This window comes from Cervus elaphus, chromosome 12 (genome assembly GCF_910594005.1).
Source record: "Cervus elaphus chromosome 12, mCerEla1.1, whole genome shotgun sequence".
Taxonomy (NCBI): domain Eukaryota; kingdom Metazoa; phylum Chordata; class Mammalia; order Artiodactyla; family Cervidae; genus Cervus; species Cervus elaphus.
In genome coordinates this window covers 76,401,613-76,473,701 of record NC_057826.1, presented here as the reverse complement: position 1 = coordinate 76,473,701, position 72,089 = coordinate 76,401,613, and the positions used below count along the sequence as shown (strand labels likewise).

Genomic DNA, 72,089 nt, shown 5'->3' with positions numbered 1-72,089 from the left:
TTGAGCTGCAGGAATTGCTTGTATATTTTTGAGATTAATCCTTTGTCTGTTTCTTCATTTGCTATTATTTTCTCTCATTCTGAGGGCTGTCTTTTCACCTTGCTTATAGTTTCCTTTGTTGTGCAAAAGCTTTTAAGTTTAATTAGGTCCCATTTGTTTAATTTTGCTTTTCTTTCCAATATTCTGGGAGGTGGGTCATAGAAGATCTTGCTGTGATTCATGTTGGAGAGTGTTTTGCCTTTGTTATCCTCTAGGAGTTTTATAGTTTCTGGTCTTACATTTAGATCTTTAATCCATTTTGAGTTTATTTTTGTGTATGGTGTTAGAGATAAAAAGATGCTCAACATCACTCATTATCAGAGAAATGCAAATCAAAACCTCAGTGAGGTACCATTACACGCCAGTCAGAATGGCTGCTATCCAAAAGTCTACAAGCAATAAGTGCTGCAGAGGGTGTGGAGAAAAGGGAACCCTCTTACACTGTTGGTGGGAATGCAAACTGGTACAGCCACTATGGAGAACAGTGTGGAGATTCTTTTAAAAACTGGAAATAGAACTGCCGTATGACCCAGCAATCCTACTCCTGGGCATACACACCGAGGAAACCAGATCTGAAAGAGACATGTGTACCCCAATGTTCATCTCAGCACTGTTTATAATAGCCAGGACATGGAAGCAACCTAGATGCCCATCAGTAACGAATGGATAAGGAAGCTATGGTACATATACCCAATGGAATATTACTCAACCATTAAAAAGAATTCATTTGAATCAGTTCTAATGAGATGGATGAAACTGGAGCCCATTATACAGAGTGAAGTAAGCCAGAAAGATAAAGACCAATACAGTATGCTAATGCATATATATGGAATTTAAAAAGATGGTAACGATAACCCAAATGCAAAACAGAAAAACAGACACAGATGTACAGAACAGACTTTTAGATTCTGTGGGAGAAGGCAAGGGTGGGATGTTCAGAGAGAATAGTATTGAAACAAGTATACTATCAATGGTGAAACAGATCACCAGCCCAGGTTGGATGCATGAGACAAGTGCTCAGGGCTGGTGCACTGGGAAGACCCAGAAGGATGGGATGGGGAGGGAGGTGGGAGGGGGGATCAGTATGGGGAACACATGTAAATATATGGCTGATTCATGTCAATGTATGGCAAAAACCACTACAATATTGTAAAGTAATTAGCCTCCTACTAATAAAAATAAATGGAAAAAAATATATTTAAAAAAAAAAAAAGGAAGACATTGTGCAGACAACACCTCATCTGGCACACTTTGGTTCTTTGAAAGTATAGTGAGGCATAGTAATACCCACCTGGGTGACTTGGAACAACTTGTGGAAGCAGGATTTTTCAAGAATATGCAAAACACCACTTCATTGATTATGTGGTTTTACCTTGAAATTACTTTGACCCTGGAAAAGGAACTATTGGTGTCAGAGAGTTTTCAGTTTTACTAGTAAAGAGTTGGGTATGGGGAATATTCTCTTCTTATTCTTATGCTTTAGCCATTTGTACGTTTTTAGTATCAACCAGAGACTAAGAGACAGACAACCACAGGCCCTGCTGGAACCACAGTGCATCCAGGTCCCGTCGCTGCTCAGAGTTTGCGCTCAGCTCCCCCTGCAGTTTCCGTCACTGTGTCACCCAGAGCACAGTAGTACACAGCCGAGTCTGACTCCTGGACTGAGGCTTTCTCCAAGTGGAAGGAGGTGGTTTTTGCATTGTATGTGGCTTCAAAACCTTTGTTGGTTTCCTTGTCATTAGCCTTCATGGCTTTCAGGAAGAGTTCTGGACCTTCTCCAGGATACTGGACATACCAGAGAAGAAAGGGGTACCCGGTGGCTGAATAAGTACAGTTCACAGTCAAGGTAGCCCCTTGCAAAAGGGTCACTTGGCCGTCCATCTGGCTCACTGAGTCTCCACGGGTTTGTCCTAGGGGAAAATAAGAGAGTTCTCTGTGATCTTGGGCATAAAACTCTGGGATAAAATTATGCTTAAAGGTTTTGTTGATATAACAGAAGAAAGGATCCAAATTTTTACAGGCGTTTTGCTTACCCAGCAGGACGAGTATCACAGTCACTAATCCTGGAGAAGAGATCATCTCTAGAGTGTCTCCTGAAGAACGTTCTTGACTCTTAACATGAAGAAATGGTGAAGTCACAGTGAGGTTTAGTTTCAGTGAAGTTTAGACACACAGGAAACGTGTCTGTGTTAGGAAACTGCACCCTCTGGTGGACAGGGATAGAAATGCGATGCATGTATGAAATAAAGTGAAAGTGAAGTCGTGTCCAACTCTTTGAGACCCCGTGAACTGTAGCCTGCCAGGCTCCTCTGTCCATGGGATTCTCCAGGCAAGAATACTGGAGTGGGTTGCCATTTCCTTCTCCAGGGGATCTTCCCGACCCAGGGATCGAACTTGGGTTTCCCACACTGCAGGCAGACTCTTTACTGACTGAGCCACCAGGGAAGCCCAAGTATCCTGGTCTCCTCCCTAAATTAGAAAAATGTTACCCTTGACTTTATCCACGAAGCACATGTCAGTCTTTAGGTGGAGCTTGGAAATCTGATCAACAGCTGTCAACATTTCTCAAGTCTGTTTTGTTCTTAGGATACTACCTGACATGGAAGTTCTTCAACAAAGCATCCCAGGTATTTTTGTAGCTAAGAAGATATCAATTTTCTTAAGCACTTTAATATAGTATTTTATATTCTCATGTATCCATTGTGGGCCAACCTATAATCCACTGACTGTCAGAAGAGTTTGTGGCTGATTACAGGCCTTCCCTGGTGACTCAGAGGTTAAAGCGTCTGCCTGCAATGCGGGAGATCTGGGTTCGATCCCTGGGTTGGGAAGATCCCCTGGAGAAAGAAATTGGCAACTCACTCCAGTATTCTTGCCTGGAGAATCCCATGGACTGAGGAGCCTGGTGGGCTACAGTCCACGGGGTCGCAAAGAGTGGGACATGACTGAGTGACTTCACTTTCACAGAGGAAGTAATAAGAAGCTAGGTCATTACTGAGTGAATCTCTGTTTTTCAGCATTGTACCCCAATTTATAGAAGAGTGACTGACAATTATTTGTTGTTTAGTCACTGAATCAGTCATGTCTGATTCTTTTGCAACCCTAAGGACTGTAGCCTGCTAGGCTCCTTTTTCCATGGGATTTCCCAGTCAAGAATACTGGAGTTGCCATTTTCTTCTCCAGGGGATCTTCCCAACCCAGGGATCGAACCTGAGTCTCCTGCATTGGCAGGCAGATTCTTTACCACTGAGTCACCAGGGAAACCCTGACTGATGTTTATTACATGCTCACTAAATATTTGCTCTACCACAAAAAAAGTAATGAATAAAGGGTCTTTGATTGTGGAATCACTACTACTTGAAATAAAATATTTTCTCAGTCCTAAAATAATATCATTTGTAAGAAATGTTATCTTTCTAATAAATTTTTTTCAAGGGAAAAAGTCACATTGTCTTATCAATAGTCAAATAATTCTGAATTTCAGAATCATTAAAATGTGAAAACAAAAGAAATATCATAATTGAAATTATCAAATCCTTGTAGAATTATCTAAGATCAATATCTTATTCTCCTACTTCTTCCTTGACTCTAAGATAAGAGGGTTGGCCTATGTAAATCAGACAAGTACTAATCCTATTATATATTCTTAGTTGAAATCTAGCCTCAAAGATACTTTCTATTCTATCTGCCACATTTTGTTGCCAAACTTTAACCAAATAATTTTCCCCCAGTGTTTGAAACCCTGAAGGTGTGGATTTGTGTCAAAAGCCCAGAGCATGAGTTAGGATGCTCTTCTTTCCCAGTTTTTCAAATTGTTAAAGACCTCTCAGCCAATATTCACATGACAGCTGAAAATAGAATTAATGAGTGAATGACTTAAAATTACACATTCTGGGCCCACCAATAACTTCATGAATCACATTATCCAGAGTTGAGACCCATGAATCTGTAAGTTTTGAAACCTCCCCAAGAAGTTGGGTCGCAGCCAGTCTGATGTTGGTTTACAAGTTTTCATTTGGGACAGATGTCCTAGATCAAGGTAGTTGTCAAAGATCAGGGAGCAACAGGATGTTCCCAGGACTACATGCATACTCAAAACTTCTCTTTTTGAGTACCAGCAGCAAAAACAAACACTTCTTTAGCTCTCTTTTTATGACCATTCATTTTATAAAACAAAACCTCTGAGGAGTATCAAGATGAAGTTCTAAGAGGCATTCATCTTCTGTAAAGGCCTGTAAGCATAGATCCCTAAAGACACAGATGGAAGCTTAGCCCATTCTGTTTCTGGGAATTCACTCTTCTCAGATTCACATCAAGGAATTTCATGAGTCAGAGTCAGCACATGGATCATTTCCCAAATCCAGACTTGAAGTTAAAAAAACCAGGCTCAGATACTGCTTGAATTCACATACTCCTTCCTTTCTTCTCCACCTTCCAAATCACATAGTGAGAAACTGCCTCAAAAATACTCTAGAAAGAAATTCTGGAAAATGAGTTACAAACTTCTGTTCTGGTAGGTGGGTTTCCCTGGTGGCTCAGATGGTAAAGAATCTGCTGGCAATTCTGGTATATAGAAAGAATGCAAAATAGGCTGCAATGATGTAGGACTGAAAATAAATGTATAGCATATGGAGGCAGATAGTTGTTCTCTCTACTTTAAAAAAACACAGTTTAAGGCCAATGAGTACATACAGAAGAAGTATTTTTGCTTTTTGGGGTCATAAAAGAAGACTTGTACAACACTGAAGAAAAGTATTTGCTGTATTTGGATTTTAATGGCTTTATTAATGCATAGTTCTCTTTAAAATAAATTGTACCTCCTTAACTTAATAAGATTGACACTTGTATATACTTGTGAAACCATCACCACAATCAAGATAATGAACAATGCATCACCCCAAAAGTTTCCTCTTGTCTCTTCTTAGTCCTCTCAGCCCTCTCTTCACTTCCTACTCCCATTTTCAAGAAACATTTCTCTCATAAAATAGCTTGCATATTCAGTAATTTCAAATAAATGGTATGATATGTGCCTTTGATAGCTTCTTTCATTCAGCATAATTATTTTAAGATTCTTCCATGGCTATTATAATCATGTTTCATTCCTTTGTATTGCTGAGTAGTATTCCACTATATGGATATGACTTATCTATAGATACGTTTATCTATTCACCTACTGATGGACATTTAGGTTAGTCCTAGTTTGTGGCTGTTACAAATAAAGCTGCTTTGAACATGTGCGAATAAGATTTTTTATAGTCATACTTTCATTTCTCTGGGGTCAATATCCGGGAGTGGAATGACTGGAGCCTATGTTAGGTATATATTTGACTTTGTTTAACTTTCGTTTTTTTCTAGTAACTTTTTTGCAAATTCCCTTGGATTTGACACTCAGATAATTATGCTGTCTGTGACGAAAGGTAGATTCACTTCTTCTTTTCCAAACTGTATGATTTTTGTTTCTTTCTCCTGCCTTATTGCACTGGCTAAGACCCTTAGTCCAATATTCAGTACAAGTGATGCCAGTCAAAATTGTTCCCTTATTCCTGAAATTTGAAGGAAAGCGTTCAGTCTTTCGCCATCAAGTGTATTTGATGTAGATTTTTTTGTAGAGGACCTTTATTAAGTTAATGAATTCCCTTAAGTCCTAATTTGCTGGGAGTTTTTAATCAAGAATAGACACTGAGTTTTGTCCAATGCTTTTTCTGTACCTATAGAGGTTGCTGTCAGTAATCATCTGTGACTTGTTAATCTCTGTGGATACATTACTAATAAATTGTCACAACAAAATATTAAAGAAGATATCACTCTATCACTTTACAAATAGTAAAACAAAGCTATCTAGAAACTTAATTTTAGAGTTAAAAGTTTTGAACACAGACTTGTCTAATAGCAAAAATCTGTTCCCTTTTTTCCCCTATAGATACTTTTCAGAGACATTTTGAGAGAGAGAGGGCAGCAAAATTACTTCTCGAATCTTTGAAATATTTTAAGACAGTCTTTTAATAGGTTCTTTACTTATGCAAACTGAACTAATTAAATAATTATAAATTTGGCCCTTTCGCCAAAAGAGGAAAGAAACATAAAGAATACTCATGAACTTGTTTACAAAACAGAAACAGACTCACAGACATGAAGAACGAACTAATGGTTGCCAAAGGGGAAGGATGGGGGGAGAGATAGTTAGGGAGTTTGGGATGGACATGTACACACTGCTCTATTTAAAATGGATAACCAACAAGGCCCTAATGTCTAGCACAGGAAACTCTGCCTAATGTCACGTGGCAGCTTGGATGGGATGGGAGCTTGGGGGAGAATGGATACAAGTACCTGTATGGCTGAATTCCTTTGCTGTGCCCCTGAAACTATCACAACATTGTTAATCAGGTATACTCCAATATAATATAAAATTAAAAAAAAAAAAAAAAAAAATTTAAGGTGCAGTTCAGAAGATGGCCACCAGGGAGTGCCTTGACCATCCCCTTCAGACTCCTACTTACTAGGCACCTGAGCAGCAGTGCTCCATACCAGTGCACCAAACTCTTCTAGGTTTCCGTAAACCACTAGAATTCTGAAACCTCATTCATGACTACTGGTCACTCTATTTCTCTTTTCCTTTAACTTGGCATGTGATAAAGTAGTCTAGAGCATAGTTTTTCAGACTGACCAGGATAAACGTTTCTCAAAAATTTAAAAACTGTACTGCCATGTGATCCAGCAATTCTACTTCTTATTATATTATATTCAAAACACTTGAAAGAATTTGGATGTATACCCCAAATACTGAGATATTCATATATCCATGTTTCTACGAAAAGATGGAAGGAACCCAAATGTTCATCAACAGATGAATGAGTAGACAAAAAGTACTGTGTGTGTATAATGGAATATTATTCAACTTTAGAAAGGTATAAAAAAAATCTACAACATGGATGAAATTTGAGGACATTATAATAAAAGAAATGTCACAAAATGACCAATATTTTGTAATTTGACTTATATGAATTATCTAAAGTAGTCAAACTCATAGAAAGAGAAAGTAGAACAGTAGTGGCCATGGGTTGGAGGGACAAGGGAATGAGGAGTTAGTCTTTTTTTTTTCATTTACATTTTTGGCTGCACATTGAGGCATGGGGAATATCAGTTCCCTGACTAGGGATCAAACCTGTGTCCCCTGCATTGTAAGCATGGAGTCTTAATCACTGGACTACTAGGGAAGTCCTGAGGAGGTTGTCTTTAATAAGAATAAATTTTCAATTTTTCAAGATGCAAAGAGTACTAGAGATAGATGGTGTTTGCCGAACAGCAATGCAAACATACTTAGTATCACTGGATTGAACACTTAAAATAGTTAAAGTAATAAAAATGAATGTCAAATGATAAAAATTTAATTTAAAAAAATTTAAGGGAGTATTTTAAGAATTCTACTTTACACATCTGCTTCCAAATGCAAATATAGGAGGGAGTTATAATACAGGACCACTTATCAATCATCCATTACCATTAGATTTTAAGGCACTGAGAAAATGAGGTTAGAGGTAGGAGGAAATTGGAGATAAGGAGTATTTTGGACTGTGTTAACACTGATTGAAAAAGAGGGCCTAGAGGGTTGCAAAATCAGTCACATGATGGTAAAAATACTTTTTCAAGAGTGGCACAGCAAAGGGCAAGAGCAGAGAAAGAAGACAATTCATACTCTTCTCCTTCACAATGTCCTTCTAAGAGCAGCTAATTATTAATCACTTTGTGAATAAGATTGATGGGAGGCAGTTAAACTATATTATAGAAATTGAGCTATTTCATGCTAGAGTTGTTAATAATGCAGAATGAGCATTAGGACAAAGTTTGTGACATATTAAACCTTTTAGAAAGTAAATGAGAGTACATTGATTCCACTAATAAATCTAAAATAAACTTACTCATTAAATGATATAAAACTGTGTTCAAACAGATATTCAAAAAGAGGACTGCCACAGAGAGATTTCACCACCTTCCTCATTCCAAGTAATGTCAGTGATATAATATAAATACAATAAATATTTATTGAACAAATTGATCTCTGGAAAATTCTTAAAGAGATGGGAATACCAGACCACTTGACCTGCCTCTTGAGAAATCTGTATGCAGGTCAAGAAGCAACAGTTAGAACTGGACATGGAACAACAGACTGGTTCCAAATCAGGAAAGGAGTACGTCAAGGCTGTATATTGTCACCCTGCTTATTTAACTTATATGCAGAGTACATCATGAGAAACGCTGGGCTGGAAGAAGCACAAGCAGGAATCAAGATTGGTGGGAGAAATATCAATAACCTCAGATATGCAGATGACACCACCTTTATGGCAGAAAGCGAAGAAGACCTAAAGAGCCTCTTGATGAGAGTGAAAGAGGAGAGTGAAAAAGTTGGCTTAAAGCTCAACATTCAGAAAACTAAGATCATGGCATCTGGTCCCATCACTTCATGTCAAATAGATGGGGAAACAGTGGAAACAGTGACAGACTTTATTTTGGGGGGCTCCAAAATTATTACAGATGGTGACTGCAGCCATGAAATTAAAGGACACTTACTCCTTGGAAGAAAAGTTACAACCAACCTAGACAGCATATTAAAAAACAGAGACATTACTCTGCCAACAAAGGTCTGTCTAGTCAAGGCTATGGTTTTTCCAGTAGTCATGTAGGGATGTGAGAGTTGGACTATAAAGAAAGCTGAGGGCCGAAGAATTGATGCTTTTGAACAGTGGTGTTGGAGAAGACTCTTGAGGGTCTCTTGGACTGCAAGGAGATCCAACCAGTCCATCCTAAAGGAAATCGGTCCTGAATATTCATTGGAAGGACTGATGTTGAAGCTGAAACTCCAGTACTTTGGCCACCAGATGCGAAGAACTGACTCATCAGAAAAGACCCTGATTCTGGGAAAGACTGAAGGTGGGAGAAGAAGGGGACAACAGAAGATGAGATGGTTGGATGGCATCACTGACTCAATGGACATGAGTTGAGTAGATTCCAGGAGTTGGTGATAGACAGGGAGGTCTGGTGTCCTCGGTCCATGGGGTCACAAAGAGCAGGACATGGGTGAGCAACTGAACTGAACTGAACTGATCTGAAAGACCAATAATTCACACATATTTTAAACTGATTTTTAATTCTGACATTTTTGAATTTCCTTAGTCAATTCTTCTAGTTTTATCTAATCACCATACGGTAAAGATTTTGGTGGTTATATTTGTCTTCGATAAGAAATTTAAATCCAAATTTTCAGGGATAAGAATGTTTTTGATGAGTGGTAGCTCTAGACATGGTCTATGAACCTAGAGAAATACTTTCTTAGAGTGAGTGTTTCCCCTCTAAACCTACACCTGTGCTGCCGCAGTACTAACCACTTCCTGTCTGTGAAGGCAATCCCCCACCCTGGTCCTACCGCAGGTGGGTGTATCATTAGAACTCTGGGTTTTGGTGCAGGTCCCTCCTGCACACCTCTCACTGTGGGCTCCCTCAGTGCACAGAAATACACTGCAGAGTCCTCCAGCTGTGAGGCTGAGATGGTAAGTTTGATGAATCTGCTTGCCTTCTGGAAATTTAATGAGTAGCGGCCTTCTGTGGCATTTTGCTTGTTATAAGAGTCCTGGCGAATGAGGAAGGTCATCGCCCCACTGCTGTGTTGCTTGTACCAGAACAGACTGTAAGTTGTACCACTGGTGTCGTATGTGCAATCCAGGGTCACAGTTTCTTTCTCCTGCACTGACATTGGTGGTTGGTCTTGAGTTACTTTCTGGGTAATACTGGATCCTAGAGGGAAAAAACAGATAGAAGTAGACGGCAGCCATGAAATTAAAAAGCACTTGGTCCTTGGAAGGAAAGCTATGAATAACCTAGACAGTGTATTAAAAAACAGAGACATCACTTTGCCAGTAAAAATCTGTATAGTCAAAGCTATAGGTTTTCCAATAGTCATGTTTGGATGTGAGAGTTGGACCAGAAAGGAGGCTGAGTGCTCAAGAATTGATGCTTTCAAATTGTGGTGCTGGAGCAGACTCTTGAGAGTCTCTTGGACTGCAAGGAAATCAAACTAGCCAATCCTAAAGGAAATCGACCCTGAATATTCACTGAAAGGACTGGTGCTGAAGCTGAAGCTCCAATACTTTGGTCACCTGAGGCAAAGAGCAGACATGTTGGAAAAGACCCTGATGGTGGGAAAGATTGAAGAGAAAAGAAGGGTGCAGCAGAAGATGGGATGAGTAGATAGTATCACTGACTCAATGGACGTGAATTTGAGGAAACTCTGGGAGATAGAGAGGAACAGGGGAACCTGGTGTTCTGCAGTCCATGGGGTTGCAAAGAGTCAGACACAAATTAGGTACTGAACAAAAACAACAGAGATTTAGGAATAAGTGGTGTAGAATAAAGAAATTCTACTTTACACTCAGCTAGACTTCCTTCCCAGGGTACCCTTAAGACTGCCTGTTCCCTTGATCTTTAGGTCACAGAAGAGGCACAATCCCACTGGGACCATCCTTACCGAAACACAGTGAAGCCATGACCACCTTCAGAAGGCTGGAGAGAAGCATGTTTCAACTCTTCCACTAGAAGGAAAATATCTTCTTCTTCAGTGTCAAGGCTTTGCAAGGTGAGGTGAGGTTGACAGGGTGAGGGAAGAACTGCTGGGTATGAGCTGCTGCTGCCCCACAGCAGGAAATAGGGGTTAGTTGATGTAACAAGTTGAGTAGCAAGTTGATGTAGTTAGCTGAGTAGCAAGTTGATGTGGGTTACATCAACTTCTCCATAAACCAGGTGAGAGTCCTATTCACCCCAAACTTCCTTTTGTATTAACCAGCTCTTCGACTGATAGCAATTACATCTTAAAATAAACACAAGTTAAATTTGATATTGCAAGGAAGACCCCTCCTCCATACACATACACACAATGCTGTGTTGGGTCATTGCTTCTGTGAAGGAAATGAGTGAGCCGCTCTTATTTAAAACTATTATCTGTAATGTATTATGGAAATAATATAAGACACACTAATTATGCATCCTCACATCTGTGTTCTGTTCTTCCACCTAAGGTAGAAATAAATCACTTTATGGTAAGAAGGCAAAGCACTTTAGCTCTTCTATTCTGCCTCAGTTCAGTTCAGTTCAGTCACTCAGTTGTTTCCAACTCTTTGCATCCCCATGAATCGCAGCACACCAGGCCTGCCTGTCCATCAGCAACTCCCGGAGTTTACTCAAACTCATGTATTGAGTCGGTGATACTATCCAGCCATCTCATCCTCTCTCGTCCCCTTCTCCTCCTGCCCCCATTCCCTCCCAGCATCAGAGTCTTTTCCAATGAGTCAACTCTTTGCATGAGGTGGCCAAAGTATTGGAGTTTCAGTTTCAACATCAGTCCTTCCAATGAACAGCCAGGACTGATCTCCTTTAGGATGGACTGGTTGGATCTCCTTGCAGTCCAAATGACTCTCAAGAGTCTTCTCCAACACCACAGTTCAAAAGCATCAATTTTTCAGCACTGAGTTTTCTTAATAGTCCAACTCTCACATCCACACATGACCACTGGAAAAACCATAGCCTTGACTAGACAGACCTTTGTTGGCAAAGTAATGTCTCTGCTTTATAAAATGCTATCTAGGTTGGTCACAACTTTCCTTCCAAGCAGTAAGCATCTTTTAATTTCATGGCTGCAATCACCATCTGCAGTGACTTTGGAGCCCCAAAAAATAAAGCCAGCCACTGTTTCCACTGTTTCCCTATGTATTTCCCATGAAGTGATGGGACCAGATGCCATAATCTTAGTTTTCTGAATGTTGAGCTTTAAGCCAACTTTTTCACTCTCCTCTTTCATTTTCATCAAGAGGCTTTTTAGTTCCTCTTCACTTTCTGCCTATTGTTACAATAATGCTTCTCCTCACTATCAATATTTTCAGTTGCTCATCTTGGGGCCAAAGCAGGAAAGTCTTATCACCTTTTGCTAAGGAGTTTAGGCTGAGGTTGCAGAGATTGACTCCTGTCACAGAAATCCCCTTTTATTCTCTACTAATTTTGACAGTCCAGATCTGTTCATGAAAGCCAGATTAGATACCTTAGTTTTGTCATTAGGTTATCAAGCCTTTGAACTTATATTCATCCCATTAACTCAACTGGGACCATAAACAAGCCGTACCAAACTGTTATATATCCTATATGCCCATCTCTAAAGGAAATACATAGCAGGTGATCTCATACACCTCCATAAGACAGCTAACCATAAGATCACCACTGATTCCACCCCCAACCCTACACCTGTGCTACCACAGCCCTAACCACTTCCTGTCTGTAATAAATCTTTGTTTGTGTATGACTATAACAGGAAAGCCATGCCTAGGGATATGACTCAACACCATGGCAAACAACAAAGATCCACTGCCTATCACAGCCTATTTCTTGATACATTAGCCAAAACTTATCTTCCCCTGATAGCTCAGTTGGTAAAGAATCCACCTGCAATGCAGGAGACCCCAGTTAGATTCCTGGGTTGGGAAGATCCACTATAGAAGGGATAGACTACCCACTCCAGTATTCTTGGGCTTCCCCTGTGGCTCAGCTGGTAAAGAACCTGCCTGCGATATGGGAGTCCTGGATTCAATCCCTGGGTTGGGAAGATCCCTTGGAGAAGGGAAAGGTTACCCACTCCAGTATTCTGGCCTGGAGAAATCCATGGACAGTATAGTCCATGGGGTCGCAAAGAGTCAGACAGGACTGAGTGACTTTCACTTCACTGTTTACTTCACATCTTCCTGTCACAGTAATGACAGCCTCAGAGAAATTGTTTGAAGCATCTTTAGATCTTGCAGTGGAATCTCCATTAAGTTTAATGCAACTACATACAGTAGGAATTGTTCTCTAACTTAAAAACACCCAACTTTTTTCTAACAACAGGTTGACTAAATATGAAGTATCATTAATGTCTCTTCATATTATTTAAGTCTTTTAAACTTCTCAATTAAAGGATCTCATGATTGTATTCTGTTACTCAAAGTACATACATACCTGGAACAATTCTTTGGACAGTCTCACATCAAACTCTGAATTTATATTTTTTTAAATTTTTGCAATGAGTTCAGTATGGGTGGGGGGGTGGGGGGGTTCTTCCCTTGTAGCTCAGCTGGTAAAGAATCTGCCTGCAATGCGGGAGACCACAGTTCAATTCCTGGGTTAGGAAGATGCCCTGGAGAAGGGATAGGCTACCCACTCCAGTATTCATGGGCTTCCCTGGTAGTTCAGCCAATAAAGAATCTGCCTACAATGAGGGAAACCTGAGTTTGATCCCTAGGTTGGAAAGATCCCCTTTAGGAGGGCATGACAACCCTCTTCAATATTCTTGCCTGGAGAATCCCCGTGGACAGAGTAGCCTGGGCAGGCTACGGTCTGTGGGGTCGAGAGGAGTCAGACACAGCTGAGTGACTAAGCACAGCACAGCACAGGAATCGGGCGGTTTGTCTTCACAAAAGGGGAGCACGGGGCGTTCTGGGGAGCAGCGGAGCTGTTCTGTGTCAGGATCTTGTGATGGCTACATGATCTCCACAGTGGATTAAAATTCAAAATAAACAGAAATATAAGTAAAAAATAGTCCATTTTCCTATGTAATTACTTAGGAATTAAGATTTCAAATACTGAATTCAAAATAGCAAAATAGGAATCTTCTACCATTTTTTCACCCCGCCAAAAACGCCAATTTTCACAGTCATATTCCAACGGAGCTTTGAGAAGTCCAGAAATCCAGCAGAGAAGTTCCCGCACACTGTCTGACGTCAGACACACTGCAGAGGGTTAGGGGAACAATTTCCCATTACCTTCCTCACCCCTCCCCTCACAGCACACAGCTGGGCTCCAGGAGAAACATTCTTGACCTGCGATTTCTCCACAGAGGAAAGTGAGAGCCTGTGAGTGAGCATCTGCTCTCCAGCTTTGGGAGAACCTACAGAGAAGACTCGCCCTTTTCTCTCCTCACCCAGAACACTTAAGTGTGCTGCTCTGCTGGGGAGTGGGGAGCCCCTGGGAACGGCAGCCAGGTCTCCAGGAGGGCATTAAAGTGGACAAGTTTCCTACTGCCAGGGCACTGGCTCCCTCAGGACTGCCCACCAGTCACCGGGGATGCCTTGCCTGCCAATCATCAAAAGTGGCCCAGGGGTACCAGCCATCACACAACGTCTGACTCAAACACCACCCCTCCCTGTCACTGCTCCCAGGACTCAAAGAGCAGCCAGAGTGAGGCTCTGCAGATGCCTCGTGAGCATGGGCAGTGGCGGCCCCACCCTGCTGGCCTGGAGGAAACAGACAGATGTGAGCAGCCAGCCTCCCCCTAAGAAAAGTAAGAAACATGGGGGCTATCAACACCCAGAGTGGCCTCCTAGCATCAAGAGAAGGCCATCAAGTTTGCAGTAAATTGTCCACAGACAGGAGAAAGCAAATACACCATTTGATTTGCAATCATTTGAACATGACATTTTCAAATCACTTTCTATCTTACTTTTCCTCAAATACACAAAAAATATATTCTGTTACTGGACACTAAAGGAAAACACACATCACATTTTCTCAATAAGAAAGTGGTCAATGCACATAAAAGGGACGTCAAACAATGTAAAATTGTAATTTATTAATATTTCTCATAGAGATATTTCAAAGCTGATGTTTGGGAACAAGACAGTGAAATGAGGAATGCTCAGTTCAGTATTTAATATTAAGTGGAAAAAGATACTAATTAAGATAGGAATTTATAAAAAGAGTAAACTGAATATTAGCAACATTGTGTGATCATAGAATTTTCAATATCATATTAATTATATAAAGCATTTTCTTATATTTGGCATATAATTTGTATAATCAGAAAAATATGCTGTTTTCAAAGCACAATATTTTAAAAGCCCATTCATAATAAGGCTTGTGATATGGATAACAGGGGAAGTATTTGTAGAAGAGGAGTCAGAATGGCAAAATGTAAAGTCGGTCTTACAATTTCAAAATCAATCAGTAAATTACTAACGCTCTTCAAGAATTCAGTAAGCAACAGGTATCCAACAACATGTTCTAACCCTTTCTAGCTACCCTTGAGCCTAATATTCTTATCCAATGCTTTTTATGGCTTCCCTGATAGCTCAGTGGGTAAAGAATCCACCTGCAATGCTGGAGACCCCGGTTCGATTCCTGGGTGGGGAAGATACCCTGGAGAAGGAATAGACTACCCACTCCAGTATTCTTGGGCTTCCCCTGTGGTTCAGCAGGTAAAGAATCTGCCTGCAATTGGGAGACCTGGGTTCGATTCCTGCGTGGGGAAGATCCCCTGGAGAAGGGAAAGGCTACTCATTCCAGTATTCTGGCCTGGAGAATTCCATGGACTATATCCATGGCGTAGCAAAGAGTTGGACACGACTGAGTGACTTCCACTTTCTTTCACATGCTTTTTATGACTGGCACATCAGTTTCCACCTGCAGACAAACAATATAACATCTGTCATATTTGAAGGTTGCACCAAAGGAAGGGGGCTGCCCCAGTCACAGGTTTGAGTACAGACAGAAGATGTCTGGGAAGCACTGTGTCCTTGCTGCACAGAAGTAGACAGCTGAGTCTCCAGCTTCAGTGGTTGCGATGTGCAGGGAGAGATGTTTGGCCGTAGTATTCAATAAAACAGTCAGTCTCTGGTCTTCCTCTTTGCCCTTATTTGAACGAATAGCTATAAGGAGCTGGGGACCTCTCCCAGGTTCCTGCTTATACCAAGGGAAATACACTGAGTTACCATCTGTATAAGTGCAAGTGATAACAGAGCTGTTTCCCTCCTGGACACTCAGGGTAGAAGGACTCTGTTCCACCTTGTTTCCCAGGCTGACACCTATGGAGAAAGCAGAAGTCAGAGAAAGGAGAAGGACTGCTAAATTATTGAGCTCTAGAGTTTACTTTTCTTTTTCCTACAATAACTAGAAGAAACCTGAATAAAGTCAGTCTCAGTGTCTAATGAATATCTACCAATACACTGTATTTCCCTTAAACCCTCAACTCACAGTCCAGCTGCAGCCACAAGAATGTGATTAAAGCTCCAATGGGTGTCTTCATTGTTTTTCCCATTTAGGATCGATTGTGGACCTGCAGTCTCTGGCCAGGAGAGCTGCTTCTGTTACCAAGTGATCCCTTCTTTTCTCTAGTGGTTTCTTTCACTGTCTACCCAGCCAATAAGGAAAAGGTTCTGCTTCTGCCCAAGCCTACCTATCCATTCAGAATCCACTCAAATGAACAATCCACATGTTCTGATCAGCAAAGGTGCACCACCCTCTGGTGGTTACATCTCTAACTACTGAACTCTCTGTTAAATGTCCTTCTCATACCTGTGCCTATGAGGGACTCTGATGCATAAAAACAGCAAAGACCAAGCAAATTACATCTTGGGTTGTAAATTTAAATGCACAGTAAGGATGTAGAGATCAAGATTTATACCTCTCCACACAACTGAGTCATTTTTAGTAAGTGAGAAGGAGGTAGATGCTGTTGCTCTTTATCCAATGATGGGCCTGATATTAGTTTTGAAATTAGAAAAGCACCATGATTCACTCTTAAACATAAAAATATAAAACCTTCCTTTTCAGCCTGTATACCATGTTCTTTTGTCTACTATGGGGAGAAAATCTTTCTAAAAGGAACATGTAAGCCAAAGAAGAGTATAAGAGAAAAAAAGATCATTTGATATTCCAAATGCCTATTATCTTAGATTGTGTTCCTCTAAGCTGGTCTTGCCTGTTAACTGTGACTATAGTTAACAATACTGTACTTTTCATTTGAGAGTGGCTGGGAGTACAGACCTTAAATATACTCACCATAATAACAACAAGACAAAAACCCTGGTAATTATGTGCAATGAAACATGTGTTCACTAACCTTATCAGTGTTATCACTTCAAAATATATATATCAAATGCATATGTCAAATCATTATAAAAGACACCTTAAACTCACACATATCTTAAAAGCAGTGAATAACTCAGAGCCTCAGTGGAATTTCCTCCAGAGGATGAATCATTTCTACTGGCATGCTTCTGCTGCCTTGACAATCGCTGGCTCAGGGTCTATATTCGATTATTTTTCTTCCAAACTCCACTAGAATGTTCTTTCCCCAAGACAATGACATTGACATTTCCCCAATAAAAGGTTCTTTACCCAAGACCCTTTCCCTTAACCTCTGTGAGTTTCCAGAATTATCTTCCTCTGCCAAAACCACTTTAATTACTTAGAATTTTCTGGTCACCTCTGTGAGAACAAACCTAAGAAAGCCTCAATACTGCCTGTGTCTTCTAGAGAAATAGTGCAAATAAAAGATTGACCCTAAAGAACCTGTTGGAAGAAATGGTCCCTGGGCAACCAAGACTACTTCATTTCCAGAGGTAGAAGCCCCTCTCCTGTGATTTGGATTCACTGGCCCTGTGGATTACAAAGAATTAATTTAACCTTTGTTCCATATCTCATATCTTTAAAATTTTACACAGCTGTGTTGAAGAATATCTACTCAACATATAAATATGTATATTTATTAGAATGTGCTGGTTTTATGTGTGCTAAGCTTCTTACATTGCAGGCAGATTATTTACCATCTGAGCCACCAGGGAAGCCCAGGTAATACACAAAGTTTGGAACAATTTTGTATGTGAAGTTCTTAATTCATCAAAGACTATCTTCCACTTTTCTTCTGGATTTAGAAAGCAATTATTGCTTGTCATAAATTCCCTGGTGGCTCAAATAGTAAAGAATCTGCCTGCAATGCAGCAGACCCAGGTTTAATCCCTGGGTCAGGAAGATCTCCTGGAGAAGTGAATGGCAACCACTCCAGTATTCTTGCCTGGAAAAATCCCATGGACAGAGGAACCTGGCAGGCTACAGTCCATGGGGTCGCAAAGAGTCAGACATGACTGAGCAACTAACACTACTATAAAGAATTGTGGAGAGCATTGGTGTTCTTCACTTATAAGTAATCTCACTCAGGCCTCCTATTTTAGCACCCACCACAAACCTTCAACCCACACATACACAGGCACTTGCGAGAGCAACACCATCTTTCTAAACTATTCAAAGGTAACTGGTCCTTCTCTTTTAAACTCTTGCACAGCTCACATTGTGACACCTCTCACACTGAACCTAGGTTTCTCCTTCATCTAGTCTGTATCACAAGCTTTAATTCTTCCTTAAACTTCTCACCTTCTGACATTTTGTTGACATCACTGTGCTATGATCTCCTCATCTATTCTTTTTGTGTTTGCAGGTTTATAGTCTTTCTGATTTCTTTACTATCTTAGAGATAAATGCATATTATTAATCTACTATGTTTATACAAGTTTCAGAGAAAACATTTTATAGCACAACATTTTGTATTGTTTGAAGTATACTTTGACATGGATTTTATTTATAGAACTTTAAAAATAAAATTTGCCTTTAAACCAATTTAATAAAAAATTAACTAGATTTAAACCAATGATGCATAGCTGATATATACTACATTTAAATCAACAATGCATAACAAAAGTATATTAATGTTATGACTCTAGCTCATTCACAAAGCCTAAAAATACAGTCTTTGAAAAAAGTAGAAGAAAATTTTCATGAATGTGGAAGAATGAGGCCAAGAAAAATATTTTAGAAGCAGCAGGCATTTCAAGGGCAATAATATTTTTAGTCATTCTTATCATAATAGCCACTGCAGAACCAGAGAACATACGTTGTTCACATCTGTGCTTAAAACTTTCTCCCAAGTAGCAAAAGTACTCCTAGTTTGCCAATAAACAGATGTTGATTACATAGGATTGCACCAATATTTGCAAAGACCAGCAGTATATTTGCAGTGCAATACAGAGATTGATTGCTCTATTATTCTTTTCAATACACCATCTTCTCTTACTTCCTTATCTCTCACAGTTTCAAGATTATTACAAAATCCTCAATATTTTGCAGTAACCTATAAGGGAGAATCTGGAAAGAACCCATACACCACGTGTGTCACACACTACACTCGTGCACATGACTCTGCTGTGCACCTGATACTGACACAACGCTGTGTGTCAGCTCTACTTCAATCTAAAAATAAAAGTTTTTACAAAGTCATCGTTTTTGGAGGCTGTAGCTCTCCTATTACTTCTCCTGCATGCTCTGTCAGGAAGACACTATGCAAATGACACCTTCTCTGGTGCACTCTGGCTCTCTAAAAGTATATTGTATACTAAAAGTATGATAAAACTCAGTAAAGTAAAACCCATCAAGTTGGCCTGGAACAACCTGCGGGGCATGGATTTGACTGCAAGGATGAGCAAGGGACTATTGCATTGTTTATGTGGTTTATCCTTGAAATTACTTTGGTCTTTGATAAGGAACCATTGGTGTCAGACAGTTTTTAACTTCACTAATAAGAGGCTGGGTAAAGGGAACATGTCCCAGTGATGCAGTGGTAAAGAATCCGCCTGCAATGCAGCAGACCCAGGTTCGATCCCTGGGTCGGGAAGATCCCCTGGAGGAGGGTATGGCAACCCACTCCAGTATTCTTGCCTGACGAATTCCATGGACAGAGGAGCCTGGCGAGCTACAGTCCATGGGGTCCCAAAGAGTCGGACATGACTGAAGTGACTCAGCGCTCACACAGGGGAGTGTTTACTTCTTGTTCTTATGCTCTAGACGTTGGTATGATGTTTGTATCAACCAGAGACTGAGCGACAAACCACCATAAACTCTGCAGGGACCAGAGGGGGTCAGAGACACTCAGCATCCAGGCCCCGCTGCTGCTCAGAGTTTGTGCTCAGCTCCCCCTGCAGTTTCCGTCACTGTGTCCCTCAGAGCACAGTAGTACACAGCCGAGTCTGACTCTTGGACTGAGGCTTTCTCCAAGTGGAAGGAGGTGGTTTCTGTATTGTATGTGGCTTCAAAACCTTTGTGGCTTCCCTTCTCCTTGGCCTTCGTGGCTTTCAGGAGGAGCTGTGGGCCTTCTCCAGGATACTGGACATACCAGAAAAGAAAGGGGTAACCAGAGGTTGAATAAGTGCAGTTTATAGTCAGAGAAGTCCCTTCTGAAAGAGTCACTTGGCCATCCATCTGGGTCACTGAGTTTCCATGGGTTTGCCCTGGGCAAATTATAAATAAAAATTTTGTGTCACCGGGGGCATATTATTCTGGGATAAAATTATGGTTAAAGATTTTGCTGACATAATAGAAGGAAGAATCCGTGTTTTAAGAGGCATTTTACTTACCAAGCATTAGGAGTATCACAGTCACTAAACCTGGAGAGGAGCTCATCTCTGGAGTGTCATCCGAATAAAGAGGCGACACCGACACTTCTTCTTTTAAGAGGAAGAAAGGTTGAAATCACAATGAAGTGACAAGTCGAAGCCTGCTTTTCACACAGGAAATGTGTTGGTGTCAGGAAGCTGCACCCCCTTGTGGACAGAGAGAGGAATGGGATGCTTGTGACCTAGTCTCCCGAACATGTTCTCATCCCCAGCTTTATTTTTGAGATCTATACCACTCTTCAGATGGCACTTGGAAATCTGACCAAGTTGCTCTAACCTCTTAGGTCTATTTTGTCATTAGGTCTCTACCTGACAGAAGTCCTTTAACAGAACATCCCTAGGGTATGTCTGTAACTGAAAAGATACCAATTTCCTTGAGCATGTTAAAATAGTCCTTTACACCTTCATGTATTCAGTGTGAGCTAGCCATAATTCATCAAATACCAGAAAAGTGTTTGATGTTGAACTTAGAAGAAGTAATAAAAAATCAAGTCATTACTGAGTGATTCTTTTTTTCAATACTGTACCCTAATATGTAGAGCAGTAAACTCAGATTATTACATCACAAGATATCAGTCCAATTAAACAAAAATGATGACTAGACAATCTTTGAGGAATCACTACTTTTTGAAATGCACTGTTTCCTTGGTTGGTGGGTTTAGTCCCTAAGTCTTGTTCAACTCTTGCAACCCTATGGACTGTAGCCTGCAAGGCTCCTTTGCCCATGGGACTCTCCAGGCAAGAATACTGGAGTGGTTTGCCATTTCCTTCTCCAGGGGATCTTCCTGACCCAGGAATCAAACCCGGATCTCCTGCTTTACAGGCAGATTCTTTACTAACTGAGCTGTGAGGGACTAGTCCTAAATTATATCAATTGTAAGGAATTCTATCTTTTAGTAAAAGCTTTTAAGGAGGAAAAGTCACATATCTTACTAATAGTCATATATTCCTGAATATAAAAATCATTTGAAAATGAAAATATGAATCCTAGCTAGAAAGAAACACCATAATTGAATTTATGAAATTCTACTTGATCTTCTGATATGAATATCTTATTTTCTCACAGTTTCAAGCCACCTGAGTATTAGTCATTTAGTCATGTCTGATTCTTTGTGACCCCATTGACTGTAGCTCACCAGGCTCCTCTGTCCATGGAATTCTCCAGGCAAGAATACCAGAGTGGGTTGCCATTCCCTTCTGCAGGGGATCTTCCCAACCTAGGGAACCCATGTCTCCCACATTGCAGGCAGATTCTTTACTGTCTGAGCAACAAATACAAATCTTACTAAATCCTACCAACAATACCCTCAGTAGATATCTAACCTCAAATACACTTTTTATTACTTAAGGTAATAAGTAATAAGCAAAATGTTATACCAACATTTTGATGCCAAACTTTAACCAAATAATTTTCCTCCTCCGTGTCTGGAACCCCAAAGATGTGAATTTCTGTCAAAAGCCTGGAGCTTGAGTTAGGACTGTTCTTTCCCAGCTTTTCAAATCATTAAGGACTTATAAATTGATATTTATACAACAGCTGATGACAAAATCAATATGTGCATGATTTAAAATTACAGATTCTGGATGCACCACAGATTTCATGAATCGTATTTTCCAGAATTGAGACTTGTGAATTTGTAATTTTGAAAGCTCCCTTAGAGATTTTGTTGAAAACAGTCCAACAAAGTTTCATTTGTGATCAATGTCTAGACAAAGGTAGTTGCCAAGGTTCAGGGAGAAAGCTCTGGGCTCAGAATGGAAAAATGTTTCCATGACTATACTGTGCTAAGTCACTTCAGTTGTGTCAGACTCTTTGTGACCCTATAGACTATAGCCCACCAGGCTTCTCTGTCTATGGGATCCTCCAGGCAAGAATACTGGAGTGCATTGCCATATCCTCCTCTAGAGGATCTTCCTGACCCAGGGATTGAACTGACGTCTCTTATGTCTTCTGCATTTGCAGGTTGGTTCTTTACCACTAGCACCACCTGGGAAGCCCATGACTCTACAGGTTGTGTTAAATGATCCTTCTCTGTGAAGTACCATCAGCAACAAGAAGTCTTCTTTAGCTCACTTTTTTTTTTAGCTGGCTTTTTATGAATGTTCATTTTATTTAAAAAAATTAAAAGAAACCAAAAATCCTGAGGGCTCTCAGGATAAAGTTCTGGAGAAAGAAAGAGTCAGTAAAGCCCCTGGAATCATTAGTCCTTAGACACATAGATGGGAGCTTAGCTCAGGTTCTTTCAGAGAGTTGACTCTCCACAGTTTCAGATCAGGGAGTTCCATGAGTCCAAAGTCAACGTGTGACTGGTTTCCCAGATTCCGATTAAGTAGGAAAAGCAGACTCAGATACTGGCTGGCCTCACACATTTCTTCCTTTCTCCTTCGCCTTCCAAATCACATTGTCAGAACCTTCCTCAAAATTATGGTAGAAAGGAATTCAGGAAAAGCAGCTAAAAACTTTTATTCTGATATAAAGGGGGAAAACAATACAGGTTTAATGACATTGAGTTGAAAAAATAGAACAGTATAGAATGCATGGATGCAGAAAATTGTTATCCATGCTTAAAAAAAACAAACAAGCAAACAAACAAAAAACACAAAAACATATTTTAAAGCTAGTAAGAATATATGAGAGGGTAACAGGCAGGAAGGCCAGGGGTCTCCAAATGGAGAAAATAGGCTGCAAGTGCCAGACATTTTCATCTCTCTTAAGTGGCAGGAGGAAACAAACCAGCGATATTTTTTTCTTCTCTATACAAATATAAAAGGAGGTTTCTCTTAAAATGCTGTGTCGCCATGACACCTGGTTTCACCTAAAGCTAACTACTCTCAAACCTTGAGTTAACCAACACATTTCTTTTTTCTATGGAAATGTTTGTCTTAAGATATGTTAATTTACTCCAGACTCTAAGTTCCACCAAATGTTTTAACCTACTTACTCAGATATTGTTCCCCTAATCTATGTAAACGAAACTATTTGTTGGTAATCTGCCCTTCTACAAGATTCAAGTCAATCATTTTATGGCCAGGGATGAATTATCTGGTGCCATTCTAAATTCTAAGACATTCCTTTCTTTTCATTAACAGACTGCGAGTGACTATATAACTTACAGCTAAAGACTAGGAGGGGGGGTACTCTTTCCGCCTCCTTCTGATGCCTATGTCAGAAGCTTTCTCTATCTCCTTTATACTTTAATAAAACTTTATTACACAAAAGCTCTGAGTGATCCAGCCTCATCTCTGGCCCCGGATTGAATTCGTCTCCTCTGGAAGCCAAGAATCCCAGCGTCTTATCGTTCAGCAACAACCTTTCATCTTGGGGGCTCGTCAGGGATCCCTCAGGACAAGGTAAGGGTGCTTGGAGCTCTAGCTCTTTGTTCTCCTAGCAAACACGTTTTCCGCTGTACTTTACTAACTCTACGGTGTGCTTGTATGAATGAATGAAACACCCTACAAGAAGCAAGTGAGGAGCCCTGCTCTGTGGTTCAGCGGCGACCTCATAAGGCTTATGGCAGAAACCTGTCGGGGGTTTATACCGACCTGCTAATGCCAAGAGGCAACCAATGTCTCCTTCGGGAACCGATCAGAAATGGGCAAAGTGTGTGGACTGACTCTCCTTTCTCGGTCAAACTTTTTGGTCTCTTTGACCATTTCATAACTCTTTGGGAATTAGAAGTACTAACCTAATCTATCAGATCATAAGCTTTCAAGGGACTTGTAATCTATGTTGCTACTGTGTACTAGGTGGCCTAGGTCTCAAACTTGGATTGGTAGTCAGGAAGCGCCTAGCCTTGCTAGGCATCGAAAGTTCAGAAGCTAGATGGAGCTCTAACTCCAAGAGCATCTCTGAGGTTAAAGGTTACTTGGATTGGAACTGCAATGTTTTTTTTTTTTTCTTTTGATAACACTGGCTCTTAGTGGACCAGAGGAGGCTCTTATACTGGTGTGGTGATGTTTGGCAGGAACATCTCAGTTTAAAGTTCGTGCAGGTCTTATTGTGGTCAGGAATACACTCAGGGTCGTGCACAGGCACTCAGGTGACGAAAGTTTCCCCCCAGAGGTCTTAGCTTGGGAGGCATTCTGGAAGGTTACTCTGATTGCACCCCGGGTGGCATCAGAGGCAAGCGAGGTGAAGAGCTAGATGTCAGTCAGGGATGCCATCAGGTCTACCCCTGGTGCATCCCCACCACATCTCGGTGGTAGAACCGGGAGGGACGAGTGTGACACCTGTGTCGGTAAGGGACAGACTAAGTCCGACCAGGAAGGAAAAGCTTTTGGTGTAAAGTCTGTCTAGACCCTCATCTAGAACTAGGAGGGACGCCTCCAGTAGAAAAAATGGCGCTGGTCGCTTTTTTTCTCTCTTACAGATGGGAGCTAACAATTCAAGCCTCACTCCTTTGAACTGTATCCTAAAAAAAAACTGGGATAGATTTGATCCCCAGAGCTTAAAGAAGACACACTTGGTCTTCCTATGTGATACCCACTGGGAGTCAGGCGGTCCCAGCTACAGAACCAGACTGAGACTATAACACTGCTAAAGGAAGATGGGATCAGAGTTGAAAGGTCGGGTATGTTGAGACATGCCCCGGAAAAGTGCCGCAAGGCAAATTCCGGAGGCTGGCTAAACTTCCGGAGACCGACCCCCTGCAGCCTGGTCCAATCATGTACCAACACGGAGCCCTTAGACACTGACCACCGCTGTAGCCCGCGTTTTCTTCCTTATATGAAAAGACCTGGCTTGGACGCCAGCCCTGGCTATAAAACCCCTCCCCACCCCCTCATACCTCGCAGACTCCCTTTGTCTCCTCGCTCACCCGCCCCCGGGAGTTCTGCCTGAGAGCGAACGCTCGATAAAGGCCTTCACCAACAGTCCTTAGAGGCGGCTTTTTCTTCCCGCAGAGTTTTCTAACAAGAGTCATTTTGTCAGATGTATTCTTGAAGGACTCAGGCAGGTGCATTCTAAGCCTTTAAACTATGGCAAACTGGCAGACATAGAACAGGAGGAGAAGGAAGCTCCTGGTAAATTCCTAGATAGACTCAGAGAAACCCTTTGCAGATTCACTGAGATTGATCCTGAAAGTGAAGAGGGAAAAGTGATCTTAAAGGATAGATTTCTCACTCAGTCAGCTACAGATATTCACTGTAAGTTATCAAAATGGGTGTATGGACCAAATCAGTCTTTAGATAATCTGTTACAACTGGCTCAGACAGTCTATTATGGTAGGGAATATGAGGAAAAGAAAGAAAGGCAGAGAAAGACAAAGGAAAAGGCTGAAGCCCTCGCAATGGCTATGAAAACCATTCTTAAACAGCCTGAGAAAAATGCCCAGAGGGACCCAGGTGAAAAGGGATGGGCTTGCTATTGCTATGGAAAGGAGGGGCATCTCAAGCGGGATTGCCCTCAGGCATCTAAGCCGCCCCCGGCTCCACGTCCAGTCTGCAAGGGACCACATTGGAGGAGATACTGCCCCCCCCGCCCCGAGGCGTAGGTCTCAGGGGTCTGACTCTCAAGACAATCGGGACCTAAGGTGCCTGGGGATCCCCACACAAGCTCCCATCCTAATTACACCTGAGGAACCCCGGGTATTGATAACAGTGGGAGGCCAATCAGTCAATTTCCTTTTAGATACTGGGGCAACTTACTCCGTGCTTACTGAAGCCCCTGGCCCACTTTCTTCCTGATCCGCCTCCATAATGGGACTGTCTGGATGAGCCAAAAGGTATTATTTCAGTAATTCTCTATCTTGCAACTGGGATTCTGTGCTATTTTCCCACGAGTTTCTGATCGTGCCAGAACCACCCTCACCCCTTTTGGGGAGGGATATACTGAGCAAGGTCCATGCCTCTGTTTTCATGAATAAGGAGCCCTCTCATTCTCTCCCTTTAGTTGAACAAAATGTAAATCCTAGAGTATGGACTGATGGAAAATCTGTGCATCGAGCACAAAATGCTATTCCTGTAGTTGTCAAGCTCAAAGACCCGCACTTATTTCCACATAAGAAGCAGTATCCTCTGAAACCCAAGGTTAAGGAAGGGTTAAAACCCAACGTTTAGAATTTAAAGGAGCAGGGCCTATTAACTCCCTGTAACAGTCCATGCAACACTCCTATTTTGGGTATAAAGAAATCAAATGGTAAATGGAGACTAGTTCAAGATTTACAAATAATAAATGAGGCTGTGGTTCTTTTATACCCCGTGGTGCCTAATCCTTATACTCTATTGTCTGAAATTCCTGAAGGAGCCAAATATTTCTCAGTAATTGATTTGAAAAATGCCTTTTATTCAGTGCCTTTGGTGGAGGAAAGTCAATTTCTATTTGCCTTTGAAGACCAAAGGCAGCTTCTCAGTTAACCTGGACAGTTTTGCCCCAGGGATTTCATGACAGCCCTCAATTATTTGGACAAAGTTTGTCACGGGATCTACAAAACTTTAATAGCACTGAAGCGGTAGTGTTACAATATGTAGATGATATTTTGCTCTGTGCTGAGACAGAGGAAGCTTGTTCACGAGCCTCAGAAGATTTCTTAAACTTTCTGGCAGGCTGCGGTTACAAGGCATCAAGAGAAAAGGCTCAGCTTTGTCAACAATCTGTTAGATATTTGGGCCTGATCATATCAGAAGGGACTAGGGCCATAGGCCCTGAGAGAATTAAACCTATACTAAATCATCCCCTACCTATGACTTTAAGACAATTGACAGGATTTTGGGGAATCACAGGCTACTGTCGTATTTGGATTCCGGGCTATGGGGAACTTGCCCGGCCTTTATGTAAACTTATAGCTGAAACGCAACAGGCCCAAACCGACAAACTGATTTGGTCTCCAGATACTCAAAAGACTTTTGAGGTTCTTCAGACTGCTCTCCTGCAAGCTCCTGCTTTGAGTTTGCCCACAGGGTCAGAATTCAACTTGTTTGTCACTGAAAGAAAAGGCATGGCCTTGGGAGTTTTGACACAACCCCGAGGGCCTCACCAGCAACCCATTGCTTATCTAAGCAGAGAATTAGATGTAATTGCACGTGGGTGGCCCCACTGCCTAAGAGTAATTGGGGCCACGGCTATATTAACACCTGAAGCTTTAAAAATAATTAATGGACGAAACCTTACTGTACTGACTTCTCATGATGTGAGTGGAATCTTAAATTCTAAGGTTAATATTTGGATGACAAACAGTAGACTTCTAAAATATCAGTCATTGTTGTCAGAAGGACCAGTAAATAAGCTTAAAGTTTGTGGAAATTTAAATCCTGCCACTTTCCTTCCTGAGAAGGAAAATGAAACACCTGATCACGAGTGTTCCCAATTCCTAACTTTAAACTATGAAGCTCGGGAGGATCTAATGGACACCCCATTAGACAATCCTGACATGGAAATATTTACAGATGGCAGTTCTTTTGTTTGGGATGGAAAGCGTAAAGCAGGTTACGCCATGGTGACTGCTGAACCGGTTTTAGAAGCAAAATCTCTCCCCCAGGGAACCAGTGCCCAGTTAACGGAGCTTGTGGCTCTGACCCGAGCTCTAGAGTTAAGCAAAGGGCAGTGAGTAAATAGCTACACTGATTCTAAGTATGCTTATTTGACTTTACATGCTCATGATGCAATATGGAGAGAAAGACAGTTTAAAACAGCAACAGGAGAACCTATTAAGCATTTCAGAGAGATCCAGAGACTTTTTAACTGCTATCTATTGTCCTAAAGAAGTAGCGGTTATGTATTGCAAAGGGCACAGCAGGGATGGGAGTAAAGTAGCCGCCAGTAACCTGTTAGCTGACTCTCAAGCCAAAAAAGCGGCATTTTACAAAACCCCCTCCCTACAGACGCCTTTGATCTGGACAGGTCCTGTGGAACAGGAAAAACCACAATATGCTGAGGAAGAATTAGAAAGATATGAGAAAAGAGAAGCAAAGATTACTAATAAAGGATGGTTACAGTCCGAGGATGGACGATTAATAATTCCTGAAAATGCTCAGTGGAAAATTCTTAAGGGTTTGCGTCAGAGTTTTCATTTGGGTGTATAAAGTACTTACCAGATGGCTTCTCATTTGTTTGAAGGTAAAAATGTACTGAAAACTTTAAAGAACGTTATCAGTGTGAGGTTTGTCAGAAAAATAACCCAAAGACTGAAAAGCTAGCAAAATCTAGATTACAACGAAGTGGAAAGTATCCTGGAGAGGACTGGGAAATTGATTTTACTCATATGCCAAAAGCTAATGGATATTCTTGCTTACAAGTTTGAGTGGATACTTTTACTGGATGGATTGAGGCTTTCCCCTGTCATAGTGAACAAGCTAAGGTGGTTATAAAGATTTTCCATGAAATCATCCCCAGATTTGGGCTGCCACAGAGCCTTCAGAGTGACAGTGGCTCCGCCTTTAAAGCTGCTGTAACTCAGGGGATATCTAAAGCTCTAGGAATAGAATATCACTTACACTGTTCGTGGAGACCCCAATCCTCAGGAAATGTTGAAAAAGCTAATGACATTATCAAAAGACATCTGCGCAAATTAACTCAAGAAACGCAGGACAACTGGATTAAAGTCCTACCCATAGCTTTAACGAGGGCTCGAACTGCCCCAAAAAAGGAGGGACTGTCCCCTTTTGAATGTATTTATGGAAGACCTTTCTTACGCACAGGCATTGTTATAGATCCTGAAGCCTTGGAGTTAACTAATTATGTAACTCAGCTCTCAGCTTTTCAACAGGCATTAACAGAACTCCAGGAGACGACTCCAGACCCAGCTTCTGAATCCAACAAGCCTCTATTTGAGCCTGCTCAAGCTTCTGCTTGTCTTTTGTCTCCCTATATTTAAAGGTTATTCAGTGTTTATAGAGAGAGGTTGGTACAGGTAAAGCACTCAAGAGTTATCTGTTTTCTGAATGAGTAGATGAGTTGTTATTCATGAACTTAGTGAAAGAAGTTATACTGAACAACTCTTGAAATTATTCTAAAAGCAATCTTCCAATACTATGGAAGTCAAGTTAAACAAAAGACTCCAACAGGATAAATAGAGGGTTATATTCATGGACAAAATTCAATAACAGATAACAAACATCCCAAGTCTAGGATGGAGGAAAATTAAACTGATATGGGTATAAATATTATTCCCATATAAATATTTAACAAATATTCATAAATATTCTTTGGTAGTCTGTTCTGTGGCGGATCACACACACACAAGTCAACACCCACTACTATTGAAAATATAGGAACAACTAAAAATGAATTCATTTAAACTATGTAGGAATATATTATTTTATTATATTACCAAAAGACAGAAAAAAAAAAGTTTTTGCTTTTTGGCTTCTTTAACTTTATTTTTTAGAAGATTTGATGTCACACTTCAAAGTGGCATTTTAAATAATACTGAAAACTGAAAAAATGAGAACCAAAATATGAAGAATTTAAAAATAAGATTTTTAGCCTATTGGCTCTTTTCAGAATTTTTAATTTTAGAAGATTATATCTTGACCATATGAGATGATGTTATCCTTCTTTGCTTGATGAAAACCAAAATAATGTACTTAATTTAATTTTAAAAAATCAAGAGAACTTGATGAAAGGCTAATGTCTCTGCATGATGAATACTCCCAACAATCCAAAAATAAAAGAGTAATTCCCAAATCTAATAAAGGGTATCAGTGAAAATATCAAAGTCAATATTATTCCCTACAGGATCACAAACAAGACATGTACTTCTATTCATTACTTCTATTCACTGTCCTAATGGAGGGCCTGTGATCAAAACAGGAAAGGAAATAAGATATATTAAGTTTTAAAAAAAGAAGCAAAAAATAAAAAAAATAAAAGGAGAAGCAAAACTATTTTAATTTACAGATTTACAAGTTTATACATGTACAAAATACAAAGTACCTCTAAACAAGCTGTTTAAGAACTAGAACCTATTAGTGCATTGATACAGTCACCAAACACAAAAATCAATTTTATTTCTAGATTCTAGCAAAAACATTAGAAAATGCAATTAAAATGTCATTTATCAAACGCTGGGGAACAAATGTAATATAAGATATGCAAGACATCTTCTTGATTCCTCTCCAATAACTCTAGAATAATTTTGATTTGAGAGATAAAAATCACATAGCATTTTAGGGAGATGAGAATTGTCCTCACTTCTGAGGTCTGGGGTAACTAACATAAATCATGGCCTGGTACTCAGTGGTGACCAGTCCTTGCCACCTACAGACACTAATGTCAGGAAACACCATTTCCTAAGGCTGCTCAATGAAATAGTGTTTTCAAAACCCCAAACAAGAGGTTGGTACCTTTTATTTGGCTGTTGAACTAAATCTGTTCTCATATTGACAGGTATCTAGCTCTGTTCTGGCTATTTCAGGGCATAATTAATTCCCTGTATTTGCATTTCCTTAACCCAGTTAGTCCTAGCTCTGGATTTGATGTTGGGCATTTAGGTCAATTAAGGTAAAAAAAGCTATATGAAATAAAAGATAAAATTGTTATAAGTAGCCTTGCTTCCCAGGTGGCTCAGTGGTAAAGAGTCCACCTGCCAACCAGGTGGACTATTTTTATTTACACAGCATACGTTTGTACATGTAGAAAATACCCCTGCATTGGGAAGATCCCTGGAGAGGGGAGGGGCAACCCACTCCAGTATTCTTGCCCGGGAAATCCCATGGACAGAGGAGCCTGGCAGGCTACAGTCCATGGGGTCGCGAAGAGTTGGACACGACGGAGACTAAACAACAGCAACAATACAAGTCCTCTACAAAAATCTTAACACTAACGAAAGAAATTAGAGAGGACCTAAATTAATGAAAGAAATTAGAGAGGACATAAATAAAGAGGTTATGGATCTAAAGACTCCATGTGTTAAGATGTCAATTGTCCTAAATGAATTCATAAATTCAACACAATCCCAATCAAATTACCTTAATCTCTTGTGTTAGAAGCTGTTCTATAATTTACGTGAAAGTGCAAAGACCTAGAATAAGCCTTGAATAAGACACGGAAAACATGACTTGCATTTCCAGATTTCAAAACGTGTATGAAGTAATTAAGATAGAATGGTCTGTTGGTATAAAGATAAAATAGTCAATAAACAAAATCAAGTCCAAAAAGACATGCCATAATACATGTGCCATCAATTTATTTTCTCTAAAGGTGCCTATGCAGCTCCACTGGGGGAAGGTTGGTCTTTCTAGGATAATAGCTAGAATACTTGGCAATTTTTATTTTTTGGAAGTACCAGTGTTTTGTAGCTTTCTGTGTATAATTTCTGTACTTATTTTCTTAGATTTATGTCTAAGGATTTAGGGCCTTTCTTGAGCCATTGTAAACAGTATTATATTTTTAATTTAGGCATCCACATGTTTACTGATAATATATAAAAATGCTTTTTATTTTGTGTGTTTACCTTATATATCCTGAGACTTTCTGAACCCACTTAAGAGTTGTAGGAGTTTTGGAGGGTATATTCTCTGGGATTTTCTACATAGATAGAAAATAGTGGTAATTTGACTGCCTTTCTGGCTTAAAAGATTGTTTATAAATTTATTTTCTTTACTGCACTGATTACAACGTCCAGCACTGTGCTGAAGGAGAGTGATTAAAGTGGATATTCTCCCTTTGTTCCCTTTCTTAGGGAAAAGTGTAATATTTTACCAGTAAACATGCTAAGAGCTATTGAGGAACTTCTCCATTATTCCTGTGTTTCTTAGAGTTTTCACCATGGCTGACTATTGGATTTTGGCAAATGTTTTTTCTACACATTGCTGTTGCTGAACTAGCTCAACTTATTGTTGACTCACAACTCCTCCACTTCCTTTTAGATGTCCTCCTCATCTTCCTTGTCTTGGGCCAAGTATGCATGTAGCAAGATGGCAAATGATGCCCACTTCTCTTCAAAGTCACCCACTATTGTGAGACTGAAGGAGGCGAGGGACAGACAAGTCTTTGTGGGTTCCAGTTGTCCTCATAGTTCAAGTATGACTTTGTTTGTCCAGTTTGTCCATGCTTTTGTCCCCATCAGACTTTGCTTTACAAATGTTAACCCCAGTTCAGTTTTGTTCAGTTCAGTTGCTCAGTTGTGTCTGACTCTTTGTGACCCCATGGACTGCAGTATGCCAGGCTTTCCTGTCCATCACCAACTCCCGGAGCTTACTCAAACTCATGTCCATTGAGTCAGTGATGCCATCCAACCATCTCATCCTCTTCCATCCCCTTCTCCTCCCACCTTCAATCTTTCCCAGCATCAGGGTCTTTTCCAATGAGTCACTTCTTTGCATCATGTGGCCAAATTATTGGAATTTCAGCTTCAGCATCAGTCCTTCCAATGAATAGTCAGGACTGATTTCCTTTAAGATGGACTGGTTGAATCTCCTTGCAGTCCAAGGGACTCTCAAGAGTCTTCTCCAACACCACAGTTCCAAAGCATCAATGTTACTCTAAGATGACTTAAAGTGAATTCAGTCTCAACAGCAGATATGAAGATAACAGCTTTGTACAGACTCATCCACCAGCTCTAGCCACTGCCTGAGTTTTAATCCCTATAACTAATCTCTTATTCTATATTATCCATGGTCTGCTTTTCTGATTGTTCCGTGACACAAAGTCTAAGAGGGAGTGACTAAGGAAATGGTTTTGATGATGATTCCACACAACTAGACCCAGGTTTTGATGAAGTAAAACTGCCAGTTTAAAGTATTATGGGGCAAGTTTTCAAATTTAGACAACTTTGCACATGTTCTGTACAGTTGATTTAAAGTCAAAAATTCAAGAGAATATATTAATAGAAAGTTACTCTGGACACCTGTTTCCAAATAACGTAGAAGGTGCCTTTAACTAGAACTAAATCTTCTGATCCAGACCACAACTTAAATAACCACAGGACTATCATTTCTTGTCTGGGGTCTGTGGGTGTGCATTTTAGCTGGGGTTTTGCAGCAGGGGGGCTCTTTCTTACTAAGCTCTGGGGTTTTTGTACAGCTTTTCCTATTACTTCAAGCACTGCGAGTTCAGAAAGAGCACAGAAGTACTTTGCAGAGTCTTCCAGTTGTAAGGCTGAAATGGTGAGGCTGATGGATTTGTCTGCTTTCTTAAAGTTTACAGGGTAACAGTCTTTCCTTGCATTTGAGACTAATGAATCCTGATGAATAACGTAAGTCATCTGTCCACTGGGAGGTTGCTTGTACCAATAAAGGTAGTAAGTGGTCCAACTTGTTTCATACCGACAATTCAGGGTGACTGACTGCCCCACTTGGCTGGATACATCTGGCTGGTCTTGAGTAACTTTCTGGGCCACACCAGATCCTGTGGGAAAAAAATCGGAAAACAAAGATGAAGCAGTGAATAAAATAATCTAGGAGTTATTTAGGATCCAAAGACAAAAAATTGAAATCATAAGATTCTTGCTTTTCTCCATCTGTCCTTTCTTCCCCAAGTCCCTGTGAAGCACCACGTGCCTGTGTGCAGTCCTTTCACCCTGAACACTCACACCCATGTTTGCAAGCATCCCTACCAGAGAAGGTGAAGGCCAGGAACACCCAGAGCAGACTGGAGAGCGGCATGAGGCATGGATTCCCCTGCACAGATGTGCTCAGTTCTGCCTCAAGCTGAGAGTTCAGTGTCTTTGAGTGCCTGGCAGCACATATACATACTGCCCGGTACCTGTGTGACTCCCCCCAACAGGAAGTGGGGTTTGTCATGTCCATAGACCACGTGGTCTGTGCATGCATGGGAAAAAGTCTGGCTCAGCACAAACCTTTACTTTGTCTGCTTGTCTTTCCCTGGTCATTAAAGTAGGCAAGTCCTGAAAGAAGTCATGAAAAAAGCAATCAGAATTAAAATTTGAGCTGAGGAGAACTGAATATTAGACAAGTTGACATACATTAATAATTATTTAGCAAAATAGTTTTGCCATCCTGTTTAAGATATAATTTACTATAGCCTATGAAACTTTCTGTAATCTACTAACAGGTCATTTATTTAGCCTATACTTTTCTCCATCCAGAATCTAATGCCTCTTTTAAAAACTTGCAGATCTTAGGTTTCTTGGTGAATGGAAATTTTATTCAAAATCATTAATGTATCTCTGTCTTTGTATTGAGTTTTGTGACTCTATTTAGGTTTTTCAATAAATAAAATTACTTCACCATGAAATGACAAAAATAATCAATCCATCTGACTTTCAGAGTCTATTCAGTTTTAAATTTTGAATGAAATTACATAGGAATAAAATATTCTTTTGAAATTTGAAATTGAGTCTTATTTATTAGACTTTGAGGAAGACCAGGAGACTCTGTCTTGTCCCCTCCACAAGCAGGATTGCATTAATTAGACCATGTGTCCTGGAATTGTCCTGACATCACATTTTCTATGTCAGTGGTCCAAAGTGTTCAGTCTCACTTGTTAGTGGCTCATTATTTTTCTCTTTGTAAAATAAATTCAAGATAAGTATGCCAGATCTTTCTGTGACATAATGCTGTAATGTTCTCCTACAACACTTGGTATTTACAGGTTTTAGACACATTTTTGTTTTTGTTCAGTCACTAAGTTGTGTCCAAACTTTGTGACCCCCATGGACTGCAGCACCCCAGGCTACACTGTGCTTCAGTATCTCCCAAAGTTGCTCTAATTCATGTCCATTGAGTCAATGATGCTATCCAATCACCTCATCCTCTGCTGCTCCTTTCTCCTTTTGCCTTCAGTCTTTCCCAGCATCAGGGTTTTTCCCAAGAGTCAGCTCTTCATATCAGGTGGTCAAAGTATTGGAGCTTCAGCTTCAGCATCAGTCCTTCCAGTGAATATTCATGATTGATTTCTATTAGGACTGACTGGTTTTTTCTCCTTGCAGTCCAAGGGACTCTCAAGAGTTTTCTGCAGCACCACAATTGAAAAGCATCAATTCTTCAGCATTCAGCCTTATTTATGGTCCAACTCTCACACCACACATGACAATTGGAAAAACCAGAGCTTTGATTATACAGACCCTTGTCGGCAAAGTGTGTCTGCTTTTTAATATGCCATCTTAAGCTTCCCAGGGAGCACAAGTGTTTAAGAACCTGCCTGCAAATGCAGGAGACATAAGAGATGTGGGTTCGATCCCTGGGTCAGGAAGATCGCCTGGAGGAGGGCATGGCAACCCACTCCAATACTGTTGCCTGGGAAATCTCATGAACAGAGGAGCCTGGAGGGCTACAGTTCACAGGGATGCAGAGCTGGACACGACTGAAGCGACTTAGCCCACCTGCAGGTCTGTCATATCTTTTCTTCCAAAGAGCAAACATCTTTCAATTTCATGGCTTCAGTCACCATCCATAGGAATTTTGGAGCCCACAAAAATTAAATCTGTCACTACTTCTACATTTTCCCCTTCTATTTGCCATAAAGTAATGGGACCAGATGCCATGATCTCAGATTTTTGAATGTTGAGTTTCAAGCCAGTTTTTTCACTCTCCTCTTTCACACTCATCAAGAGGCCCTTAAGTTCCTCTTCACTTTCTCCCATTAGAGTGGTATCATCTGCATATCTGAGGTTTTTTATATTTCTCCCAGCAATCTTGATTCCAGCCTATGACTCATCCAGCCCAGCATTTCACATGTTATACTCTGCATATAAGTTAAATAAGAGGACTGGCAATATAGCCTTGATGTACTCCTTTCCCAATTTGGTACCAGTAGGTTGTTCCATGTCCGGTTCTAACTGTTGCTTCTTGATCTGCATACAGATCAGGAGACAAGTATGGTGGGTTGGTGTTTCCATCTCCTTAAGAATTTTCCAGTTTGTTGTTATCCACACAAAGTTTTTAGTGTAGTCAATGAAGCAGAAGTAGATGTTGTTCTGGAATTCCTTTGCTTTCTCCATGATCCCATGAATGTTGGCAATTTGATCTCTAATACACATATTATATATATCAGTATATTATATTTATTACATTTTTTATCCACCATTTTATGCATAGTTGTGAAATTAATCACACTTGTAAATTCTTATTACCACCACTAAAATTAATATACAGAACCATTCTATCACCCTAAAGAACTTTAGGTTGCTTTGCCAACCATCACCACCTCTGCAACCCTTGAAAACTGCTGATGTTCTGGTTTCCAATTATTTGTAACTAGGCAGAAGAGACCACAAAGGCCCACAACAGCCTGGGGAGCAGCTTGATATTCTAAAATATATATGCTAATATAGTAATTACATATATATACCAGGAAATTGATATTGCTAAAATTTTATTAAAATACAGATCATGATCTGGTACCTCAGTTTTATATGTAATCTTTGGTTTTGATGCATAGCTCTGTGAAACTTTATTACATGTATAGGCTCCTGTTATCACCATTAAAATCATGACATAGACTTTTTCCATCTCTCTAAAGAAAACCTCTTTGCACACCCTCCCAAGGCCTGCAATTCTTTACAATCCAGGTCACTACTGATCTCCTTTCATCTCTGTATTTTGTCCTGTTGAGAATGTTGTGTAAGTAGAATCACACTATGTATGCAATCATAATAATCCAGTAAGTGTAACCATACACCATGTAGCCTCTGAGATTGATTTTGTTTCATTCAGCATAACATCCTGAGATCCATCTAGACTACTGCATATATCAATAACCTTTTCCTTTTAATCATTACAGACTGTCCCCAACTTAATTAGGATAATTCAATTTAGGATTTTTGACTTTACAGTAGTGAAAAAGTGGTATGCATTCAGTAGAAACCATACTTGGAATACTGAAATTTTATCTTTTCCTGGGCTAGCAACATGCAGTATGATATTTCCTGGTGATTCTGGGCAGCAGCAGTGAGCTGAGCTCCTGGCCAGCCTCAAAATCATGAGTGTAAACAACCGACACATTTACAGCCATTTCATACCTGTATAACCATTTTGATTTTCACTTTTAGTACAGTACTCAACACATTCATAAGATCTTCATCATTTTAGTATAAAATAGACTGTATGAGACAATTTTTCCCCAACTGTAGGCTAATGTAAGTGTTGGCCACATTTAAGGGAAGCTACCACTTCCCTGATAGGTGAGTTGGTAAAGAATTTGCTGCAATGCAGGACACCCTGGTTTGATTCCTGGGTTGGGAATTTCCTCTGGAGAAGGGATAGGCTACCCATTCCAGTATTCTTGGATTTCCCTTGTGGCTCAGCTGGTAAAGAATCCGCCTGCAATGCAGGAGATTTGTGTCTGATCCCTGGATTGGGAAGATGCCCTGGAGAAGGGAAAGGCTACCCACTCCAGTAGTCTGGCCTGGAGAATTCCATGGACAGTCCATGGGGTCTCAAGGAGTCGGACACGACTGAGCAGCTTTCACTTTCAAGGGAAGCTAGGTTAAGTATATTAGGTGGGTTTTCTTTTTTTTTAATTTTAATCTATTTTTATTGAAGTATAGTTTCTTTACAATGTCGCTTTCTGCAGTGCAGCAAAGAGAATCAGTTATACATGCATACATTTATCTCCACATTTTTTTAGATTTCCTTCCCATATTAAATGAACTTTTGACTTACTATTGTTTCAACTTAAAATGATTTATTGCAAAATAACCCTATTGAAGTCGAGAAAGATGTATAAATAGTATTTCATTGTGTGAATGCACTACAGGATATTTATCTGTTCATTCAGTGATGATCACTGGTTAACTTCCGGTACTAATGTACGTATTTTTCAGTGAACATAAAGTTTTCATTTCTCAAGCATAAATACCCAGGAGTGTGTTTGCTGGGTTGTTCAGTAAGTGAATATTTAAGTTTATGTGAAACTCTTGGATTGTTTTCTAGAATGACTGGGCCATTCACCCACCAGCAATGCATGAGTGATCCAATTTCTCTGCTTCCTTGCCAGAACTTGGTATTGTCAGTAATTTTAATTTTGGCCCTTATGATAGATGTGAAGTGGTTTCTCTTTGTAATTTTAATTTGGATTTCCCTAATATAATTTTAGGGGTAAATTCTTTGGATTTTCTACATAGATAATCATGTTACCAGAAAATAGTGGCAGTTTCACTTTTTCTTTCAACTCTATAAGATTGTTACATCTACTTTCTTTATTGCACTGACTCCAACATCTAGCACTGTATGGAAAGAGTAACGAGAAAGGACACTCTGGTTTTGTTCTCTTTCTTGGAGAATATCATAGTCTTTTACTAGTAAGAGTACCAGTAGGTATTGAGGAGATTCCCCACTATTCTTGTGTTGCTCAGAGTTTCCACCATAACTGACTACTGAATTTTTGCAAATCCTTTTTTTCTGACTAGGTTAATATGATGATATGATTTTTCTTTTCTACCCTGTTCATATGGTAAATTCCATCCATTGATTTTCAATATTAAAGTGTCTTGCATCCTTGAAAGAAATTACATTTGTGCTCGGCATATTATTCATTTTATATATCAATGAATTTTACTTGCTAAAATATTTTAATAAATTTGTGTCTATCTTCTAGATAAAAGATATTTCCATGTAGTTTTTGGTTCTTTATGGTCTTTGTCTGATTTGGGTATCAGGGTAATATTAGCCTCATAAAATGAGTGAAGAATTATTTTCTTTCTATTTTCTGAAAGAAATTGTGTACAATTCAATGTTTGACAGAATTCTTCAGTGACACTGAGTCTGGTGATTTTTTTTATTAAAACTTCAATTTCTTCATAGACATCATGACTTCAGCTATCTCTGGCCGCTGCTCTGAGAAGAGATGAGGAGGAGCGACCCCAGAGCCCACAGTGAGGTTTGGGGACAGACAGCAGGTGCTTCCAGAGCACTGTCCCCTTGCCTAGAAGTAGGTTCCTACGTCTGAGAGCTGGGCAGCCGCGAGGTGCAGGGAGCTGTGCTGTCTGGACTCTCCACACTGATCTGTCTGTCTCTGCACCATCTTCACTTCTCCACCCTCAGCTAATATCATCAAGAAGACAGGACTTCCCCCAGGCCTCTGCTGATACCACTGTAAACTGTAAAATGTGCTTGAGGAATTGCAGTATGTGGTGAAGTTCTCTCCTTCTTGCAGAAGCAAGAATTCAGGAAAATGCTTTATCTGTTGTTTACTCATTGCTGTTCAGAAAAGCAGTGAGAAGTAACAGAGAAAGTCTGGTTAGATGTTTATTCTCTCAGCTGTCATGGTCTCTCTCATTTTTCTTGTGTATTTTCTCCTTCTTTCCATGTCTCTCTCCCCAACTCCCTCTATCTCCCACATTTTAGTTTTTATGTTTTTCTCAACATCCTGCTCTCAGTCAGAAAATCCCACTCCTACAGTTGCCTGCAGATAAGATTCCTCTGTGCTGAATTTTCTGGGAGCAATCAGGGAAACCCCAAACTCATGTGATATTTGCATCCATAAGATCAACCCTGGTGTTAACAGTAGCATCTCCCTTTTCTTCCTCTTCAGAAACAGTTGCTACATCTGCCTGCTCCTGAAAGGCTTTCCCTTGTATCAGCTTCTTCCAGACCTATAGAAACCTGGTCTATACTGCCTTTTGGAAAGCAAATAGAAAGGAGCGACTACAATTTGAGACAGCCAATCAGACTTACTACCTTATTATCCACTCATCTTCCCCATGGAGTGTCTATGCAGATGCCGCCCCTCTGTGACTGGATCAAAAATTGCTGATCCAGTAATACCTGGTAAACAGTGGTTACTCTAACATTTGCTGAATGATAAATAAATACATACGTTTGCATATGTGAGAATCTGAATGCAAATGTCCCAAAGAGCAATTTAAAAGTGCCCTTCCATGAATGTAAACAGTCAGGAGTTGCTTGTAGCTATTTAGAAATGCTACCTTTTGAAAACTGTGTTAGTAGCCCCAGTAGCCCTAGTTCTCCCATAACAAATCATCACAAATTCAATGGCTCCAAAAAACAAGAATCGGTTCCCTGCAACCTGGAGGGCAGAAGTCTGACGATAAGGTGTCAGCAGGAACATACTCCTTCCAACTGTTTCTGGAGAGACTCCTTCCTGCCTCTTCTGGCTTCTGGTGGTTCCAGGTGCTCCTTTGCTAGTGACTGTACACCTCCAGTCTCCTCCTCCATCAAAAAGACCTCATGAGGCCTTCTCACCTATGTGTCTGTTAAAAGGACACTTGTCACTGGACTGAGGCCCCACCAGTATAATCCAGTATGATTGGATTTTGATATCTTTTGCTTAATTCCATTTGAAAAGGTTCTTTGTTAAACAAGTTCACATTCACAGTTTCCGTGGGTTAGGCTGTGAATGTATCTTTTGGGACCCGCCCTCCAACCCACTATAGGATCCTTAATGTCTTTGAAGTGTTGCCATGTAATTATACAAACAATAGAAATCTCAAAACTTCTTTAAAGTCAAAAGTAAATCTGAATCTGAATTACTTTATATATAGAAACAGAAAGAGAAGCAGGTTTAGGATGCAATGGAAAAGGAAAAGCCCATGAGTTAACAAAGTTCTTTGAAATGCACATCCTTGGAATAACTTTTCCTTTTCAGGCATGTTGGATTTGAACCTCCAAATGAAGACAAATCTAGCAATGCTATGTTGGTGAAGGCTCCACTCCCACCCTAGAAGAGCAAGGGGTCTAGAAGAGCACTTGGGGATGCTTTAAAAGTTCCCTGGTCTTCATGCAGATCAGGAGCCCTGCCGCAGTTTACACAGAAGGATGTAAACCAAGACAGAACAGTCACCCCCTGGAGAAGGCCGCGCTTTCCCAACTCACACCATCGTATTTGCTGTAGCCTATCTCCGGGGCTTGTGCTGTGAAGGAGCTATTTGCTAAATGAAAAGAAAGGAACCTGACCATGCTTTGGTTTGTGGACTAAAAGGAATCTCTTCATGCCTCGTAGGAAACAGTTTGAATGAATATAAGTATAAGATGGCCCCCAATAGCAAATATTCCTGTCAAATCATCTTAAGAGGGGAGCAGATCCAATAATATTTATAATTAAAAGTTAGCAATATTATCCTCTGAGATTTCACATAAGAAGTAATGTTGCTTGAACTGAGCTGTAAAGGTTGAGTACATATATGTGTTTTGAACAAGCACTTGGGAAAAACCATTCTGACCAAAGAGGACAGCATCTGCAAAGGTTCAGATTAAGGAAAGAGCTTAATACCAGCATAAATGGTTTTATTTTAAAGTGGCTGATGTTCACTCATTATCAGAGAAATGCAAATCAAAACCACAATGAGGTACCATTACACGCCAGTCAGGATGGCTGCTATCCAAAAGTCTACAAGCAATAAATGCTGGAGAGGGTGTGGAGAAAAGGGAACCCTCTTACACTGTTGGTGGGAATGCAAACTAGTACAGCCGCTATGGAGAACAGTGTGAAGATTTCTTAAAAAACTGGATATAGAACTGCCATATAACCCAGCAATCCCACTTCTGGGCATACACACTGAGGAAACCAGATCTGAAAGAGACACATGCACCCCAATGTTCATCGCAGCACTGTTTATAATAGCCAGGACATGGAAGCAACCAAATGCCCATCAGCAGATGAATGGATAAGGAAGCTGTGGTACATATACACCATGGAATATTACTCAGCCATTAAAAAGAATTCATTTGAATCAGTCCTAATGAGATGGGTGAAACTGGAGCCCATTATACCGAGTGAAGTAAGCCAGAAAGATAAAGAACATTACAGCATACTAACACATATATATGGAATTTAGAAAGATGGTAATGATAACCCTATATGCAAAACAGAAAAAGAGACATAGAAGTACAGAACACACTTTTAGACTCTGTGGGAGAAGGTGAGGGTGGGATGTTTCAAAAGAACAGCATGTATATTATCTATGGTGAAACAGATCACCAGCTCAGGTGGGATGCATGAGACAAGTGCTCGGGCCTGTTGCACTGGGAAGACCCAAAGGAATCGGGTGGAGAGGGAGGTGGGAGGGGGGATCGGGATGGGGAATACGTGTAAATCTATTACTGATTCATGTTAATGTATGACAAAACCCACTGAAAAAAAAATAAATAAAGTGGCTGATGTAAATCTAGAGTATGTGGCAGAAAGGGGTGAATGAGAAAATTAGAAGTAACTCAGGAAAAAATTGTACATTGCCTTGTAATTCTTAATATAAAATTTAATCTTTACAATTTCTAATGGTTCCTCATTATCCAAAGATGAGCAGGAAGCAATCTAATTGTATGTGTATATATATATATACACATACATATATATGTTATTGTTGTTCAGTCGCTAAGTCATGTCCAACTCTTTGTGATCCCATGGACTACAGCCCACCAGGCTCCTCTGCCCATGGAATTATCCAGGCAAGGATACTGGAATGGTAGCCATTCCCTTCTCTAGGGTATCTTCCTGACCCAGGGATCAAACACAGCTCTCCTGCATTGTGGGCAGATTCTTTACCATCTGACCATAACAGAAGCCCAATATGATGTTAAACTGGTGGGTTATTTGGAAATCTGCAAAATGAGCACAGGACCAGATAATTGATCAGCTTCATATACCTGGAAATTACTAAGTAAGAAACTCAAATGCCCATAAAAGAGTGTGATTGCTGACTTGTAAGGTGAGTGAATATTTAAGTTTATGTGGAACTGCTAAACTGTCTTCCAGAATGACTGCACCATTTACCCACCAGCAATGCATGAGTGGCCCAGCTTCTCTACATCATTGCCAGAACTTGGTTATCATGAGTAATTTTCATCTTAGCCATTAAGCAAGATGTGGAATGGTATCTCATTGTGGCTTTAATTTGCATCTCCTTGGTGGTTAATGATGTTGAACATCTGTTTATATGCTAATTTCCCTAACACATAGCTCTTCCATGATATGTTTGGATGAACCATTTTCCAATTGGACTACTTGTTTTCTTCCTACTGAGTTTAGAGAGTTCATTGTATTCTAAATACCATCCTTTGATGAAAATACATTGTGAGATGGCTAACAAACACATGAAAAGATGCTCAACATCACTCATTATTAGAGAAATGCAAATCAAAACCACAATGAGGTACCATTACACACCAGTCAGGATGGCTGCTATCCAAAAGTCTACAAGCAATAAATGCTGGAGAGGCTGTGGAGAAAAGGGAACCCTCTTACACTGTTGGTGGGAATGCAAACTAGTACAGCCACTATGGAAAACAGTGTGGAGATTCCTTAAAAAACTGGAAATAGAACTGCCATATGACCCAGCAATCCCACTTCTGGGCATACACACTGAGGAAACCAAATCTGAAAGAGACACGTGCACCCCAATGTTCAGCGCAGCACTGTTTATAATAGCCAGGACATGGAAGCAACCTAGATGCCCATCAGCAGATGAATGGATAAGGAAGCTGTGGTACATATACACCATGGAATTTTACTCAGCCGTCAAAAAGAATTCATTTGAACCAGTCCTAATGAGATGGATGAAACTGGAGCCCATTATACAGAGTGAAGTAAGCCAGAAAGATAAAGAACATTACAGCATACTAACACATATATATGGAATTTAGAAAGATGGTAACGATAACCCTATATGCAAAACAGAAAAAGAGACACAGAAATACAGAACAGACTTTTGAACTCTGTGGGAGAAGGTGAGGGTGGGATGTTTCAAAAGAACAGCATGTATACTATCTATGGTGAAACAGATCACCAGCCCAGGTGGGATGCATGAGACAAGTGCTCCGGCCTGGTGCACTGGGAAGACCCAGAGGAATCGGGTGGAGAGGGAGATGGGAGGGGGGATCGGGATGGGGAATAAGTGTAAATCTATGGCTGATTCATATCAATGTATGACAAAACCCACTGAAATGTTGTGAAGCAATTAGCCTCCAACTAATAAAAAAATTAAAAAAAAAAAAGAAAGAAAATACATTGTGAAAATATTTCCTGCCATTCTGTGGCTTGCCTTTTTCATTCTCTTAATAGTATCTTTCACAGAGCAAGCATTTTTACTTTTGATGAAATATTTTATTTTTTATTGATTGTGCTTTAACGTCATGACAAAAATCCTTTTGTCTAACACTTGGTACTGAAGATTTTTTTTTTTTCAAAAAGATTTAGTGTTTTAGATTTTACACTTGGATATACAGTCCATTTTGAGATTCTCCTCAAATTTTTGTATAAGGTGTGAGATTTAGGCTAAGATTCACTAATTTGCCTAGGAATATCCAATTGTCCCTAAATCATTTGTTCATATGACTATCATTACTCCATTGAATTGTCATTGCACCCTTGCCAAAAAATCAAATTTCTCCACTTTCCCACATCCCCACTTGGGATGAGTCAGTAGCATTATCTTGTTAATAATTTTTTATTTTCCCTTTTTATTCATTTTTATTGAACTTTTTTATCTTGTATTGGAGTATAGCCAATTCACAATGCTGTGATAGTTTCAGGTAGACAGTAGAGGGACTCTATCTTTTTAACACTGCAGCATCTGTACAATACTTTACTTTTTCATTCTTTATATTTCTAATTTGTGTTTTCTCTTTTATCACCATGCTAATTCTACCTATGAATATATAGTTTAGTAATCATTTTAGCAAACTTAACTTTGTATCTCATGGGTATTTCTATCATTTTTCCTTCTGTTTTACCAATATGACATTTTTATTATTTTCTTATTTCAGTTTATATCAGTTGTAATTTGTTCTATCTTTTTTGTTGAAAGCTTAGATTATTGCTTTGCAGTATTTTTCTTTACGAATGTAAGTATTTATTTATTTTTTTATTATTATTTTTTCATTTCTTTTTATTAGTTGGAGGCTAATTACTTTACAATATGGTAGTGGGTTTTGTCATACATTGACATGAATCAGCCATGGATTTACATGTATTCCCCATCCTGATCCCCCCTCCCACCTCCCTCTCTACCCAATCCCTCTGAGTCTTCCCAGTGTACCAGGCCCGAGCACTTGTCTCATGCATCCAACCTGGGCTGGTGATCTGTTTCACAATAGATAATATACATGTTTAGATGCTGTTCTCTTGAAACATCCCACCCTCTCCTTCTCCCACAGAGTCTAAAAGTCTGTTCTGTACATCTGTGTCTCTTTTTCTGTTTTGCATATAGGGTTATCGTTACCATCTTTCTAAATTCCATATATATGTGTTAGTATGCTGTAATGTTCTTTATCTTTCTGGCTTACTTCACTTGGTATAATGGGCTCCAGTTTCATCCATCTCATTAGAACTGATTCAAATGAATTCTTTTTAATGGCTGAGTAATATTCCATGGTGTATATGTACCACAGCTTCCTTATCCATTCATCTGCTGATGGGCATCTAGGTTGCTTCCATGTCCTGGCTATTATAAACAGTGCTGCAATGAACATTGGGGTGCACATGTCTCTTTCAGATCTGGTTTCCTCGGTGTGTATGCCCAGAAGTAGGATTGCTGGGTCATATGGCAGTTCTATATCCAGTTTTTTAAGAAATCTTCACACTGTTCTCCATAGCGGCTGTACTAGTTTGCATTCCCACCAACAGTGTAAGAGGGTTCCCTTTTCTCCACACCCTCTCCAGCATTTATTGCTTGTAGACTTTTGGATAGCAGCCATCCTGATTGGCGTGTAATGGTACCTCATTGTGGTTTTGATTTGCATTTCTCTGATAATGAGTGATGTTGAGCATCTTTTCATGTGTTTGTTAGCCATCTGTATGTCTTCTTTGGAGACATGTCTGTTTAGTTCTTTGGCCCATTTTTTGATTGGGTCATTTATTTTTCTGGAATTGAGCTGCAGGAGTTGCTTGTATATTTTTGAGATTAATCCTTTGTCTGTTGCTTCGTTTGCTATTATTTTCTCCCAATCTGAGGGCTGTCTTTTCACCTTGTTATAGTTTCCTTTGTTGTGCAAAAGCTTTTAAGTTTCATTAGGTCCCATTTGTTTAATTTTGCTTTTCTTTCCAATATTCTGGGAGGTGGGTCATAGAAGATCTTGCTGTGATTTATGTCGGAGAGTGTTTTGCCTATGTTCTCCTCTAGGAGTTTTGTAGTTTCTGGTCTTACATTTAGATCTTTAATCCATTTTGAGTTTATTTTTGTGTATGGTGTTAGAAAGTGTTCTAGTTTCATTCTTTTACAGGTGATTGACCAGTTTTCCCAGCACCACTTGTTAAAGAGGTTGTCTTTTTTCCATTGTATATCCTTGCCTCCTTTGTCAAAGATAAGGTGTTCATAGGTTTGTGGATTTATCTCTGGGCTTTCTATTCTGTTCCATTGATCTATATTTCTGTCTTTGTGCCAGTACCATACTGTCTTGATGACTGGCTTTGTAGTAGAGTATGAAGTCAGGCAGGTTGTTTCCTCCAGTTCCATTCTTCTTTCTCAAGATTACTTTGGCTATTCGAGGTTTTTTGTATTTCCATACAAATCGAGAAATTATTTGTTCTGTTTCTGTGAAAAATACCATTGGTAGCTTGATAGGGAATGCATTGAATCTATAGATTGCTTTGGGTAGGATAGCCATTTTGACAATATTGATTCTTTCAGTCCATGAACACGGTAGATTTCTCCATCTGTTTGTTTCCTCTTTGATTTCTTTCATCGGTGTTTTATAGTTTTCTGTGTATAGATCTTTTGTTTCTTTAGGTAGATATACTCCTAAGTATTTTATTCTTTTTGTTGCAATGGTGAATGATATTGTTTCCTTAATTTCTGTTTCTGTTTTCTCATTGTTAGTGTACAGGACTGCAAGGGATTTCTGTGTGTTAATTTTATATCCTGCAACTTTACTATATTCATTGATTAGCTCTAGTAATTTTCTGGTAGAGTCTTTAGGGTTTTCTATGTAGAGGATCATGTCATCTGCAAACAGCGAGAGTTTCACTTCTTCTTTTCCTATCTGGATTCCTTTTACTTCTTTTTCTGCTCTGATTGCTGTGGCCAAAACTTCCACAACTATGGTGAATAGTAGTGGTGAGAGTGGGCACCCTTGTCTTGTTCCTGATTTTAGGGGAAATGCTTTCAATTTTTCACCATTGAGGGTAATGCTTGCTGTGGGTTTGTCATATATGGCTTTTATTATGTTGAGGTATGTTCCTTCTATTCCTGCTTTCTGGAGAGTTTTAATCATAAATGGATGTTGAATTTTGTCAAAGGCTTTCTCTGCATCTATTGAGATAATCATATGGTTTTTATCTTTCAATTTGTTAATGTGGTGTATTACATTGATTTGCGGATATTAAAGAATCCTTGCATTCCTGGGATAAAGCCCACTTGGTCATTATGTATGATTTTTTAAATATGTTGTTGGAATCTGTTTGCTAGAATTTTGTTAAGGATTTTTGCGTGTATATTCATCAGTGATATTGACCTGTAGTTTTCTTTTTTTGTGGCATCTTTGGTTTTGGAATTAGGGTGATGGTGGCCTCATAGAATGAGTTTGGAAGTTTACCTTCTTCTGCAATTTTCTGGAAGAGTTTGAGTAAGATAGGTGTTAGCTCTTCTCTAAATTTTTGGTAGAATTCAGCTGTGAAGCCGTCTGGTCCTGAGCTTTTGTTTCCTGGAAGATTTTTGATTACAGTTTCGATTTCCTTGCTTGTGATGGGTTTGTTAAGATCTTCTTTTTCTTCCTGGTTCAGTTTTGGAAAGTTATACTTTTCTAAGAATTTGTCCATTTCTTCCAAGTTGTCCATTTTATTGGCATAGTGCTGCTGGTAGTAGTCTCTTATGATCCTTTGTATTTCAGTGTTGTCTGTTGTGATCTCTCCATTTTCATTTCTAATTTTGCTGATTTGGTTCTTCTCCCTTTGTTTCTTAATGAGTCTTGCTAACAGTTTGTCAATTTTGTTTATTTTTTCAAAAAACCAGCTTTTCGCTTTTTTGATTTTTGCTATGGTCTCTTTAGTTTCTTTTGCATTTATTTCTGCCCAAATTTTTAAGATTTCTTTCCTTCTACTAACCCTGGGGTTCTTCATTTCTTCCTTCTCTAGCTGCTTTAGGTGTAGAGTTAGGTTATTTATTTGACTTTTTTCTTGTTTCTTGAGGTAAGCCTGTAATGCTATGGACCTTCTCCTTAGAACTGCTTTTACAGTGTCCCATAGGTTTGGGGTTGTTGTGTTTTCATTTTCATTCATTTCTATTCATATTTTGATTTCTTTTTTGATTTCTTCTATGATTTGTTGGTTATTCAGAAGTGTGTTATTTAGCCTCCATATGTTTGAATTTTTAACAATTTTTTTCCCTGTAATTGAGATCTAATCTTACCGCACTGTGGTCAGAAAAGATGACTGGAATGATTTCAATTTTTTTGAATCTACCAAGACTAGATTTATGGCCCAGGATGTGATCTATTCTGGAGAATGTTCCATGTGCACTTGAGAAAAAGGTGAAGTTGATCGTTTTGAATGTAAGTATTTAAAAAGATGAACTCCTCCAATGTAAAACATTACCTATGAAATTGAAAGTGAAAGTAGCTTAATCATGTTGGACTCTTTGAGACCCCATGGCCTATACAGTTCATGGAATTCTCAAGGACAGAATACTGGAGTGTGTAGGCTTTCCCTTCTCCAGGGGATCTTCCCGAGCCAGGAATTGAACCCAGGTCTCCCGCATTGCAAGCAGATTCTTTACCAGAATCTATTATGAGATACTATATTATGAGATAGTACCTGTATCTCACAATATTTGTATGTATATGTTCTCACTATATTTTCTTTCAAAATATTTTCTAACAGCCAAGTAGTTATTTCTTTAACCTATGGGTTACTTTAAAATTTAATGCCTAAATTCCAAATATTTGGGAGTTTCTAAAGATATCTTTTTGCTACTGATTTTCTAAGTCAATTTCACTACTGATCAAGGAATAAATTCTGTATAATTTCAACTTTCTTAAATATATTAAACCTTCTTATGCACAAAAAAATTGTGTGTGTGCATGTGTATTTAATCTACACAACAGGGTGTGGCTAGAGCCTCAGCTGCAGATCTGGGCACAGGCTGCAAGTGTCTGGGGAGCACTCGGCACTTGATGCAGAAGTAGGTGCTGAGTCTCCAGGCTGGGAAGCTGTGACGTGCAGTAAGAGCTGTTTGGCACTGTACTGAGGAAATCTGTTAATCTTCCTTTTTATTCACAACCAAATGTATGGCTATCAAGAATGGAGGGCCTTTACCAGGGTATTGCTGATACCATGGGAAGTAGTCAAATTCACTCTTCTCATAAGTATAGTTCTGAATGGAAATCTCTCCTTCCTTGATTGTCCATGATTGAGGGCTCTGTTTGAGACTGAGAGCAAAGACAAGAGTCTGTTTTTGCACGGGTGTGGTTGTGAAAAGAATGCTGTTCCCATCACTAAATTGGAAGTGTTTTAGATGAGAAAGAATGAGGAGCAACTTCAAGAGAGAGAAAGGTATTACAAATGTTCAGTTTTTAGTTAAGGCCATGTGGAAGGAATTTTCACAGAGGTTATTGCTTCCTTAACTAACATGGGGTGTAAAGATAATCATTCCAAAGCTCCTTTATAAATGTTCCCCTCTATCTTCCATTTCACCAGCCTTTGGAATCCAAAGATAAGATGAACTCCTTTTTCTGTTTTTACAGCAAATGGGAACCACGCACTAGATTCTGAGATAATGTTAAGGATAAAGATGTTGGCTAACAAATCTCATTGACTGCACAGAATGCCACAGTGTTTCAAGAGCCCTTAAATGCTTCTCTGGTAGCTCAGTTGGCAAAGAATTCACCTGCAATGCAGGAGACCCCAGTTCAATTCTTGGTTCGGGAAGATCCGCTGGCGAAGGGATGGACTACCCACTCCAGTGTTCTTGGGCTTCCCTTGTGGCTCAGCTGGTAAAGAATCCTCCTGCAATGCGGGAGATCTGAGTTTGAAACCTGGGTTGGGAAGAGCTTCTGGAGAAGGGAAAGGCTACCCATTTCAGTATTCTGACCCAGAGAATTCCATGACCTGTATAGCCCGTGGGGTCTCAAAGAGTCGGACACGACTGAGGGACTTTCACTTTCACCTTAATGTTTAGGTGAAAGGCTATGGCAGGTACTGTTCATTGACTAGAAGTAGATTTACTTCTTCATCCTTACTAGAATCTCTATGTTCTGTTTTTCAGCAAGGTTTCTAGACAAAAATGTATACCTTCCCCAGACTTTCATAGCTAGAGATCAGCTTGAACTCTGTTCTAATCAGTAAGATGTAAGCATCCTGAGAGATTTATCACTCTTCCCTATTCACTAAACTTTTCTACTTTTCCTAATAATGCCAAATGTCAATGGGTTGCTACTGCTACTGCTGCTGAGTCACGTCAGTCGTGTCCGACTCTGTGCAACCCCATAGACGGCAGCCCACCAGGCTCTGCTGTCCCTGGGATTCTCCAGGCAAGAACACTGGAGTGGGCTGCCATTTCCTTCTCCAGTCAATGGGTTAGTACCTTGCTAATACATGAGTGCATGCGTGCTAAGTCACTTCAGTCATGAAGCGACTCTTTGGCCTCTTTCTGACCCCCATGGACTGTAGCCTTCCAGGCTCCTCTGTCCATGGGATTCTCCAGGCAAGAATACTGGAGTGGGTTGCCATACCCTCTCCTGGGGATCCTTCCGACCCAGGGATCGGACCTGAGACTCCTGAGGCTCCTGCATTGCAGGAGGATTCTTTACCGCTGAGCCACCAGGCGACCCCTGATACTACATATCAAAGGTCAAAAGTCACATTTGTATCCCGGAGAGATGAAGAAGACCAATAACACATTTCTCATCTACGGTCTATTAAGAGAAGGCTTACCGTTGGTCGGAAGTCATGCTTATTTCACAAATTTGTTCTTACTTAAATATTTCAGAAGCAGAAAAGAAAAACTAGAATGAAAGCACCTGAAATTTCAGTTTTAGTTCATTGTTACCTTATAATTAGTAGGAGGTCATCATGTATCATTTTAGTTTTCATTGGAGTATTATATTCATATAGGAAAATGTAATATAAGGGTACAGCCTGGTAAATTTTCACAGAACCAACACTCTTTTTTTTAATTTTTTTATTAGTTGGAGACTAATTACTTCACAACATTGCAGTGGGTTTTGTCATACATTGACATGAATCAGCCATGGAGTTACATGTGTTCCCCATCCCGATCCCCCCTCCCACTGCCCTCTCCACCTGATTCTTCTGGGTCTTCCCAGTGCACCAAGCCCGAGCACTTATCTCATGTATCCCACCTGGGCTGGTGATCTGTTTCACTATAGATAATATACATGCTGTTCTTTCGAAACATCCCACCCTCACCTTCTCCCACAGAGTCAAAGTCTGTTCTGTACTTCTGTGTCTCTTTTTCTGTTTTGCATATAGGGTTATCATTACCATCTTTCTAAATTCCATATATATGTGTTAGTATGCTGTAATGTTCTTTATCTTTCTGGCTTACTTCACTCTGTATAATGGGCTCCAGTTTCATCCATCTCATTAGAACTGATTCAAATGAATTCTTTTTAATGGCTGAGTAATATTCCATGGTGTATATGTACCACAGCTTCCTTATCCATTCGTCTGCTGATGGGCATTTGGTTGCTTCCATGTCCTGGCTATTATAAACAGTGCTTCGATGAACATTGGGGTGCACATGTCTCTTTCAGATCTGCTTTCCTCGGTGTGTATGCCCAGAAGTGGGATTGCTGGGTCATGTGACAGTTCTATTTCCAATTTTTTAAGAAATCTTCACACTGTTCTCCATAGTGGCTGTACTAGTTTGCATTCCCACCAACAGTGTAAGAGGGTTCCCTTTTCTCCACACCCTCTCCAGCATTTATTGCTTGTAGACTTTTGGATAGCAGCCATCCTGATTGGCGTGTAATGGTACCTCATTGTGGTTTTGATTTGCATTTCTCTGATAATGAGTGATGTTGAGCATCTTTTCATGTGTTTGTTAGCCATCTGTATGTCTTCTTTGGAGACATGTCTGTTTAGTTCTTTGGCCCATTTTTGATTGGGTCATTTATTTTTCTGGAATTGAGCTTCAGGAGTTGCTTGTATATTTTTGAGATTAATCCTTTGTCTGTTGCTTCGTTTGCTATTATTTTCTCCCAATCTGAGGGCTGTCTTTTCACCTTACTTATAGTTTCCTTTGTTGTGCAAAAGCTTTTAAGTTTCATTAGGTCCCATTTGTTTATTTTTGCTTTTCTTTCCAATATTCTGGGAGGTGGGTCATAGAAGATCTTGCTGTGATTTATGTCGGAGAGTGTTTTGCCTATGTTCTCCTCTAGGAGTTTTATAGTTTCTGGTCTTACATTTAGATCTTTAATCCATTTTGAGTTTATTTTTGTGTATGGTGTTAGAAAGTGTTCTAGTTTCATCCTTTTAGGGTTAGGGTTAGAGCTAATCAATGAATATAGTAAAGTTGCAGGATATAAAATTAACACACAGAAATCCCTTGCATTCCTATATACTAACAATGAAAAAAACAGAAAGAGAAATTAAGGAAACAATACCATTCACCACTGCAACAAAAAGAATAAAATACTTAGGAGTATATCTACCTAAAGAAACAAAAGACCTATACATAGAAAACTATAAAACACTGATGAAAGAAATCAAAGAGGAAACAAACAGATGGAGAAACATACCATGTTCATGGATTGGAAGAATCAATATTGTCAAAATGGCTATTCTACCCAAAGCAATCTATAGATTCAATGCAATCCCTATCAAGCTACCAACGGTATTTTTCACAGAACTAGAACAAATAATTTCTCGATTTGTATGGAAATACAAAAAACCTCGAATAGCCAAAGTAATCTTGAGAAAGAAGAATGGAACTGGAGGAATCAACCTGCCTGACTTCATACTCTACTACAAAGCCAGTCATCAAGACAGTATGGTACTGGCGCAAAGACAGAAATATAGATCAATGGAACAGAATAGAAAGCCCAGAGATAAATCCACGAACCTATGGATACCTTATCTTTGACAAAGGAGGCAAGGATATACAATGGGAAAAAAACCAACACTCTTTTAACCAGCACTGAGATCAAGAAACAGAGCATTACCAGCCCTACATTGCTCTCTTTATGATATTGCCCCACATATAACAGTATTCTGATTTCTGCCAGTGTAAATGAGCTACGTCAGCTTATGTATCCTATAGGAATGACATGTTTATTGACTATCTGAATATCTGCTGTTGTCGAAAACCTACTTCAGACTTTTGTCTTTTCTATCAATTTGCTTGTTTTCTTGTTGATTTGAAAGAGATATTTTTAAATCAAAATGATCCCTTTGATGATATATATGATAGATAATGTTTGGTAATATATTATTTTTGATAATCAATATTAAATTTGATAAGATAATAATATTGCAAATATATCCACTAGTTATCCTTTAATAGATTTTCTAGTTATCCTTTTTGTGAGGCTGTCACGGCTAACGCCATGGCAGGCAGCCTAGATTAGGAGTAGGCCTGGTTTCCCAGGGTAACACAATAATCAGGCCTCCTGGAGCCAGCCAATCAACATATGCCTAGCCAGAAAAAAAGGGAACCTATCAGGGGAAAGCTGAAAGCCCCACGTTGGGCCAACAGAAATTACCTTGCAACTGTGTAACCTATCAGCTTGCGCCAACTACCCACTGTGTAACCAATCCGATTGTGCCAAATACCTGCTGCTTATTTTGACCTAATAAATACCTGAGAGAACTGGGGCTCAGGGCCTTTCATCCTCACACACCTGGTGAGGGCGGGAGGCCCTGGCTCGAGTCAGTAATAAATTCCCCTATTGCAAGTTGCATTGTTTCAAGGAGTCTTCTTTCCCGACCGGGGACTCGGACTACGGGCGGGACACTTTTAACTCTTGAAATAATTTTAATGTAGATCAGTTTTTTAATGAAGGGTAGATGGTTTACCATGTTGTGCCCATCTCTGCTGTACAGGAAAGTGACAAAACATGAATCTATATATGAATATAGATTAGTTTTGAAGCTTAGTGATACTTGTGTCCTGTCTAAGAAATGTGTATCTATCACAAAGTAATGAACAAGTTCTGAGTTTTTCCTTTTAACTTCATGCATTATTCTGCATTCTGACTGCTATTTATAAATCCTTTATCCTTGGCACATGGATGGAAATGTTTTTCCAATTTTTAGTGTAATACCTTTCCAGTATTAATTTTATCACAAAATTTTACTTTGTCACCCTCTCCATCTGGTCATATCATTCTCCTTTATTTCAGGTTTTCTTCTATTTTTAAAATTTTTCTTTACCTTTCATATTATCATGTATTTATTACATGGGTGACGTAGTTTTCTAAACTTTCATTCTAACTACTAAAATGAATTATTTTCTGAAGTTTTCTCATCCTCTTTGTGCCCAGGATACTTTCTTCTCTATGTTCTGTATTGTGTATACACTTGTTATTAGTTAATTTAAACATCACTTAGTATGTTGCCAATGTTATGCAATTCTTAGTATGTTGTTATTAATTAATTTAAACATCACTTAGTATGTTGTATGTTATGCAATTCTGGTGTAGCAAACAAATTAGATATTCTTCTCACTTTAGATTGAGTCCCTCAGATGTGCAAACAGGTAGAATTTGTGAAACATTAGAATCCTCAGTGTGCACTGCCAACAGTCTTTCCTGATTCAGTTTACTAATGCATTAGCTGTAGGGAAAAACAGTTAAGACACAGTGAGCCAATGGAGCTCCAAGTTACTAACTCCTATCAATTTTCTTGTGAGATCATATACTCATGCTGAATCTCTATTGGTAGAATTAGTGATAGAACTAATGACAGTTCTTGAGTTGGCAAAGAGTCGGACATGAAAGAAGTCTTTGGAACAACAAGAATTATTTGTATTTTTCTCACTTATAGGTTAAGACTAACACACTGGAACTGTTTTATTGACATGAGAAAGAACCATGAAAAATTGTTAATGTTTCTCACGTTATTTCTATGTTGCAATTAGGATTCTTAGTATTCCCATAATTCGTCTCAGCCACATCAATCAATGAAGCACTTCTTCCTTATCCTTTTCTTTATGCGTCTTCTCCCCATTTCCTTTCCTTCATTTTCCTCATCTCTTACTGCTCTCTGACTCTCCTTCCAGATGACTCTAGATTTGCTCTCGTGACTGCTCCCCCACTGTGTCCCCCCTTCTTCCCACCAGAAATACTGCACAGGTGCAGCCCCATCTGTCCCCGTGGGCCCCCCTCAGGATGCAGTAGTACACACCGGTGTCTCTCAGGGTGACCTGGGGCAGGACCAAGGTGCTGGACTTTCTCTCTGAAGCTATGGTCAGAGAGGCCATGCTGTTGTTCACTGTGCCTCGTAAGCCATGAATGACATACTGTGGACTCTGATTGGGATTTTGCCGATACCAATGTCATTTCCACCAATGGTAGAGTGGTTACAAGGCAGGTTCACATCCTCTCCTTCACAACAATCCATGGAGCTGGGCTGAGTGGTCTTAGCATCAATCACAGTCCCTGGGGGGTTAAGAAATCAAATTAACTTCAGAGCACAAATCAGTGTAATTCTATGGATCAAAGGCATAAGCCTCCTGTAACTGTCTGACCCTAACTCCTACTCAAGTGTTTCTACTTATGTCCTGTAAAAATATTGTTGATGTTCATTATTGGACTGCAAGGAAATCAAACCAGTTATCCTAAAGGAAATGAACCCTAACTATTCATGGAGAGACTGATGCTGAAACTGAAGCTCCAATATTTTGTTCAACTGATGAGAAGAGCTGACTCATTGGAAAATACCCTGATTCTGGGAAAGAGTGAAGGCAAAAGGAGAGGAGGGCATCAGAGGATGACATGGTTAAACAGCATCACCATCTCAGTAGACATGAATTTGAGCATACTCCAGGAGATAGTAGAGGACAGAGGAGCCTGGCACACTTCTGTCCATTTGGTCATAAAAAGTTGGATACAACTTAGCAACTGGACAACAACAAAATTATAGAGACCAAAGATACATGGCAAGAATCAGAGATTCCATAGGCTTTGTTCCATGGGTCTTTGGCTTAATAAGACCAGAGAATTCTTACAACCTGCTTACTGCTAAGGACTCTTCTTGTATCGTGGCTATGATTTAAACTGTAATGTAGAAGTCTGTCCTCTTTAGCAAACCCACAGATCACTTCTCAGTCCCATCACTGTGATGCTGAATACAGCTCAGGGAGGGGAGTGGAGAGTAAGTGAATCTTTGTGGCCCTTTGCCCTCAAGTCACCCCTTGTAGACACAGAGCACTTACCCAAAGTCAGAAACACAGTTGCTCCAGTCACCAGTCTCATACTTCAAGGACAAGCTACGACCATGGGCCCAGAGCTCAAGCTTGTGTCTGATCCTTGGCTTGAGGAGGTTCCAGAGAACAGAGGCAACAGCTGTCAGCAAAAACTTGCAACCAGTGCAGATACTGCTGTGTTGTTGTCAGGACCTTCTCAGCCAATGATCAAGCAGTTCCTTATCTATGTCTTCCTCCCTGGTTTTAGTCATGTCCCCAAAAATGGTGAAGCATCCCCAGCTCACAGTGAAATCATTTATGAAGTTTAAAGTCTGGCTCTGGATAAAGAACACCGATCACAATGACGTGTCTGTGCACAGTTATTGGTCTTTCATTTGTTTCTTAGGAAACTGGCTGATGCTCCATGAAGCCTGAGGAATACAATGCTTAATCCCAGAAAAATGTACTGAGCTCTGTGTTGTAAAATGATGAAAATTTCCATCCACATTCCAGAAAATTAATGGGAGATTCAAAAGTAGGCAGTGATGTGCTCTGGGAGACAGGAAAACTAATAACATTGAGACTAATAGCTACACATCCTAGAACTTGCAGCAGCTCTCGTGAGGGTTCTTGGAATCTTGCATCTATTGCCAACTAAGTAAACATTTTCCATGCATTTGTTCTTAATAAACTAACTGATTGACATAGATGGTGTTCACCTCCTCCTTGAACAGTGGCCCTTAATTCTCATGTTCCCTATGCCAATGCTTGTGGATGTTGTGTAGCAAGGATGCTAAGGCAGAGGAATTGACAGAAATGAAGGAAAAAAAAGTGGAGGTGGCATGGAGGTAGGTGTGAATGATAGAAAAAGTTGGAGGAGGGAAAAAAGGTATCAGGAATAGAAAAGAGAAGGGATAATCAGAGCAGGGAAATGGGAAAGTGTGTTAGGAAGGTACTTGGAAAGGGCTTATGCTATTGGGCTAACCTGAATCCTTGACCACACACGTTCAACAAGGGATAATAAAGCTCAAGTTGTCTAAAGAAGATGAAAGTCTGTCATTTTTCCTTTTGGCGGGCAAATCAATGGAAAATAAATTTCTGTTCCCTTCTTCCAGAAACACTGTTTTCAGATGAATCAGCCCCCTCTTGTGACTGAATAGAACTGCAGATCTAAATTTGGACCAAAAGTCAGCAAGCAACTTTTTGAAAAAACCCTCAAGTTTGCAGGTAAATGGGCTTCCCAGGTGGCATGAGTGGTAAAGAACTCACCTGCCAATGCAGGAGACTTAAGAGACCCAGGTTCAATCCCTGGATCAGGACGATCCCCTGGAGAAGGGCCCATGGCAACCCACTCCAATATTCTGCCTGGAAAATTCATTGGAAAGGGGAGCCTGGTGGGCTACAGTCCATGACTTGCAGAGTCAGACACGACTGAAGCATCTTAGCACACACTTCACACATCTTACCTGTAATACCTCTGTACTCATCTGTATTTTCTTGGTCCTAAACACTCCATGAAGGTGAAGGTGAAAGTGAAGTCACTCAGTCGTGTCCGACTCTTTGGGACCCCATGGACTGTCGCCTACCAGGCTCTTCCATCCATGGGATTTTCCAGGCAAGAGTACTTCAGTGGGTTGCCATTTCCTTCTCCAACCACTCCATAGAAGTGTTTTAATTATCTTTGACTGCTTTACTGCAGTCATATGCTTCTCATTTGTTGATCTCTTTAAGTATTCATTTTTGTCTCTAACCTTCCTATATTTAAAACTTACTTCAAAGGCCATGTAATTCAATGTTTATAAGAGAGTTTGGTACACAGTAGACACTCAAGAATTACTTGTATCTTGAATGAGCCGATGAATCATTATTCATAAATTTAATGAAAAAATTATGTTGAACAATTGTTTAAATTATTCTGAAAACAAGCTTCCAATTTTATGGAATGCATGCCAAACAAAAGGCTCCAATAGTATAAACAGGGGGTTATTATTGTGAACAAAATGAGCAGTAAATTGTGAACAAAATGGGCAATAAACAATAAATCCAAGTCTAGGATTCAGGAAAACTCTATTGAAGACGTGGGAGTAAATGTTATGGTAATCATGCTTTGTTCATTTAACAAACATTCATAAATGCTCAGTGGAAGTCTTATTGTTGTTCAGGCACTCAGTCATGTCTGACTCTATGTGACCACATGGACTGCAGCACAGCAGACTTCCCTGTCCTTCACTATCTCCAAGAGATTGCTCAAACTCATGTCCATTGTGTGGATGATGCCATCCAGTCATCTCGTCCTCTGTCACCCCCTTCTCCTCCTGCCCTCAATCTTTCCCAGCATCAGGGTCTTTTCAATGAGTCGGCTCTTCACACCAGGGGGTCAAAGTATTGGAGCTTCAGCTTCAGCATCAGTCTTTTTGTTGAATATTCAGGGTTGATTTCCTTTAGAATTGACTGGTTTGATATCCTTGTTGTCAAAGAAACTCTCAAAGGTCTTCTGCAACACCACAATTAGAAAGGCTCGATTCTTCAGCTCTCAGCCTCCTTGAGCATCCAACTCTCAAATCCATACATGACTACTGGAAAACCACAGCTTCAACTCTATGTACCTTCGTTGGCAAAGTGATTTCTCTGCTTTTTAATATGCTGTCTAGGTTTGTCATATCTCTCCTTCCAAGAAGCAAGTGTCTTTTAATATCATGGCTGCAATCATCTTCCACAGTGATTTTGGAGCCCAAGAAAATAAACTCCGTGACTGCTTACAGTTTTCCCCATCTATTTGCCATGAAGTGATGGGATCAGATGCCCTGATCTTAGTTTTTTGAATGTTGAGTTTTAAGTCAATTTGTCACTGTCCTCCTTCACCCTCATCAAGAGGCTCTTTAGTTACTCTTCTCTTTCTGCCATTAGAGTGGTATTATCTGCATATTTGAGGTTGTTGGTATTTCTCCTGGCAATCTTGATTCCAGCTTGTGATTCATCCAACCCAACATTTCACATGATGTGTGATGTACTATACATACAATTTAAATAAGCAGAGTGACAGTATACAGCCTTGATTTACTCCTTTCACAATTTTGAACTGGTTTGTTGTTCCATGTCCAGTTCTAACTGTTGCTTCCTGACCTGCACGCAGGTTTCACATGAGGCAGGTAAGGTGTACTAGTATCCTATCTATCTAAGAATTTTCCAGTTTACTGTGATCCACACATTCAAAGGCTTTAGTGTAGTCAGTGAAGCAGAGGTAGATGCTTTTCTGGAATTCCCTTGCTTTTCCTATGATCCAATGAATGTTGGCAATTTGATTTCTGGTTCCTCTGCCTTTTCTAAATCCAACTTACACATTTGGGATTTCTCGGTTCACAAACTGCTTAAACCTACTTGTAGGATTTTGTGCATTACTTTGCAAATCTATGAAATGAGCTCAATTGTACAATAGTTTGAACATTCTTTGGTATTGCCTTTCTTTAGTATTGGAATGAAAACTAACCTTTTCTACTACTGTGACCATTGCTGAGTTTTCAAAATTTGCTGGCAGAATGAGTACAGCACTTTAACATTATCATCATTTAGGATTTTAAAAGGTTATCTGGAATTCCTTCATCTGCACTAGCTTTGTTTGTAATAATGCTTCCTAAGGCCCACTAGACTTCACACTCCAGAATGCCTGGCTTTAGGTGAGTGAGCGTCGTGGTTATTTGGGTCATTAAGACCTTTTTTGTACAGTTTTTCTGTGTATTCTTGCCACCTCTTCTTAATCTCTTCTGCTTCTGTTAGATTCTTGCCATTTCTGTCCTTTTTTGTGCCCAACATTGCATGAAATGTTCCTTTGGTAACTCTAATTTTCTTGAAGAGGTCTATAGTCTTTCCCATTCTATCGTTCCCTGCTATTTCTTTGCATTGCTCACTTAAGAAAGATTTCTTATCTCTCCTTGCTAGTCTCTGGAATTTTGCATTCATTTGGCTATATCTTTCCCCTTCTTCTTTATCTCTTACTTATTTTCTCAGCTATTTTCTTAGAGAAACATTTTGCCTTCTTGCATTTCTTTTGCTTTGGGATGGTTTTGGTCACTGACTTCTGTACAGTGTTATGAATCTCCAACCAGGAACTCCGTCTATTGGATCTAACCCCTGAATCTGTTTGTCACCTCCACTTTATAATCATAAGGTTCTTGATTTAGGTCATACCTAAATGGTCTAGTGGTTTTCCATACTTTCTTCAGCTTAAGCCTGAATTTTGCAATAAGGAGTTCATGATCTTAGCCACAGTCGGCTCCAGATTTTCTTTTTGTGACTGTATAGATTTCCTCCATCTTTGGCTGCAATGAATATAATCAATCTGATTTCTGTATTAACCCTCTAGTGATATCCATGTGTAGGGTGGGTTGTCGTGTTGTTGGAAGAGGGTGTTTGCTATGACCAGTGTGTTTTCTTGGCAAAACTCTGCTAGCCTTTGTCCTGATTCATTTTGTACTCCAAGGCCAAAGTTGCCGGTTACTCCAGGTATCTCTTGACTTCCTATGTTTGCATTCCAATCCGCTATGATGAAAAGGACATCTTTTCTTGGTTGTAGTTCTAGAAAGTCTTGTAGATCTTGATAGAACCATTCATCACAGATCTCTTTAGGTTCCAGTTTAAACTCATATTGTCACTGGCACTGAGACATCCATTCATCCTGTGCTGGGTCAAGCCTTCCTCATATCCAAATCTTCTCCAAGGAGCCCTGTAAATGGTACACTCTGGATGACAATAAAGGTTAGAGACACTTTTCACAGATAGGAAAGTTGTGTCTCATTTCTCAAAGATGATAATAATTGGAATAATAAAAACCTGCCCCATAAGGTTTTGATATTTAAATTAGATAATAAATTGGAAATGCATCCTACAGTGCCTTACATAGAGTAAGCTCAATAAATATCAACTCTCTTTATTCCACTAAAACCTTCCTTTCCTTCAATGGCCAGGCTTGTGACCTGCTTTCCCCCCCCCCACATCAGTTCAGTAGTGGAAGCTTCTAGGACATTTACTTAATCACTTACTTTCCTGGAGATAGTCATTATTTTCTAGTGATAGCCAGCTAGCTACACTGCTACACTCAGGGTGCTGAAAGGACACAGATGAATCTGGTGAGGCTTGATTTTGGTTTCCTTAAAAATAGTAAAATCAAGGACATATTGCATGTTTACTAGCTACTATTGGATATAATATTTCTGAATTGAATCTCCAAGATTTTGCCTTTCATATTAATTATTTTCACTTCATATTGATTTATGAGCTTTTAATATATTCTGCATTTGATTCCCATTTCAGTAATGTAGGTTGCATATATAGCCTTCCAATTGCATTGACTTTGCACTCTCTTAGCAGTGATTTTTAACAAAAATGACAATCTAAAAATATACTTTCATGCTCATAAGAAGCTTCCTTGACAGTTTTGTTTTCTTTAAAAACTTTTAGAATGCTTTCCTATTGTGACTGCCATTGCTTGTGATGAGAACTCAGGCGTCATTCTTAATAATGTTTCCCAGAACACAGCATATTTGTTTCTCCTGACTATTAGCAAGATTTTCTTCCACTAAATTAGACCGTTGGATTTATCTTCAATGCCTTGCAAACTTCTGCCAAAACCACAGTGGTGAACTTGCAGAATTCTTTATTCATCTTTAAGACTTTTCACATAGCATTGCTCCTGAATAAGGAGCTTGCTTTATAGGAAGTCAAGTACAACAGTGAGTGGAGGTTCCTGCTATGATAAAGAGGTTATGGGATGGGTAATGGATGAGGTAGTTATAAATATCAGTTACAATCATGTGGTCATTTGCAGTAACAAAAGCTGTAATAGTTATAAAATTATCTTCATTTTACATGAATATATTTATGTATACATTAACCATTTTTTAGCTTCTCTCTCCTCTTTGCCTGCCTGTGGTGAAAGAAAACATGCCACTACAATTTAATCTTACATCTCAGTGTATCTCAGTAGTTAAGATACAGAATTTAATGGGAGAGTGTGATTCAGCTAGATGAGGAAAGAATATCACCTGTAAATGGATAAATGAACTTGGTATTCTCTTTGAAGGAGAGAGCTTGTTTTGGTTGAATGAAGAATAATTGCATCATATTAATAGGAAGCATGTTCAGACTTAAATTGAAGACAGTGGGGAAAACCACTAGATCATTCAGGTATAACCTAAATCAAATCCCTTATGATTATACAGTGGAAGTGAGAAATAGTTTTAAGGGACTAGATTTGATAGACAGAGTGCCTGATGAACTATAGACCGAGGATTGTGACCTTGCACAGGAGACAGGGATCAAGAACATCCCCAATAAAAAGAAATGCAAAAAGCAAACTGGCTGTTTGAGGAGAACTTACAAATAGCTGTGAAAAGAAGAGAAGCATAGAGCAAAGGAGAAAAGGAAAGATATACCCATCTGAATGCAGAGTTCCAAAGAATAGCAAGGAGACATAAGAAAGCCTTCCTCAGTGATCAGTGCAATAGAAGAAAACAATACAATGGGAAAGACTAGAAATATCTTCAAGAAAATTAGTGATACCAAGGGAACATTTCATGCAAAGATGGGCTCAATAAAGGACAGAAATGGTAGGGACCTAACAGAAGCAGAAGATATTAAGAAGAGGTGACAAGAATACACAGAAGAACTGTACAAAAAAGATCTTCATGACCCAGATAATCACGATGGTGTGATCACTCACCTAAGCCAGACATCCTGGAATGTGAAGTCAGGTGGGCCTTAGGAAGCATCACTATGAGCAAAACTAGTGGAGGTGATAGAATTTCAGTTGAGCCATTTGAAATCCTAAAAGATGATGCTGGGAAATGCTTCACGCAATATGTCAGCAAATTTGGAAAACTCAGCAGTGGCCACAGGACTGGAAAAGGTCAGTTTTCATTGTAATCCCAAAGAAAGGTAACGCCAAAGAATGCTCAAACTCCCGCACAATTGCACTCACCTCACACACTAGTAAAGTAATGCTTAAAATTCTCCAAGCCAGGCCTCAGCAATATGTGAACCATGAACTTCCAGATGTTCAAGCTGGATTTAGAAAAGGCAGAGGAACCAGAGATCAAATTGCCAACATCCTCTGGATCATCAAAAAAGCAAGACAGTTCCAGAAAAACATCTATTTCTGCTTTATTGACTATGCCAAAGCCTTTGACTATGTGGATCACAATAAACTGTAGAAAATTCTAAAAGAGATGGGAATAACAGACCATCTGACCTGCCTCTTGAGAAACCTGTATTCAGGTCAGGAAGCAACAGTTAGAACTGGACATGGAACAACAGATTGGTTCCAAATAGGAAAAGGAGTACGTCAAGGCTGCACACTGTCACCCTGCGTATTTAAATTATATGCAGAGTACATCATGAGAAATGCTGGGCTGGAAGAAGCACAAGCTGGAATCAAGATTGCTGGGTGAAATATCAATAACCTCAGATATGCAGATGACACCACCCTAATGGCAGAAAGTGAAGAAGAACTAAGGAGTCTCTTGATGAAAGTGAAAGAGGAGAGTGAAAAAGTTGGCTTAAAGCTCAACATTCAGAAAACTAAGATCATGGCATCTGCTCCCATCACTTCATGGCGAATAGATGGGGAAACAGCAGAAACAGTGGCTGACTTTACTTTTCTGGGCTCCAAAATCACTGCAAATGGTGACTGCAACCATGAAATAAAAAGACGCTTACTCTTTGGAAGGAAAATTATGACCAACCTAGACAGCATATTAAAAAGCAGAGACATTACTTTGTCAACAAAGGTCCGTCTAGTCGAGGCTATCACTTTTCCAGTGGTATGTATGGATGTGAGTTGGATGATAAAGAAAGCTGAGCACTGAAGAATTGATGCTCTTGAAGTGTGGTGTTGGAGAAGACTCTTGAGAGTCCCTTGGACTGCAAGGAGATCCAACCAGTTCATCCTAAAGGAGATCAGGCCTGGGTGTTCATTGGAAGGACTGATGTTGAAGCTGAAACTCCAATACTTTGGCCAGCCAATGTGAAGAGCTGACTCATTTGAAAAGATCCTGATGCTGGGAAAGATTGAGGGCAGGAGGAGAAGGGGATGACAGAGGATGAGATGGTTGGATGGCATCACCGACTCAATGTACATGTGTTTGGGTAAACCCCAGGAGTTGGTGATGGACAGGGTTGCCTGGCGTGCTGCAGTTCATGGGGTCGCAAAGAGTTGGACATGACTGAGCGACTGAACTGCAATGAACAGGAATCATAATTTTCCTGTTTTTCTTATCACAAAGTTTTATTCTTCAAAAAGGTAATGATGAATTCTTAGTTAACAAGGAATGAGGATAACTTGTTAAGCTATTATGGTGGCTTTGTACTGTCTCAACTTAACTATCTGGAAATCTGTTTCCCAGAACTTGCTTCTCTGTATTGTTCTCATTTATTGTTGGCCATGAAAGAGGTCTGTGTAAGATTTGGAAAGTACTTGTGATGCAGTAGCCATGTTTCTATTTTCCACAGGTTGGTGCAGGGCTCCAGGGGCTATGGCAACTCATAATGTTGTTGCTGATCAGGTAGTTCAATTTATTGTTGACTCACAACTCCTCGACCTTCCACCAGATCTCTTACTCATGTTATCTTTGTTTTTGACTAAGTATGCTTGTAGCATGATGGCAAATGACATCCACTTCTCCTAATGTCACCCAGTACTTTAAGCCTAAAGGAGGTAAGATAAAAAGACAAGGTTCAGTGTATCTTGTGGGTTCCATTGTCCTTATATATTTCCATACATGTCACAGTTTGTCCATGCTTTTGTCCACATCCAACTTTCCTTCACAAATGTTACTCTGGTTGACTTTCAGTGAATTCAGACACAACACCAGATACAGATATAACATTTATCATCTGTATTTAGTGTTGGAATACAAATGGAACAGACTCTTCCACCAGCTCTAGCCCCTGCCAGTGAATAATCCTTATCAGTTCAGTCACTCAGTGGTGTCTGACTCTTTGTGACCCTATGGACTGCAGCACACCAGGCGTCCCTGACCATCACCAACTCCCAGAGCTTGCTCACACTCATGTCCATCGAGATGGTGATACCATCCAACCATCTCATCCTCTGTCATCCCCTTCTCCTCCTGTCTTCAATCTTTCCCAGCACCAGGGCCTTTTCCAATGAGTCAGTTCTCCATATCAGGTGGCCAAAGTATTGGTGTTTCAGCTTCAACATCAGTCCTTCCAATGAATATTCAAGACTGATTTCCTTTAGGATTGACTGGTTTGATCTTTCAGTCCAAGGGACTCTCCCCAGGTCTCCTGCATTGTAGGCAGATTCTTTACCAGCTGAGCCACAAGAGAAGCAGAATAATCCTTATAACTTATCTCTTACTCTACATCACTGGTAGTTCTCTGTCTCTGAATATGACTTGATACGATCTAAGAGGAAAGGGCTGTATAATAAGTCGCTTCTGTTATGTCCTACTTTTTGTGTCCTTATGGACTGTAGCCCACCAAGCTCCTCTGTCCAAGGGATTCTCCAGGCAAGAATACTGGAGTGGGTTGCCATGCCCTCCTCCAGTAGAACTTCCCAAACCAGGGATCAAATCTGTGTCTCTTATGTTTCCTGCATTGGCAGGCAAGTTCTTTACCCCTAGTGCCTGGGAAACCCTGAAAGGAAAGAACTAAGGAATGGATTTTCATTACAATTTCAGATATTATATCAAGATTTGTGATGTAAAGATCTTTAGGTGAAAGTGTCATTTTACATTATTATGGGGCAAGTTTTCAAATTTAGACAACTTTACACATGTTCTGTATGGTTGATTTAAAGTCAAAAATTCAAGAGGAGAATGTATCTGTAGAAAGTTACTCTGGACACCTGCTTCCACCTGACACGGAAAGAGCTTTTATTTAGAATTAAATCTTCTGATCCAGACCACAGATGAGGCAACCACAGGACTACCATTTATTGTCTGGGATCTGCAGGTGTGTATTTCAGCCTGGGTCCTACATCAGAGAGAGGCTTTCTCTTATTAAGCTTGGGGTTTTTGTTCAGCTTTTCCTATTATTTCAAGCACTGTGAGTTCCCAGAGAGCACAGAAGTACTTTGCAGAATCTTCCGATTGTAAGGTTGAAATGGTGAGGCTGGATGATTTACGTGATCTCTCAACATTTATAGAGTAACGGCCACCCCTTGTAAGGAAAATCATCTCTCCACTGGGAAGTTGCTTGTACCAAAAAATGCTGTAACTGCTCCTACTTGTTTCATACCGACAATTCAGGGTAACTGACTCCTCAACTCGACTGGATATGTCTGGCTGGTCTTGAATAACTTTCTGGGCTACACTGGATCCTGTGAGGGAAATCAGAAAACAGAGATGAAACAGTGATTAAAATAATGTAGGAATTAGACTCATTTAGGACCACTGCCCCCCAAATCAAACTGAAATCACAGGACGCTTGCTTTTCTCCAGTCCTCCTTTCCTCCCCAAGTCCCTGTGAAGCACCGCGTGCCTGTGTGCAGTCCTTTCACCCTGAACACGCGCACCCATGTGTGGGAGCATCCCTACCAGAGAAGGTGAAGGCCAGGAACACCCACAGCAGGCTGGAGAGCGCCATGAGGCATGGATTCCCCTGCACAATTGTGCTCAGTTTTGCCTCAAGCTGAGAGTGTCTTTGTGTTCCTGGCAGCACATATACATATTACCTCAGGTCCTGTGTGACTCCTTGAAACAGGAAGTGGGATTTGTCATTTACATACGTCATGTGGTCTGTGCACAGGTGGGAAAAAAAAGTCTGGCTCACCACAAACTTTTACTTTCTCAATTTTTCTTTCACTGGTAATTAAGTCAGGCTGATCCTGAAAGGTGGCTTCACAAAAACAATTAGGAATAAAGGTTTGAGCTGAGGGGAATTGAGGAACAAACAGGTGACATTCACTGATAATTATTCAATACAGTAATTTTGCCATCCCATTTAAAACAGCATTTGCTTTTTGTTTTTGAACTTTTTATTAGAGTATAGTTGATTCATAGCATTGTGTTAGCTTCTGCTGTACAGCACAATGGAATATCCGTCAACAGAGGAGTGGGTGGAACATGTGTATAATGAGATACCCGTCAACAGAGGAGTGGATGGAACATGTGTCTAATGAAATTGTTGCATTGTTGTTTAGCTGCTAAGTCGTGTCCCACTGTTTTTCAACCCCATGGACTGTAGCCCTCCAGACTGCTCTGACCATGGGATTTCCCAGGCAAGAATACTGGAGTCGGGTACCGTTTCCTTCTCCAGGGGTTCTTCCTGACCCAGGGATCAAACCCCTGTCTCCTCCTTGGCAAATGCATTCTTTACAACCAGGCCACCAGGGAAACCCATGATGAAATCATTCAGCTATAAAAAAAGAATAAAATAATGCCATTTGCTGCAAGATGAACAGATTGAAAATAAAATTTAGTGTAAGCTATAAACCCTTCTTGTAATCTACTTACTAGTCATTTATTTAGCCTACAGTTATATTGCTCCATCCAGAATCTAAGTACTTTATTTAAAAACTCACAGATCTTTGCTCTACTTGGTGAAATGTAGTCTTATCCAAAAATTTTAATGTATTTTTTTATGAGTTTTAAGGCTCTGCTTAGTTTTTTCAATATGTAAAATTACTTTGACATCAAATGATAACAAAAAATCAGTCCTTCTGACTTTAAGAGTATATTCTACTGACTGTGTTTATATGAATTTATGACAGGAATAAAATAATTATACTTTTGAAACCTGATATTGAGTCTTATTTATTAGATTTTGAGAAGGATCAGAATATTCAGTCTCATTGCCTCCACAAGTAGAATTGTACTTATTAGATCATGTGTCTTGGAATTGTCCTCATGTCACATTTTCTATCCCGCTGGCCCAAATTGTTCAGTCTCACTAGTTAGTTGCTTATTATTTTTTCTTCTTGCAAAATACACTTTAGATAAGCATGCTGGATCTTTCTCTGCCATAGTATTATAATGCAGACCAACAAAACTTAGTATCTACAAGCAGTATCTACACCATAGATGGTGATGCATGAAGTTTTGTAAACTGTTACATGTTCATTGAAGGCAGGAGGAGACAGGATGAAAGAGGATGAGATGGTTGGATGGCATTACCAACTCAAGGGACATGAGTCTGCGTAAGCTCGGGGAGTTGGTGATGACCAGGGAAAACTGGCATGCTACAGTCCATTGGGTCGCAAAGAGTCAGAAACAACTGAGTGACTGAACTGAGTTGAACTGACATGTTCATTTAGAATATAGCTGTCAATCTTCCATTTGGTTTCATCATTTTAATGGATGAATTAATAAAAAGAATCAAAAGCATATAGATAATAGAAAAGTACGTACAGACAAGGTCTTTAAAACAGCGTCAGCTCCTTGGTTTTAAGTTCCTTGAGTGGTATCGTTAATGACTGATACATGGAGGAGAGTGAGTATTTAGCTGAGACGTCTTCTGCTCAGTCCCATCTCACCTCTGAGTGCTGTCAGGCAGCTGATGCCTTGGTTCGCTTGTATCTTCAAAGAAGAGATCATGAATGCTCACAGCAGCCTGGGCAGCAGCATGAGATTGAACATGTAGCATATATATTTATATATAACAATTATATACATTATATATACCAGAAAATTGATATTGATAAAAGATTTTAAAATACAAATGATAATCTGATACATCAGTTTTATATGCACTTTTTTATGCATAGCTCTATGAAATTTTATCACAGATGTAGGTTTTTGTACCATTACAAAAATCATGATACAGAATTGTTCCATCTCTAGAGAAAATGATTTTCATACTATCTCCACCCCTGCAACTCGTGATAACCCCCAGAAACTACTGATCTTTTGATCTCTATATTTTGTCCTTTTGAGAATGCTATAAAAGTAAACTCATACATTATGTATGCAATTGTAATAATATAGTGTGTAAGCATGTACCATGTAGTCTTCCAAGATACTTTTTTCACTCACCATTGGGATCCATCTAGGCTATTGCATGTATCAATAGTATATTTCTTTTAATCACTACAGACTGTCCCCAGCTTATGATGGAAGAACTTAGGATTTTTGACTTTATGGTTATGAGAAAGGTATATATACATTCACTAGAAACCATACTTTGTATTTTCAATTTCTATCTTTCCCCATGCTGGTAACATGCTGTGTGACGTTCTCTAATGATGCTGAACAGCAACAGCAAGCTGAGCCTCCGTCAGCCCTGGGATCACGAGGGTGAACAACTGGTGCACCTACAACCATTCTGCACTCATACAACCACTCTGTTTTTCACTTTCAGTACAACCCCTTAAGTTTAGGCTAGGCTAAACTCTGATTCACAATGCTTGTTGTATTCATTTTCTACTTATGATATTTTCAACTTAAATTGGTTTATTGAGACTTAACCCTATTTCAAGTTGAGATAGGTCTATAAGTAATATTTTATTGTATGGGTGTACCACAGCATATTTATCTATTCACACAATGAAGAACATTTGGCTGATTTCCAACTTTTGGCCATCACAAACACAGCTGCCATGAGTATTCATGTACAGATTTTTGTGTGAACATGTTTTTCATTTCTCAAGTATAAATGCTCATAAAGGAGTATGATTGCTTAGCTATAAGGTGAGTGAATATTTAAGTTTATGTGGAACTGCTAAACTCTCTTCCAGAATGACTGTACCATTTTCCAACCAGCAATATATGAGTGATCCAGTTTCTCTACATCATTGCCAGAACTTGGTATCATCAGTAGTTTTCATTTTAGCCATTAAGAAAGATGTGGACTGGTATCTCATTGTGCCTTTAATTTGCATTTCCCTGATGGTTAATGATGTTGAACATCTGCTTACATGTTTGTTTACATGCTTATTTCCCTAATCCAAAGTTCTTGCATGAAGTGTCTGGGCGAATATTTTGTTCGTTTTTCAGTTAGATTGCTTGTTTTCTTCCTGCTGAGTTTAGAGAGTACATTGTATTCTGAATACCATCCTTTGATGAAAATACATTGTGAAAATATTTCCTGCCATTCTGTGGTTTGTCTTTTTCATTCTCTTAAATAGTATCTTTCACAGAGCAAGCATTTTTAATTTTGATGAAATAGTTTATTTTTTATGGATTGTGATTTCAGTGTCATGACAAAAATCATTTTGTCTAACAGTTGGTCCTGAAGATTTTCTTTTTTTCAAAAAGATTCATAGTTTTATATTTCACACATGGAGGTATGGTCCATTTTGAGATTCTCCTTAAACTTTTGTATAAGGTGTGAGGTTTAGGCCAAGTTTCAGCTACTTGCCTGTGAACATATCCAGTTGTCCCCAAACCATTTGCTTCTATCATTCCTCCACTGAATTTCATTGCACCTTTGCAAAAAAGTCAGATTTCCCAACTTTCCCCACATCCCCACTTGGGATAACTCAGTAGCATATACTTGTTAATGAATTTTATGATCCTTTTTGTATTTTTTATTATACTTTTTATTTTATATTGGAGTATAGCCAATTAATGCTGTAATAGTTTCCGGTGGACACCAGAGGGAGTCTATCTGATTAACACTGTAGCATCTGTATTATTGCTTACTTTTCATTCCTTGTATTTATAATTTGTGCTTTCTCTTTTTTCATCATGATGATTTTACCTAGGACTGTATATTTTATTAATCATTTTAGCAAAATTAACTTGGTATCTCATAGTTATTTCTATCATTTTCTTTCTATTTAACAAATTGACATTTTTTATTATGTTCTTGTTTCAGCTTGCATTAGTTGTAATTTTTCTTCTTTTTTTTTGTTGAAAGCTTACATAATTGTTTTCTCAGCCTTTTTTCTTTAGCAGTATAAGCATTTAAAAAGATAAATCTCTCCTATGTAAAATATTAACTGTATCTCATAAATATCTGTATGTATGTGTTCTCACTATATTTTCTTTCAAAATATTTTCTTATAGCCCACTAATTGTTTCTTTAACCTATGGAGTTTTTTTTTTAAAGTTTAATGCCTAAATTCCAAATATTTGGGAATTCCTAAAGATATCTTTTTGCTATTGATTTTCTAAGTCAATTCCAATTTTGATCAAATAATAAATGCTATATAATTTCAGTTTTCTCAAATGTATTAAGACTTTTCATGCACAAACCAGTGTGTGTGTGTGTGTTTATCTACATGGCAGGGTGTGTCTGGGACCTCGGCTGCAGGTCTGGGCACAGGCTGCAGGTGCCCGGGGAGCACTCTGCACTTGCTGCAGAAGTAGGTGCTGAGTCTCCAGGCTGGGAAGCTGTGATGGGCAGTGAGAGCTGTTTGGCACTCGTACTGAGGAAAACTGTGAGTCTTCCATCTTCCTTTTTATTCATAACTGAACCTATGTCTATCAAGAATGCAAGGCCTTTACCAGGGTATTGACTGTACCATAAGAAGTGTCAAATGTACTCCTCTCCTACAGTTCAGAATGGAAATCCCTCCTTCCTGGACTATCAAAGATTGAGAGTTCTGTTTCACCTGCTGTTGGTCACTTGTTTCCTTCTCTTGTCCACCCACCCCTGTTTAAAGAGATAAAAAGCCATTAGGTCCGCAAATTAACATTTCCTTCTTAAAGTTCTCATCTGCATGAATTTGTCCATTCCCCAATTTTCTCATTCCCCCTAATTAATGAGATAT

General features: G+C 39.6%; 3 gene segments (V, D, J or C); all 3 read right to left on the bottom strand.

The window, feature by feature from the left end:
* Nucleotides 1-1,614: 1,614 nt before the first annotated feature.
* Nucleotides 1,615-2,154, bottom strand: LOC122705770. The segment is given in 2 exon segments: nucleotides 1,615-1,949; nucleotides 2,073-2,154. Coding segments are annotated over 2 exon segments (381 nt in total).
* A 3,408-nt stretch (nucleotides 2,155-5,562) lies between these two features.
* Nucleotides 5,563-10,667, bottom strand: LOC122705769. The segment is given in 3 exon segments: nucleotides 5,563-5,582; nucleotides 9,514-9,825; nucleotides 10,556-10,667. Coding segments are annotated over 3 exon segments (381 nt in total).
* A 9,157-nt stretch (nucleotides 10,668-19,824) lies between these two features.
* On the bottom strand, nucleotides 19,825-67,044 carry LOC122705768. The segment is given in 3 exon segments: nucleotides 19,825-20,034; nucleotides 33,263-33,609; nucleotides 66,973-67,044. Coding segments are annotated over 3 exon segments (606 nt in total).
* Nucleotides 67,045-72,089: the final 5,045 nt, after the last annotated feature.